The 70,764-nt window shown below is 50.5% G+C and overlaps 1 protein-coding gene across 1 annotated transcript; it reads right to left on the minus strand.

Moving 5' to 3' along the window:
* Positions 1 to 4,671: 4,671 nt before the first annotated feature.
* On the minus strand, positions 4,672 to 6,594 carry SOX14 (SRY-box transcription factor 14). Its single transcript, XM_050978106.1, has 2 exons — positions 6,147 to 6,594; positions 4,672 to 5,993 (listed from the first exon to the last, which is right to left on the minus strand). Exons 1-2 carry the CDS (start codon positions 6,416 to 6,418, stop codon positions 5,696 to 5,698), a joined length of 570 nt encoding a protein of 189 aa, XP_050834063.1. The 5' UTR covers positions 6,419 to 6,594; the 3' UTR covers positions 4,672 to 5,695.
* Positions 6,595 to 70,764: the final 64,170 nt, after the last annotated feature.

Raw genomic sequence — 70,764 nt, forward strand, 5'->3', positions numbered from 1 at the left:
CCGAGCGCGATTTTTGGGGGCTCCCCTCGGGAAGGACAGCTTTTGGGAGGCGGGGGAGCCTCGCGGTTGTGCCCGCAGCTTCCCGGGCGGGAGCGAGGGACCGGCGGGAGCAGCGCGGCGCTGCCTCCCTCCCTCCTTCCTTCCTTTCTTCCCTTCCCCCGGGAGCCGGCCGGGATCGGGGGGTCCCGTGCGGCCGCCCCCCACTCCCGGGGGGCTGCGACCGCGCGGGGAGGGAGGAGAAGGGGGGCTCGGGGTGCGCAAGGCTTGTTTCATTTCAAAGTGGGACCGGGGCCGCTCCAGGACGCGCCGCTCGCAAATATAATCTTCATATTCAGTTCAATGGAGTCTCCTTATAATTTACAGCGGAGAGATAAGGCTGGAGGATGCAATGAAAAAAAAAAAAATCTGAAGTCATCCTCTCCCCCCCTGTACTGCGCTGCACCTTGGGCAGCGGAGCAGAATCCAGAATCTCAACTTCTCCCGACATATGTTTCCAGCAGATAAGTAAACAATCTGGACGTGAAATGAAAATTTTAATTAATGCAGTAATGCTATTACACCTCAAGTGTGCAAATCCCATTGCCTTGCACTGTGACAATGGGTGGGGAGGAGGAAAGAAAGCAGACAGACAACAAACCACAAGCAAATTCTAATCTGGGTTTTGCTTTTCACTCGGCTCCAATTGTTTTCATAGTTTGTTTCCTTTGAATTAATCTCATCCTTATATTTCAATAATTACCAGCTACTCATCTCTTCCCCTCTTTCTCACCCACTCAAAGAGCCGGCTCCGGCTCCCTCGCTCTCCTCTTTTAAATTGTGATCAACCTGGATTTAATTTCGGGGCTTTTAGGCGTACACATGTTGCCTTGTTGCAGCGTGGACCTGCACAGACCCTGCACGTTATTTCTTGCTTAGCTTTCCGAACGAGGAGCGTTCAGGAATAATGAAGTATTTTGCCCTAATAAAAAAGGGAAGGAAAAAAAGAGAAAGGAATAATAATAATAATAAAGGCTGCGTTGTCCCTTTGATGTTGGTATAAAACACCCTGACTGGAATAGAGGCGTGTAAAGGGAAAAAAAGAGAGACGAGGAGGTAAAATTAAGGACCGAAAGAGAAAAAAATAATAATAAAAAGGGTAAATTACAGACACATCAAAAGCCCCGAGGCTTCCTCGCTGCGGAGCGCGGTGCAGCACGGGGAGCTCAGCCCGGCGGCACCGGGCTCCTGCAGCCCCCCGAGGGGACAGGGAGCAGCCGGGGCCGGGCTGTCTCTGCCTCCAAATTCTGCGTTTTAGGCATTTGGGATGATTTTGGGATATGTTTTAGGAGAGGCGCTGAGGACGCTGCGGCCGGGGGACCGTGGTGCGGCGCCTGCCCGCGGGAGCCGCTGCCACCCGCAGCCCCGCCGGGTCCCCGGGCCGGGCCGGCCGGTCGGGACCGCTGCGGGAAGAGGAGGAGGAGGAGGAGGAGAGGAGGAGGACGTGTTTCTGATCACCGCTTACTTTTAAACACTACAATCAAGGAATGTAGCCAGGAGGTCGGGCCTGGAATAAAACCGTAAAATCAGAATTGCAATCTTTTTGATGTTTCAAAGTCTCTTTGAATGCCTTTGATACACTCAATAGCAAATTTACTGGGCTATTATCACTAATAAGCAGAAATAAGTAATATCTCTCAGAGACTTCTATGGGCTTAATGTGTCCTTTAAAATAAAGTTTTTTAACATCACTTAATTCCCCTCCTGTCTTTGTCTCTTCTGCAGCAGAGTTCCCTGGCGATCGCACAGCTACACCTGGGCGCCAGCGAGGGCTCTCCCGGTGTCCTCGGCCTCCCGAGACCTTTTCTCCCCTGATGTTTTGTTTATAGCAAGGCCAGAGTGGATAATTTTCAGTGTCTAGGTGGTCCTGCAGGCAGCGAGGAGAGGAGAGGAGAGGAGAGGAAGATGAAGTAGAGGAGCGGAAGAGAAAGAGATAGAGGAGGAGGAAAGGCAGGTAGAAGGCTCGGAGCGGAGAACTCTAGCGCCGTATCGTATCAGCATCTTCGTCGGAAGGAACCAGATAAAGAGACTAGCGAGGCGTCGGCCTCTTCTCTTCTTCTTCTTCTTCTGGCTCTTCTCTGCGCTTCTTTCTCTTCTCTTTCGTTCTCGGTCTCGTTCTTCTCTCTTCCCCCGCACTCCTTTCTCTCCCTGCTACTCTACTTCCTCCTCTCCTTCTACGCGAAATCCTCGACATCTCCTCTCAGCCGACCTCTAATACTCCGCGCTCCCGCGCCGGCGACTCACGAGTAAGCTCCGAAATCAGCACTCTCGCTCACTCTCCTCTATGCTCCTCTCCCTCAGCTCTCGACTCTCCGATCCCGCCGCTGGCACTCATCCGCTACTCGTCCTCGCCGACACCTTTCTCCCTCTCCGCTCACCTCTGCCTCTCCGCCTTCACGCCTGCTCCGTCGCCGGGAAACCGCCCTCCCCTCCCTGCCCCCCCAGAAACTCACCAGAAAATCCGCCCGCAGACAACCTCCAAGCAAAGCCCCCCCCGCCACGCCACTCCCCCTCGCCCCCCTCCCCCCCCCCCTCCCCCCTCCCTTCCCTCTGGTTTCTGTTGCTGCTGTGCGCTTCCCCCTGTCGCTTTCTTCAGCAAAGGGAGGGTGACTCGGGCCCGAGGCCGCGGTGCTCCGCTCCCCGCCCGGCCCCGTTCGGCTCCGCGCTGCCTGCGCGGGGTTCCGCGGGTGCGGGCGAGGCTCCGCAGCGAAGCCCAGCCCGGGACAGCGCCCGGCCGCGCACCCAAGGCGTGGTGCGCATAACCCCTCGGCCTTTGTTTAATGATTTTATTGAAAGAAGGAGACAGTTGTGGGGAAACAGGTTTGACAAGGAGCTGCATTTCCCCCTCGAGGGAATAGCTTTTTTTCACCTCTCTCTCCTCTCTCTCTCTCTCTCTCTCTCTCTCCCCCTCTTTCTTTCTGTTTTTGGTTTCCCTTTGACATCAAAGTCAGTAATCGGTTCATTGCAGTGTCAAGACCATTATTTAATTTATTTATCTCCACGAGTTAAATAGCTACACACCTGCAACCGGGCGGGAGGGTTGGAGGGATAACACGGCGCAGGGAACGGGAACGAAACACGGCGAGCAGAGGCTGCGGAGGGGCGAGCGGGGTGGGAGGGGGACGGCGAGGCAGCGAGAGGAAAAAAGAGAGTGAGAAGCAGGAAGAGAGGGAGAGTAAAGAGAGAGGGAAATAGGAAAAGAGAGAGAGAGGGATGAAGAGAAAGAGAACGGAAGGAGAGAAGGAGAAAGAATTAATAAATAAAGATAAGAAAAAAAGGTTAAAAGGGAAGCAAGAAGGAAGGAAGGAAAAGGGGGGGAGGAGTGAAAGGGGAAAGAAAGGGGGAAAGAAGAAAGAAGAGAGCGAAAGAAAGAAGGAAAGTAGGAAGGAAAGATCCCCGCCAAAGTTTCCAGCCCCGTCTCTCCGCGCTCCCCACCTCGTCCCGGTGTTTCCCCGAGGCCGCGGCCCCACCGAGCGCGTTCTCCCCCGCAGCCGCCGGAGCGGCCCCGAGGGTGTCCGGGCTCAGGGCGTCCGGGGCATCCCCCAAAGCTCAGCCTCGGTGGGGAGCGGGCACGGCCGCGGGGCCCCCGCCTTGCCCCATGAGCGGCGCGGCCCGGGCGGGCCGGGGCCGGCGCTCCCCCCGCCCGGCGCTGCCTCCGACCATTGTCAGCCTAATGCGGGTGGATGTCGGAGGACACTGAGCTATCGGTGTTATCAGCCGGGCTGACAGCGCCTGTCAGCTGGGGTTACATCAGCGCCCGCCGCCGCCGCGCCGCCCCACGCCGACCGCATCCAGCCCCGCGTGTCCCAGCGGATCGTCCCGCGGCTCCCAGGCCCTCCCCAAGCCAGCTCCTTTAATTGTCCTCATTTGTAAGAGCCGTTTTGTCATGCTAAACAAGGCTGGAGCAGCCATTCTAACCTCTCCTTTCAGCCCTTTTCTCCTCTCCCCTTTTGTTTACCTTCGCCTGATCTCTCATTTATTTATCTATCTATTCTTCCCCCGCTTACCCTCCCATTCAAGCCCCATGTATGTTAATTGTGTTACGCCGTTTAATTCTAACATCGGTCTCCAAAGAGCACTTAATGAGCAAAGCACATCCAAACACGCGGCGCTCCGGCTATTCAGCCCCTCCAGACGGATCCTCTGCCTCTTCCTCCTTCCCCTCGTCTCTGCCCCGCGACTCCCTCCCTCCGCCGAGGGCAGAGCACCCCAAACACCGCTAATTGATCCGCACAAATTCCAAACCACCCCCTTCCAGCTCCGCCAAAGCTCCCCTCCCCGCTCCAAATATTCCCTCGCACCGCTAAAAACTTCAACGCCGCAGAGGACAACTTGGGGAAAGCCAAATTCCCCGACGGGATGGGCCGGGCCGGGCCGGGCCGGGGGGAGCAGCCCCCCTCAGCCCCCCGGCTTCGCTCCGCTTCATCCCGTCTCTCCGCAAGTTTTCTCCGCCCGCAGCCGCGTTTCCCCGACGGGCTCCGAGCGGAGCCCGACCCGGCATGGCACGGCACGGCTCCAGAGCCGCGGGGAGAGCCGGGGGCTGCGGGCGGGGGTCGCTCCCGGCGCGGGGGCAGCGCCCGCGGCCCCCTGTGTGGGACGCGGGGCTGCGTCCCCGCACTCACAGCACGCACTTGCCTCGTTTGATGACAGATTGTCTTTATTCAAAACGTCTTTGTTCAACAAATGAAAAGGTTTAACGAGGTAAAATCCTGCCGGATACATCTTAGTTTCTGTTTCTTCTTGCCCAAGACATTGTGAAAACATATTTAAATTGCCATCGGTTTTTATTCGGTTTTTCGTTATTATTATTAGTAGTAGTATTAATTTTTTTACAATTCTACTGCCTGACTTCATACCTGACGCTCTGTCTAAAGTAAACTTAGATCTAGTCTCACTGGATCACACAAATTTAAGGACTATCTGTTTTAAATTAAGCAAACACTATCATAGGTTTTAAATATAAATGTTTCTCCCCGTCTTTTTTTTTCTTTTTTTTTTCTTTTTTAACTTTGAAGAGCCTTTTTTTTCTGACATGAAAAGCAATTTTACCTAGTAGTACGTGGTGGCAAAATATATATATATTTATATATATATAACACAGCTGATCTCGTTTTTCAATGTGCAAAAGGAAAAACAACGAGAGAAAAAAAAAAAAATCAGAGTAAGACCGGGACTTCCCAAAGTCAAGTCCAAGTGACATGAGACCCTGGAGAACTCATAGACATTAAGAGAATAAATAAAAATCGAAACAGCCTCTCTCTCTCTTTTTTTTTTTTTTTTTTTTGTCTTTTTCTCTTTTCCTCCCCGCTTTGTCCCGAAAGAGCAGTTCAAGGTTCGCTTTTCTTTTCTGTTTTTAAACACATTTACAACTCTTACAAGTGCCGGGCTCCTATCTGCCCCCGCGATTGCAGATCCCCCCCGAGCCTGGGGCCAGCTCTCGTGGCGAGCTTTAGGCGAGAGCATCTCCGAGGCAGCGTCCGCGTCTGTCCCGGCCCGGCGGCGGGCGGCAGAGTCCTGGTTCGGGTGGCCTTTTTTGCTCCTGCAGCTTTTATGTACATGCACACACGGAGGAATCCCAGTTCCAGCTGCCGGCCGGGGTGGGGGGCACACGCACGCACACTCACACGCGCCTGTGGGGGTGCGGGTAGGTGGGTGGGTGTTACATGGCAGTCGCGTGTGCTGAAGAATAGGGGTCTATCCCAGTCTTGGTCATGCCTGGGAATAATATGTAGGCAACTGGAGGTTGCAAACTGGAAGCCGACCAAGCGGTACAGTTACATGGCACGACATAGCCCGGGTTAGTTGGCGAGGGGTGAGTGTGGGTGTGTTGGCTGGGGCAGCTCAAGCTGCCGAACGCCCCGTTCTGGTATCCCAAGGTGGAGGCGTAGGGCAGGGTGCTGGTGGCTAAGGTGTGAGGAACCTCAGTCATCTTCTGAATGGCGCTGGAGCTGAACTGGCTGGGGTCAAGTAAGGAGTAAGGTGCTGAGGTGGGAGGCAGGAAAGCCCTGGCCTTCTCCGGGGAGCTCAGCAGCGAGTCAGTGGCCCCCACGGGAAGCCCGGCGGCCTTTAAGGGATCTGTTTCCCCGAGGTAAGGCAAAGGGAAGACATACCTGTCCTTTTTCAGCAGGTTCTTGGGCTTGCGCCGGGGCCGGTACTTGTAGTCGGGATGCTCCTTCATGTGCTGCGCCCGCAGCCGCTTGGCCTCGTCGATGTACGGGCGCTTCTCCGCCTCGGAGAGCAACTTCCACTCCGCGCCCAGCCGCTTGCTAATCTCCGAGTTGTGCATTTTGGGGTTCTCCTGGGCCATCTTACGCCGTTGGCCGCGGGACCACACCATGAAGGCGTTCATGGGGCGCTTGATGTGGTCGCTGGGCTTGGACATGCTTCGGCCGGGCGGGCGGGCGGGCGGGCGGCTCTGCGGGGCGCGGCGAGGCGGCTGGAGGCGCCGGACGGCGGCGGCAGGACGACGAGGAGGAGGAGGAGGAGGAGGAGGAAGAACGGCGGGAGAAGGCCGGAGGAGCCGGAGGAGCGGCAGGAGCGGGCTCAGCTGATCATCACAGGTCCTCCGCCAAGGCCGTCCCCGGCGGGAGCCGTGCCGGGGCGGGGCGCGGAGCAGCGCGGAGCGGCGCGGAGCGGAGGCCCGCGGGGCCCGGCGGGCACTAGGCGGGCGGGGAGCCGCCGGGCGCAGCACCGGGCCGGCGGTGGGGACGCGGGGCGGTGCGGGGCAGTTCAAAGGCGCGGGGCTGCGGCGGGCAGGCTGACATAGCGGCAGGGCGGTCACAGTGCGGCCGGGCGCCCAATCAGCGCGGAGGGGGCCCGCTTAAAAAGAGAGGGAGAGAGGAAGGGCGAGAGGAAGAGGAGGGGAGGGGACAGAAGAGGGAGGAGGAAGGAAGGAGGGGACAGGAGGAACCCCCACCCCACCCCCACCCCGCCTTCTAACGCGCGGATTAAAAGGAAAGCTTTTGTGAGTTGCTGCGCTAATAGCAGCTGTGGAGGAAGGGGGAAGGAGAAGGGGGTCGTCCCCATCTTCCTCATCCTCCCTCATCCCTGGGGTGCGCGGAGCGGGGCCGGTCCCGGCGCCCTCCAGGCTCCGCCGCCGCCGTCGGGGCTGCTAGCGCTGCGCTCCGCCGTGCGCCCACCGCTGTCCGCTTCCCCCGCTGCCCCCGCCTTCCCCGCGCTCCCGGCCGCTCTCTCGCTTCCCCAGCCCCCGCCTTCCCCGCTCCGCAGCCCCGCTTAACCCCGGGAGCCGGCCCGCGTCCCGGCTTGCTTTGAATAATTGCCTGCCTCCCGCGAAACGCCCGTGGGGAAAATATTTATTAAATGGAAACAATTGTCCCGGTTCCCGGGGGGGACCGCGTTTGTTCCGGGCTTATTGGTTTTTAGCACCTGCTTTGGTTAACAAACCTGCTCCGAAAAAGCCCCCCCGGGCCGCCCCCTGCCCCCGCCCGCCCGCGTCCGACAGCGACCGGGGAGAGAAACGAGATGTCGGGGGGGGCTCCCGGCACGGGCTGGGGGCGCCCGGCCCGGCCCCTCCGGGGTCCCCCCGCTCCTCTCCGCCCGAAACTTCGCCTCCTGCCCGAGGGGAGCCGCCGCCGCGGGCCGCTCCGTGCCGGGCCGCCGCTCCCGGGGGGCTCTCGGCTCCCCCATCCCGTCCAAATAATATTAACAATAATAATAATAGAATAAACCACCTTCGCCCTTATTTCCTCCTTCTTCGCAATAAATGACTTTCGTTTCCCGGCAGAGCCCTGTGCGTGCTGAGCCGGGGAGGAGGAGAAGGAAGATGAGGAGGAAGAAGAAGAAAGGGGCCAAGGATGTGGAGTCTGCTCACCTGGACGGGGCCGGTAGCGCCCCAATCTTTGACTCTGCTACCGCCGGCTCCGTCCCAGAGGCTTTTTTCGTTGCGCCCAGAAATGCGCCGCGAATTTCCCAGCCCGCACCAGGACCCCCTTGCCCAGAGCGGGGGCGGCGGGCGGGACCTCCCCGGGCGGGATCCTCCCGCCACGGCACCGCTTCTTCCTCAGGGAAATTTGTCCCCATCCCAGGGTGGGATTCCCCCGGGCTCCTCCCCACCCCCAGCAGCGCTGATGTTCATATGGGACCCGCAAACAATAAAAGGTGGGTGTAGGGGGCCCCTTCCTGCAGCTGTCCCCACAGGGTCACCTGCGACTTGGCCCCCCGTTCTCGGGGACCTCCGTGCCACGCGTGGTCCCGGTGACACGGCGGGACGGTCGCCACGGGCAGGGGCTGGGGTGCCCGAGCGCTGCTCGCTCCGACAGGCACCCGTGGGCTTGGCCGTGGCCGTGGCCGTGGTAGGGTGACAGGGGTGGAAACTTCTTTTTTACCCCACTTTTTCCGTGGAAACAGAGCTATCGGCATCTGCGGGGGAAGCCGCCTGGAGCCGCTGCCCCGCTCCTCAGCACCGCGTGCTTTCCCCTCCGACGGCAAAAATACAAAACTCCTTTCGCTTTTATTGTTTCTTTTCGAATTCTTCGAAGGATGGGGAGAAATTGTATCACTCGTCATCCCTCGGCAAGATTAAACGAGAGGAGCCGGGCGTCGTTGTCAAAAAATCCGGGTAGCAAATGGTTCGGGAGGGAGCGATGGCTCGCAGGCTCTGCCTGCTCCCGAAAAGTCTTTCCAATCAGTTAATGCTGCTTCGCAATATTAATGATAAAAAATCGGCAGCCCGGCTTTCATTGGCTGCTGCCTCGCCGTGCTGCAGCACACACGCTCCATCAGCTCGGGGCATTTCGGGCTCCGGTTTGTTCATTTACATCCCATAAGTGCCCTCGCTTTAAAAAAAAAAAAAAAAATAGGAAAAGAAAGATTTCCTTCGAGATTCCAACGCTTCCATCCTTAAATACTTAAATGCTTCCATTTCCCCCCACTAAATCCTTTGTCCTGGAAGGGTATCTGTTGCAGTTGTAGAGCCCCTCGGTTGGATTTTATAAACTTTGTACCCTTTTCGGGGTTTGGGTTTTTTTTTTCCTTGGAGAAGGCAGCAATTTGCAGGGCGGCGACTGAAATCCATTTCTCCTCACCAGCTTGTTTAGACACCAAAACTAATGGTGCGATTATTATTCCTGAATGATATCATGGTAATGCAGAGAGATAAGAATGGCCTGATAGGGGAACATTAAAATTATATTCTTGGAGATGGTTCATTTGGAGGAACTTTAAATTAGATGAGATCATGTAGCCCGAGATCCAGTATCAGCATAAATAGAGCTGTATTTCTGCCTTCAGCCTCCTCCTCCTCCTCCTCCTCCTCGCGGGAATCACGGTCGGGTTTGCAACTACCAAAAGTGAGAGGTGAAGAGCACCTAGAATTTGAAAATACCCCCGATCCAAACTTTATTTAGGAAATAATGGATCTTTAAATAACTTTATTATTTTTATGCTTCAGGCGCTGGGAAAGGGAGGGGATTTTTAATTGATTTTTAATTGAAGGAAGCACGTTTTGGAAAGGCTTCCAGGTTTCTGGGGCTTTTCAGAGGCACGGAGGACTCAGGTCCTGCTTGTTGTTCTGTGGGACCTGGTGAGATTCCCACCACCAGGAATGCTTTTTCCAAATACCCAGAATCAGCTCAGTGCACAGAATCCCACCTGGCATTGCCAGGGATGATTTTATTCCTGCTTTTCCCCTCATATCTGGTTATTTTACATGCAAGTGCTCACATACATTTTGTTATGCATGTGCCACATATTAAAAAAGACCCTTTTAATCACATGCCATCAAATAATATTTTCTGGGAGAGATATATGGAAAATACATGCACAGAGCAGCTCATCCGGGCAGCAGCACTGATGTGTTCACAGATACTGTGCAGAACAGACTGGATACTTACAGGTTATTCTTTCTGCATCTTTACAGTGTTTCTTGCTCAATTTCATCCCCCCAACCCTGAAAAAGGCATTTCTTCAACTCCAGCTATGAACAGTTACAGGACGCGGAGAGATTTAATGGAGCAGGTCACTGCCCTGCGCAGCCCTGACAGAAGAGGGGAGCAGTGATGGATGTGGCAGATTGGATCATCCCACGAGCTGCTTGCTCACTCTGGCCAACAAGAGATACTTCCTGGGAAGGCACCACCCTCCTGGGCAATAACTTGCTTCAAAACTAAAGATTCCCCCCGGATTAGGACCCGAGGCAGAAGTTTACAGCCCTTTCCCAACTTTATTTTTATCCTGCACATTTTATCCGTGTGTGATTGCCATCCCACCCCTTCCCTTAGCACAGTGCTCTGTGTGTTTAGTTCATTCCTCACAGGTGATCTGTTCACCGCCCTTTTGCAGTACCATTTAAATTTGTGGCTCGCTGCTAATGAGGAAAGTGATGGATATTTGCAGGGATTTCCCTCCTGGCTCGGGCTCCCTGCAGGTGACAATCCTGAGGTGTGGCAGTCACCCTGGGGAGCCACCAGTGCTGTGACACCTGTGCTCTGTTCCCTCAGTGAGCAGGTCCAGTGCTCTTCACTGGCGTGAAGGTCCTGATCAGTGAGCCAGTGCAATTTTATGACAGAAAAAATATGCCTCAAACTCTACCAGCCTTCGCAGAGCACCAAATTCAGCATGGTTACAGAATTACAGAATCACAGAAGGGTTTGGGCTGGAAGGAACCTTTAAAGGTCATCGACCCCAAGCTCTTTACAATGAGCTGGGACACCTTTCACTACAGCAGGTTGTGCAGAGCCCCATGCAACTTCAATGTTTCCAGGAATGTGGTGTCCACCACCTTTCTGGCAACCTGTGCCAGGGCCTCACCACCACCCTCATTGTGAAAATCTTCTTCCCTCTGTCTCTCTGACACCTCCAGCTCTCTGTGTGTCGCTGTGTGGAAGTGCTGCAGTGAGCAGTGAGAGTGCAGCCAGGCCAGCAGCCTCCTCTGGTGACATTGTGAGGGCACCACGCTGTGGCAGAGAGCACCAAAACTGCCCCCATGGAATCAGGCAGCAGCTTGGACCCCATGGAATCCACAAAGAGTCTCTGGGTGCCATCCTGCTGGGGACTCCTGAGGCAGTGCCACCTCTGTGCCATCTTCCCTCAGCAACTTTAGCAGCTAAACAATGAGTGACTGAAGAGCTGTTCATCCATCCCAGGGTGAGAAATGGGATTGGCATTCTCCTCCCACTGGCATTCCCCTCCCATCCTGCAGAACCCCACGGGTGCATCAGCCCACCTGCCTAGGGAAGGGTCCCTGCAGACCCCCCTGGATTTTGCTTCCCCTGCAGCAGCAGCAGCAGCAGCAGCAGGAGGCAGAGCTGATGATTCTCTGCAGTAAATAAGTGTATTCACTGTGGCCATGGGTGTAAACCTGGGGGCTTGACACGGCATTGACTTCCCAGATATTGTGTGGCCAGGGAGCCTCAGTCATTGTCAGCAGCATGAAGGGAAGGATAAAGGACCTGAGCTCAGGAGTGCAGAGCAGGCTTGTAAGGAGAGGCAGTATCTTTTATTAGACCAACTGATACAGTCAGAAAAAAAAAAACCCAGACAGGTTTTCAGGCACAGGAGCTCTGAAATAGAAGCAACAACTTTCAAGAAAAGTGCCAAGGCTGAACTGTTTATCTCCCACACTTCCCCACCTCTGTTCCTGGAGGGGCTGACGGCTTCATCGCCGAGATCCAGGGGTTCTCCCTGGGCAGGGATGAAGCTGTGGAATGGGATTGCTCCCTGTGGTCCAGCCATCCTCCCTGGGCAGGAGTGGAGCTGTGGAAAGGGATTGCTCCCTGTGGTCCAGCCATCCTCCCTGCCTGGGATGGAGCTCTGCAGTGGGATTGCTCCCTGTGATCCAGCCATCCTCTCTGGGCAGGATGGAGCTCTGCTGTGGGATTCATCACTGTGATCCAGGTGTCCTGCCTGGGCAGGGATGGAGCTCTGGAAAGGGATTCCTCCCTGTGATCCAGGTGTTCTCCCTGGGCTGGGATGGAGCTCTGCAGTGGGATTGCTCCCTGTGATCCAGGTGTCCTCCAGGTGAGGTGATCCAGGTGAGCTCTGGAGCCTCTTTATTCTGGATGGCTGATATGAAAGAAGCCTGTGGAAAGAATGTGCTCAGGCAGACATGACCAACTCCATGTTCTGCAAAAGGAGAATACACCTAAAACATTGAGTTGCTGTGTTTCTAACACAGATAACACAAGCAGTGGAGATCTGGCTACCATGTGAATGTATGGAGGAAAATACTCATTCTAGTGATTTGTGTGCTCTCAACACCAGTTCAAAGGCTCAGGATTCCTGCAAATCTGTGTCTTGTCCCCGAGTAGCACATTTTGTGTTTGGATATCTGAACGAGACCAATGCTGTTTAAAACCAGCCACCACCAATGTCCCTGAGAGTCAAGGTTCCAGAGCCTCAGAACCATCTGTTGCTTTAGTGAAGTGTGGTTAAATTCATGTCCACTCCATTTATTTTGGATCTGTCAGCCTCACACACAAGGTGGAGGAGGATTTTTCTGCCCTGTTTGGTCAGTGTGTCCCCTCTTGGGAACATCTGCCCCCTCAAACGCAGCCAGGCCCTCAGCACAGTCAAGCTTCCCACCTAAATAAACCAAACCATACAAGAGCCAAAAAGTTTCTTCCCTGCTCTTCTCACAGACCCTGATGTGGCAGAAACACAAAGCCTGTGAGAAGGCAGCCCCTGACACCCATCAAAGAGCTGATAAACAGCCAATCTGTCCTACTGGAAAGTCTCCAGACCTCTCCTCACTACTCCCACAACTCACCGTTCTCAGGGTGAAATTCCAGGGGTGGGTTGGGGTATTTTAAGCACTGAAGACCACTTTTTCCCCATAACACATTCCTAGGATAATGGGAATGCTGGGAATTCCCAGGACCACCCATGGCTGCCTGCCATAATCCTGGAGAAGTAATTTGTCACGTGGTCCAAAATTATCTGGAAAATCTCCAGAGCAGCTAGGATTTAAGCATGTTGTTCAGGTCCTGGATTGCTGGAGAAGAACCACAGCTATGAGAGATTCTCCAGCAGGCAGGAGATGCTCCATGGCAGTAAGGGACAACCAGAAGTGACAGATGCTCTTGTGCCTCACGCCTGATTCCCTCTGTGCAGAGCACGTCGAACGTTCCGGTGCTGTTGGCAGAACCAAGCCTGTGTGGCAAGCACAGCTTGGGGTTAAACTGGTGAAACCAGGCCTGAGCAGCCACTCAGTGCTGCTGTTCTCTGAAAACTCAGCTCTGCCACTGACCTCACTGAGTGAGCCAGCTCTGGGAAAAAAAACCACAGGGCACGTATCCACCCAGGCAGGCAGAAAAGGCAGCGGCTTCCATCCAAATGCTGCTTTACAGGAGCCCAGATGCCTCTGAGATGTCTTTTGTTCCTTGCCAGAGGTTTGTGGTGGCATCTTGGAGCAAAGCTCCTGGCTGGCTCATCCCCAGCCTGGGAACTGCCCTCAGAGGCTCAGCAGAACAGCAGCAGGGAAGGTGTCCACACGCTGCACGTAGGCTTTGTGCAGAGCTGCTCTTTGCTCCGAGCTCTCAGCTGGCAGTCAAATGCCCTGGCAGAGATCAGGGTCTGGTGGGGAGGCAGCAGTGGGTGCCCAGCAGGGAGGGGAAGAGCCCCCAGAGCCCTCTGCAGGCCTGCAGGAGCCATTCCTCAGAGAAGCAGCAGGGCTGTGGTCTCCAGCCATGCAAAGGTCCCCAGAACCCTCCTGGGCATGGGAGTGAGCTCCTGCCCAGCAAAACTGGGAAATTAGTCTGGAGAGCCAGGAGAGAGGGAACCTTCACTCCAGACTCCAAAAAATGAGTCCCCCAGAGGGATGGAGGCAGCAAACATTAGGATGAAGTAGTCCCAAGTCCTTCCAGACATTTGGAGATCCCCTTTGGTGGGGTTGCATCTTGGCTGAGATCCACCAGCCCCGCTGCAGGACTGACATGAGGGCTGGGAGCAGAGCTGCCTCAGTTTGGAGCTTCCAAAGGAATTCCTGGTTTGTGCTGGACATGCCCTCTCCTGCCCTCCCCAGCCTGGTCCTGCTCATTCCACCACAGCATCCCTGACTCAGGGCCCTTCTTCCCTGGCAAACAGATCCCTCCCTCCACAGGAAACTTTGGGGGAAGTTTCAGGAACTAACTTTGGGGGATGGAGCAGATTGTATGATCATGGCTTGAGGAAATTATTATATTTTTAATTGAATTTTGTGTGCTATGCACAGATACTACAGTAGTGGGCCCTTTATCAATTGTTAACACGAATACTAATGAATACTAATGCTAATCATTTGTTTCTGGAAACAAATACAAAGATATTTGATGGGAGAGGGGAAAAAAAAAAAAAAACCTCTCTGAATTTTAACACCAAAAATAATGAAATGCATTTCAGGCCGGTGGTGGCAGAAGACAAAACCCCAGAGTTACAATCTGGTGACACTGAACGTGAGATGCTCGCATGAACCACTCCGAAAATGACTCAAGGAACAACTCCAACATCCTTGGCCCAAAACTGCAGCGGAGCCACGTGAAGGTAAAGGCTGCAGGGCACAGCCACGGCTGCTCCTCCGGAGTCCTGCGGGGACCAGGACAGGGACAGGGACGGCTCGGTGCCCACGGAGCGATGCGGCCGCCCCGTTCTTTATCCCCCGCGCTGATTTACAAGGCGCCCATCTCCCTCCAGCAGCTGCTGGTGCTTTACGAGGTTTGCAGATGAAAGCCAACGCAATTTCCACCCACCCACCCCAAACGGGAAGGAGCGCTCTGTAACCCTTTCCTAACCCTGGAGCCAGGGATTCTGCGGGGAGCAATTTAGCCGGCAGGAGATTCCAGGAAGGGCAATTAATGAAAGGCTTGGATGAAGCTTGTCTTGTATCTCGTTCCAAACACGGCCATAGAGGTTTGCACTGGGGCGGGGGAGGCAAACGTTAAAGGCAGGGCCTGCTCTGGAGCACACCCAGTCTGCAGCACCTGCGAATTTCTCCCCCGGGATAAATAACTGAGGTATCTCCGTCACTCGAGGCTGTTCAAATTATTCATAGCAAATAAATTACCAGGTGTATTTAGTCTGTTGTCGTGTCCCCCCCCCCACCCTTTTCCTACCCGCTCATGAATCACTTGGAAATAGATTCTGATTTCTGCAAGTGTGTCTATTAGTCATGATAAGGAGCTGTGGCACAGCTCAGGCAAAGGCAGGTGGCCCATGGCTCATTACTGGCCTTGAGTCTACATCCCAGTGGTGATTCAGCTCCTGCTTCCGAGGCCGACTGCCGTTTTCCCCCCTTCCTTTCAACGAGCGATGGGAGCAAGAGGAAGGACACGGCAGAGATGCTCAGCACAAACCTGCTCAGGCAGGCAGGAATCCCCTGCTTCTCCAGCTAATGGGGCTGCTCCAGCACAGCCCATGACCCCTGTGGGGTTGGTGGTCCTGGCCAATGCCACTCTGACCCAGAGGAGTGTCCGTATCCACCGGGGCACCCCACATCTGTGGCCAACCAGCGCTGCCCGGGCATCCCCGAGACTCGGCATTCCTGCAAGGCGTCCTCCACTGCCGGCCAGAACATTCCTGGGAGGATGCACCAAGAGCGTATCATTCCCTCCCGTGGCAGGGTCAGCCTCGCCCCAGGCTGTGCCCACGGGGAGCAGAGGATTCCCCATCTCCTGTGCTCCAGCCCTTGGCCTCTGGGGCAATTCCCGCCCAGACAGACAGAAATAGGCTGCCCTGGTGCCGTTCCAGCGTTGCGCTGGCTGCGGATGGAGGGAAAACTTGTTACGGCCGGAGTGCGACTGGCAGGGCCAACCTGGGCAGCCCGGAGAGGTGAGGGGATGCAGGTGGGAGGGGAGGAGGAGGAGCTGTGGCCTCCCTTCCTCTGCGGCACGTGGCGCTCCGGTTCCAGGGAAAGGGAGACGTGTCTGATTACCGGGCAAACAATAGTGAGCAGCGCTGTTTAAACACATCCAATTACCGCTGTTATTCAGTGGGCAGAGGCCGACGCGAGAATGCAAACACAGGGAGAGCAGAGAGGTCTCTGCCTGGGAAAGCCGTAGGAGCCTTGTAACTCTCCCGTCTGAAAAGGGATTTAATCAGCAGCTGCTCATTGGCAGGGCGAGGAGGAAGAATGAGCGCTTTGTGCACGGCGCTGACTTTTCCCACTCCCTGGGGCACGCAGATAACTCCCCTGATCACCTCCCTCCCCTGGGAAGCGCTGCTTGATGGCACAGATCGGGCTGCTCCGGCCAGCCAAACACCGCCCGGGGCATCAGCCCGGGAGAAACATCTTCATTTCCCTCTGCTGCTCCGACTCTGCTGCCATCCAGAGGTTTCTGATGACCCGGAGATCCTTCCAGATATCCCACCTGGGGTGCTGGGGATGGAGGACTCTCCACCACCCTACCCAGACCGTGCCATCCTCTCCTCTCCCAGCTGGTGCTGGGGTTAGCCCTGCAGTTTGGCCTCTGTGGCTCCTGCCCAGGAGGAAACATGGAGTTTTTAGACCAAAGAAGTTGCCAGTGGCCAGTTTCACCGGTATCAAGGGAACTTAGCATCAGTCAGCTCGGTGCATCCCTTCCTGCTGCAGTGACACGAGCAGCAGTGAAACGAGTCTCTCACGGCCTCATTCCGCCTCTGTCATCCACTTCTCCAGCCCTGGCGTCCCTAAATGCCAGCGGAGCCCTTTCGGAGAGAGGAGCCCCACCTCAGCCCGAAGGACTCCAGCTGACCCCTCGGCACGGGGAAGGTTCACTGCAGGCGAGCAAACCGGTCCCACGTGCTCCCCAAACGGAAGAATTCCCCCGATTTTATAGGATTAACGCTCTCACCAGAATCACAGGTGATTATTGCTCCCTTCGGTGCTTTCACATGGCTTGGAATAACGCCCCAGGGATCCATAACAATTAACCGGCCTCAGCATCTCACTCTGCCGTCAGTCAGAGACGCAGGAGGAGAGATCCTCCAAAATGAACCGAAAGCAGAGGGAATAAGCAGTTTAGTCCTTTTCTTTGCTGTTATTCCCACGTTAACACCGGAGTTTCCCCCCCGTGGGATGACAACAATTTCTGCTTGAGCAGAAATTCACCGACACGAGGATGGCACTTTCATTTCTGTGCGCAGTGACACGTCCCCAAAACCAACTCCAAAGAGCAGGAGGAGAGCTTCTTCCCCCTTGGGTGGCTTCTTCTGGCTTGGGGAGCGCCCGAGCACGGTTCCCCTCCGGGCTGAAGGTGTGCTGAGTCCCGAGGGAAGGCAGCTGGGCTGTGCCAGGGCTTCTGCTGCTCCCATCGCTGCCCTGACACGTGCGGGGAGCGCGGTGTTTTCTTCCCTTTACGAGAAGGATTCTTTTCCAGTTAATCAGTCCTGGTGGAGCATTTAATCGCTGCCCAAGGACTCTCTCTGAGTCATGCCATGCTTCAGGGGTTACCTGTCAGCTACCTGGGTTACGGGGCTTCGCTCCCGGCCCTCAGCTGGATCTCGGGGCAGAACGGCCCAGGGATAAAGTGGGATGGGAATGCAGCCCCCCCCCCGGCACATCCCCAGGTGAGAGCTGCTCCTGCCCGGCAGCAAAAAGTCTGCAAAAAATGTGATCTGCTCCAGGTGATCTTCCAGCCCAAAACATTCCGTGAATCTATGAAAACGGATTGCAAAAAATCAAATCCCGCCCGTTTCCATTTTTCTGTTGCAGCTGAAAATATTTGTGTTTCCAGTCCTATTCCCTTGGAAGGGTGTTTTATTCTAATACAGGAATTTTTCAAGGATGCAAATGCATTTTCTGTTTCCCTTGCAAACCAGGAATGCTTCTCTGCAGGAAATTTTCCATCTTTTAAAAAATGGCTTTACCAATATTCCACATTTTGAAATCTACAATAAACCACCCCTCAAAAAAAAAAAAAAAAGGAGGAAACAAACAGCTGCAAGCTCAAATTAGGGTGAAATGCAGGAGGATATAGTGGGGATGGCAGAGTTTATCTACTTTAAGGTGCTTTTCTGGGGAAATAAAAGCCCTAAAACACTGGAGCCACACATTTTGGCCTCACAGCTCAAATAAAGGCAGAAGCAATGAGGGCCTGCAGAAGGCCATGTCCAACATGCTGGTGTGACAAGGCAGCAATTTCCCCATCCCAGTGTGGGGCTGGCAGCACAAAGCACCTTTGTGGAACACTCCCACTCCCACGGGTGTCTGGGAAAGGCGTGGGTGGCACAGGCAGGTCCTGGCTGCTCTGAAATAGCTCGGTGCCACTCAGGTGAAAGGAGCAGCTCCAGACTGCTGCAGCAGCCATGGCTGGAGCTGCCAATCCAAACTGCCTGGGACAGGGAAACAGCACAGCAGCTCCTGAGCCTCGAGGGGAGGATCCGTGTCTCAGGCTGTGCTGAGGTGCCAGAAACATTTCAGGATGTGCTGAGAGATGAGCAGAGTTTAAAGGTCTGCAAGGATAAACCTGAGGGATGTGCACAAGGTGGAGACTCAGCTGTGTGAGGGCACAAAGAGAGGGTGCATCCATGTGGGTGCAGATATTAGGGAATCAGAGAGTCACAGAATCCCAGAATGGTGAGGTTGGGAGAGACCTCCAAGATCATCGAGTCCAACCTGTGCCCTAACACCTCAACTGGACTATAGCACCAAGTGCCATGTCCAGGCTTTTTTTAAACCCACCCAGAGATGGTGATTCTGCCACCTCCCTGGGAAGAGCACTCCAGTACCTTATTATTCTTTCAGTGAATTTTTTTTTTCCTGATATCCAACCTATAACTTCCCTGCCGTAGCTGGAGACTGTGCCCTCTGGTTCTGTCAGAGCCCAGTCCCACCTGTCTACAGCCTCCCTTCAGGGAGTTGTAGAGAGTGATAAAGTCACCTCTGAGCCTCCTCTTCTCCAGGCAGTGGAGAATGGAGTCATGGAATGGTTTGGGTAGGAAGAGACCTGAAAGCTCATCTGGTTCTAATCTCATTCCATGGGGCAGGGACACCTTCTGCTAGGCCAGGTTGCTCCAAGCCCTGTCCAAGCTGGCCTTGAACACTTCCAGGGATGGGGCATCCCATCCCCACCTTCACCTCTTGCAGCCCCTAACCCCTAACCCCACAACCTGAGGAGCTGCCCCTCGCCAAGCTCCCGTGCTCCTGTGGGGTGGCAGAGCTGTGCCACACTCTCAGGTGCCACAGGTCTGCCCTGGACCCCTGACACAGCCCCCAAACCCTGCAGCGAGGCCTTTGGAGAGCAGGGAGTGAGTCTGGGAAGCCGCTGTTTCCCTCGGTGGGAGCGGGCAGCTCAGCCTTTGTGACCTCCCTGGTGAGTCCCCAGCGGCAGGAGAGGGGTTGTGATCCCCTTCTCCCTCCTCTTCCTCATGAGCAGGGCTCACCCCGCTCCTGCATGCCAGGAGGGGCTGCAGCGGGCTGGGCTGGGCATCTTTTCTTTGAAGTGGAGCGAAATCCTAAAGCTTTCATTCGGAGAGTGCAAATCACTGCTAAAAGCTTTCCCCTCTCTGACCCCCATCTAGGAAACTCTAATCCAGCCTCACCGGCTTCACCGGTTTCCTTTTGTTTTTCGGTTGTTTCTAGTTTTCTTTCCAGTGTTGACCTTGTGTTCAAGCATTGCTGACTAGAAACAAAACCGCAACCCCCTTCAACCAAGAGGTCCATTATGTATTTAATTTTTTTTTTTTACACTGTTTCCCCCATTTCTGCAGGGTGAACACACTCTCCAAAGCCCCCGGTGCTGGCTGCCTGGTTTGGATTAGCTAAAACAGGGTTTTGCCCAGTATTACTGAGGTGACTTAGGAGCTCGGGATGAGGATGATGATGATGATGATGGTAATCAGGGGGCTCTGCTAAAGAAAGGGGCTGAGTGCATCGCTCCCGCTGCCACACAGCCCTGAACCTATCCAAACCTGGAGCGCACGGAGGGCAGGGCCGTGGGGCCACCACATCCCGTGCGATGGCCACGGGACAGGTCTGTGGCCACCAGGACCAGCGACAGCTTTCCACAGTGACCATGGCAGCGACAGAGGAGGGGAGCATAGCCGGCAGAGAACTACACATTTTCCTCTGCCTCGCCAGCAAACCCAGGAATTCCTGAGTTTTCCACGACTGCCGGGCTTTCCTCCAGGGCGGGTGGAGCTGCCAAACCGCGGCTTTCCCGGCGCTAATCTGGGGAGCCGGGCGATTAGCGCGGAGCTGCCCCGGGGAGCGCAGGACGCATCGCTGCACTCGCCGCTCCTGCCTCCCCTCGGCCCCGCCGAGCTAAGCGCGTTATCTGTGCAGGCCTGCTCGGGAGCCCTTGGAGACGGAGCTGGAGCTCCATCCGGCATCTCCAGCCCGAAGCAGGGCTGGGGAAACGCAGCCGGGAGAGCGGGGGTTCAGCACCAGCCGCTGCTCTCACCATGTGAGGAGTTTTCTCACCTGAGTTTCCTCGTCTGAGTTTCCTCACCTGAGTTTTCCCAGGAGCAAGAGCCAGGCTGGGACCCCTCTCAACCCCATCTGATGGCAATATTGCCTGTTTGTGTCTGCAGGGTGATAAACCTCCATAAATCGGCCTGAATTTAAGGCAAAATGAGATTCCAATTGCCTTCCTGCACCCTCCCCACTCACCCAAGAGACCCAAACTTAAACCTGCTGGTGCAGACCCCACAAACTCCTGTTGGGTGCCTACAACCAAAAGACAGACTCAGGTTGTGCATTAAAGCTACACTGGGAGGATTTTGCACGTGCTGTGATGCCTCTGGTGTCCTCTCCGAGGGTCTCCTGCTTTGGAGTGTTCTCAGAGCTGCTCCTTCCCTGCTCCTCTTGCTCAAGTCCCAGGCACTGCTGGCCCTGAGCCTCCTCCTCCACTCCAGGCACAGGGAGGTGACCCTTCTGCTGTTCCTTACTCTGAGCCTTGCCTTTGGATCTGATGTCAAGGTGGCTACTGGGATTAGCTACTGGGATTAGCTGTCTCCTCCTGCTCTGTTTTGTCCTCCTGTCCAAGCCTCTAGATTTCTTCTCCTTCCCTGTGTCCTCCTTCCAAAAGGACAGCAGTTCCCAAATTTGCTGCTCCCAAATTTGCTGCTCCCAAATTTGCTGTTCCCAAAACCTTTCACCCAGCTGGAGGCCTGACTCACAGCTGCTCCTCCTAGCCCCTCTACAAGGCAGCTTGCCCTGTGACAGCAGCACACGTGGGTGAGTCCAAGGCAGCACAAACTGGGACCTCCTGTGGCTTCCTGAGATGCTGGCAGGGGCACTGCTGTCCCCAGAGAAGAGGACAAAGCACTGCTCCTCTTCCCCAGTGATGTTGTCCCTCCCATGGGGAGTGTCCTTGGCAGGCAGCAGGCAGGACCTTGCCCTGTGTTCTGAGTCAGCCCTCCCAGAGCTGGCCTGCACAAAGTAGGGCTTCCCTCACGTTCAAATCAATCTCAGCCCGTGTCTTGAGTCCTCTCCTTGCTGATTTCCAGCTGGGTGACATGGCTGATCTCCTGCTGCACTTGGCTGTTTTCCTTGTCCTTTCCAGAGACCCTTTAATACTTTGGATTGTTCATGTTCTATTTTATCTTCTTATTTGTTTTCCTCTAATGCCAACCTTCTTTCATCTGCCTAAGACTTTCTCCCCTCTCCCTGCTTTCCCTGACCAACTCTCCCTTTAGCTTCTTATTTTTACCTCTAAGTATCCTTTTGCTGATTTGGTGCTGGACCAAATCACTGCAGGGCTTCCTGCCTGTCTGAAGGGCTGCACCCAGTGTGAGCCTGGATGGCTCTGCCCCACATCCACTTTCCCTGGGGGCATCGCTCCCCTCCCTGGGGAGCTGCTCCCCCACCCTGGGAGCATCTGGGAACATCAGTCCCACTCTGGGATCATCACTCAGCAACCGGGGAGCATCACTCCCTCCCCGGGAGCATGACTCCCATTCCATGCAGCATCACTTCCACCCCGGAAAAGTCACTCCACTCCTCAGGGTGCATCACACCCTTCCCTGGGTCACGTCACTCCCTTCCTTGGAGTGCATCCCTCCCACACTGAGAGCATCACTCCCTTCCCTGGGGAGCTTCACTTCCATCCTTGGAGCATCACTCCCATCCCGGGGGGCATTACTCACCCGCCGAGGTCCATCCCCGTGTCCATCGGCCCCTGCCAGTGTCCCTCGCCCCCTGCCCGTGTCCATGCCCCCTGCCCGTGTCCATCGCCCCCTCCCCCGTGTCCATCGCTCCCTGCCCCGTGTCCCTCCCTCCCCCCCGGGGTCCCCGGCTCCCCCCAGCCCGCCGCACCGCTGGCTGTGCCCAGGAGAGGGCGCTCTCGGCGCAGCCCAAGGCCTCCTTATTGCTGTTATCCTCAGCGATTTCACTGCTTTAACTTTTTCTATTTTTTGCTGCTTAGGCTCCCATTTGCTCCTCCCCCCGTGGACGACTGGACGACCATCCCAGCCCTTTTTTTTTTTTTTTTTTTTTTTTTTTTTTTTTTTTTTTGGTTTTTTATTGGGGTTTTTTTTTTGGCTAAATAGTTTCTTTTTCTAATTTCTCCTTAAGTCTCACCGTGTCAAACTCTTTTTCTCTAGGTCCCTGCAGAAGCCTTAATCCCACCACCAAAGCTCCAGGTGGTCTCCTGGGTCAGAAGGCTGGGAGGGCTGGCAGGATGCTGTCCCTTGTCCCAGCTCTCCACTCCTTGCAGTGCAGTGTGCTGGAGTCCCAGGGACAGTCCCACCCAGAAGGACCTTCCTGCTTGCTCTGGTTTTCCCAGAAAACACCCAGATCCAGCAGCAGAAAGGTGTTGGGGGGTCCCTGTTACCTCCCTAGCCTCTTTCCCCCTTCCTGCCTCCCTCCCAAAGCAGGCAGGAGCTCAGCTCCTACCCTCAACACACACCTGCTATTAAAAAAACTATTTTCCCAGGAGAAGCTCTGCCACAAATTCCCACTGCACACATCCACAGGCGGCCAAAGGCCCTCCCTGTCCATTGAGGCATTGCTTCTCCTGCTGCTGGGGGAACGGGAGCAGGCCTGGAATGCAGCTGCAGAGTAAAACACTGCAAGGAGCCTAAAAATAGCTCCGTGCGTCTGATCTGCGTCAGCTGAGCTGAATTTTCAAGTGCAGTTGTGCTCCGGGAAGAGACACCCCTGGCTGCTTGTTTGTTTATCCCTGCCTTCGGATGCTTCCTGCTCCTGATCCCTCTGCAATTCCCGCCCCTCGGCCAGGGGGGATGGCAGCTTCCCTGCTTGGCACACTCCCTGGGGAGGTGGGAGCTGCTCCTGCTTTCCTCAGACATTCTGTTCCTTTGGTAAACTTTGCTTTGCTGAGATATTTTTTTAAGCCTTCTATTGTATTTTTCCATCTTTTTCTTTAATGAAGGGATCCCCTTGGAAACCTCTGCAGCATGTGATGCACAACATCTCATGGACCAAAAGCACTGTTTTAGAGGTATTTTTTCATTAAGGCTTCTCAGAGGAGTTTAAGGTCGGTGAAGCAAGGCTGGGAGGTGGAAGACGAGCTTGCCATTAGCTACAAATGACCCTCTTTTGACCTCCTTCACTCTTAATTGTGCTGCTGGTCACTCAGATCCCTACAAACTCTGCTGGGATCGAGGGCATGTTTATGTCTAAACCAGGCTGAAAGCAGCATGAGGTTTCCCAAACTGCCCAAATCTGAGGTTTCCCAAACTGCCTGAATCTGAGGTTTCCCAAACTGCCCGAATCTGAGGTTTCCCAAACTGCCCAAATCTGAGGTTTCCCAAACTGCCCAAATCTGAGGTTTCCCAAACTGCCCAAGTCACCACTGACTTCCGTAACTGCCAAGAGGTGCCACTTATTCCTTCCAGAAACCCTGAGTATCCCTGAACACTTGCCCCAGTAGGCTCTGAGTCCTCTCCCCCTGGTCAGCACCGTGGGGTTTTGGGATGTCTCCCGTTCCAAGGGGAATCAGGTATTGCTCATACCCCCTCTTTTGTCATTGGAAAATATTGTTGTTGGAATACAGAGCACGAGACCAGAGTTTTTAAGGGCTCTTGTGACGTTTTTCAGGTGGCTCCTGTCCTTGGCCCTTCCCAGGCTGAGGGCTGAGCTCTCAGTGGCCTTCAGCTCCAGGCTGCTCTGGGCTGGCATTTCCAGGTGTGACAGGAGCTCCTCCTCCCCCATCCCCTGGCGTTGTCCCCGCTGGGATCCCCAGGGACTGTTCCCGGGACAAACTCTCCAGGCTCTGCTGCAGTTGGAACACCCAGGAGCCTCCAGCTGCCGCTCCCCTATCCCTGGTAGGCCCTGGATCTTCCATGCAAGGCAAATCCATTGCTCGTGGTCTTATCTAGAAAGAGCCAAGCGCGGCCCCTCTGCGAGAGCATCTCTGGGATTTCTGCCAGTTCCTGCCTCTCTTGCCCCTGGTGCCAAACCCACGGCTGCTCCTGTCACCAGGGGCACTTGGGAATGGCTGGGGGAACTTTCCACATCCCTCCTGCTCCCTCCCATCCACAGCCCCGTGGTGCTGGGAAGGGGAGGAGAGGCCCTCGTGTGTCCACACGCAGCCCCCGTTCTGCCTGCAGGATTGAGGGCAGGAAGCCAAAATCAAATCTTCCCTTTTTTTTTTTTTTTTTTTTTCTTTTTTTCCCCCTCCTTTTTCTTTTTTTTTCCCTTTTTTCCCAGAGTGTATCACTGGCTATTGTCCTTATCAAACAAAGCCCTTTCATCAGAGGTTCTTTAACACACTTTATTTCTCTTTTATTTTGCTTTGAAATAAGCCGGGCAACAATTAATTTCAGAGAGAGAGAGAGAGAAAGAGAATTCAACAAGGATCTATTACTACTCTCCGCTTCTATTGCTGTAATGAAAATCTATTTCCTTTCCCTTTTGTGTCCCATATAATTTAATGCCCATTTTATTAATGGTCTGAAATAATTACGGAACCTTTTGTGATTCTCAAGTATGTTTCATTTAATTGTGCAATAAACGCCTAATCTCTTCCTCCATCTGAAGCTATTATGGCATTAAAATTAACAATTATGCAGCAATGCGCCCGGGTCCATAGAAATCACTCCAGATAACTAGACATATATAAATCATTCATGAGAACAATTTCTGAAAAGAGACGAAGGGAGAGAAGAAAAAAAAAATGTGTTGAGAATGACATTGGGAAGCCAAGGGCCTGGTCTCTAAGAAGATAGCAACACCTTAAAATTTTTTTTTCTTCTCTTTTTCCCCCCCTTTTTTTGTTATTATTATTTTACTAATTGTGTTCAGTGGCACAGCTACCCCCCTCCATTAGCCTGACAGATATTTTCAGAATTAATTAACTGTTAGCTCAGAGGATAAATTGTTCATTATCAATTTTTTTCCCCCTTCCTTCTTTCTTTCTTTCTCTTTATAGTTTTTTTTTTTTTTTCCCTCCTTTTTTCCCCTTCTCTTTCAGGCCAGCAATTACACTCTCCGCCTTTCACTGGCAGGTCCTGTTCTGTAGGAGGTAATCCAAATGGGGAAAGTGCTTTTTCTTTCAACCCTATTCACGGGTGCTCTTCTCCCTTTTGTGGGATTTAATAACCACGGCTGATAGGCGCGCCGTGGACAGAGAGGTTAAGTTTGTTGTCTCAGCACTTTGTCGGCAGAGGATGGCTCCAGCATCCCGCCGCCTCCCCAGCCCTCCCATCCCCTCCACGCCGCTCTTTAATTGGCGCTCCTTTAATTGGCCCTGGAACCCTGCTCTGCACGGGGCCTCGACTTGTGGGCAGTGAGCTCTGGGGTGGCTCCAGCCAGGAGAGTGTGGGGACAGAGCCCTGGGGTGTCCACCTCGAGCAGAGAATCATTGGGTGGTTAAGGCTGTGTCACAGCACATGGTACAGTGGAGGTGGCCACCATGCACAGAGTATCACCACACCCTTGCAGAAGGCTTCAACCCTCACAGAGTAACGCCAAAACACTTTAGAATACTTCCAGCATATGCACTCCTTGTTCTTTAGCCCAGCCTTTTATCCCCTCCTGTTGCTGCACTGCACCTGTGTGCCCTCTGCTCCCTTTGGTGGTTGGTCAGTGCCCCTGGGCACTCCATGGCTCGTTGCTGTCAGTGCTGCTCACCTGCTGCTCACAGCTGTAGCCCATTGAGGCTCAGTCCCACCCCAATCACCACAAACTCTGTGCCTACAAAGTTGGAAAACCCCTCCAAGATCATTGAGTCTGACTGTTCTCCCAACGCTGCCAAAGCCACTGCTAACCCATGTCCCCAAGTGCCACAACCTTTTAAATCCCTCTAGAATCACATGCCTTTAAATCTCTCCAGGGACATGATTCCACCACTGCCCTGGGCAGCCTGCTCCAATCCCTGACCACTCTTCCAGTGACAAAGTTTTCCCTAATATCCAATCTAAATTGCCTCTGGTGCAAGTGGAGCCTGCATCCTCTTGTCCTATCAACAGCATCTCCAGGTCACAGTATGGGACAAGAGGACAGCAGCCCACTCCTGGCTGCTGGCTGCCATCCCCTACAGGCTGCAGGTCCCTGTCACCATTTCTCAAATCCTTGTCACAGCAGTGCTAATATCAGCTGCTGATATTGTCACATCCTTCATCAGTCCTACCTGAACTGGGACATCCAGGTGGTCATTCCTGCCCTGCTGATGGAGCCATCATATCTGCCTTTCTATGGAGCAGAGGGGAGAAAATTGTGCCTTCAATATTTGGGTTGGTAGAAGATTCACTTTGGAATGTGCATTATTGGAAGAGAAGAAGAGATGTTGAGTCAGCCCTCCTGATCCATCCCTGGAAATGTTCCAGGCCAGGCTGGATGGGGCATGGAGCAACCTGGTCTATGGAAAGCTGTCCCTGCCCATGGCAGAGGGTGGAATGAGATGAGCTTCAAGGTCTCTCCCATCCCAAACCATTTTCTCTGTGTTGACCCAGGAAAGCAGCAGCCTTCATCCCTCCTGCTGGCATCCTCTCCCAGGTCTGACAAGCCCTGTGTTGATCATCCTTCATATTTAAAAGGTTTTTTGTACCATCTTTGTTCATCTTCCCCCATATCCTGAACTAAACTTCCTCCTGAGAGGCAACTCCAATCTCTGCTCTCTGTGACTGGCAACAGGAGGACTCCAAGGAATAGTTGGAGCTATGTCAGGGGGGTTTAGGTTGGATATCCTCAGGGAAAGGTTCTTCTCCCAGAGGGTGCTGGGCACTGCCCAGGCTCCCCAGGGAATGGACACAGCCCCAAGGCTGCCAGACCTCCAGGAGAATTTGGACAAAGCTCTCAGGAATGCACAGGGTGGGATTGTTGGGGTGTCTGTGCAGGGCCAGGTTAGACTCTGATCCTTGTGCATTTCTTCCAACTACATCCATTTCATTTTGTCTCCCAATGCATTGTCTGTTGTGGAAATACAACCACTGGAGTGTTGGAAATGCTGCCCTGTGCCTCAGGGAACACGGATGAAGAACACAACTTCAGAATGGCACATCCATGGTTAAAGCTCACAGCCAGGTACAGGTTTGACCAACGACTTCAATTAATCACTTTGAATAATGGCAGCACATTAGCAATGAGAGAGACCACTGAGAGGAAAATCTATAATCAGTGGGATCAGGAGGGAAACAGACTCTATCAAGCACTACAATGAGCACGGTTCAAAAGATGATTCGTAAAATTAAAAACCCAAATTCACCCAGTGACCTGCCTTCTTTCAGGCCAAAGGAGGGAGTCACGCTTCATTTTTGATATCTTTTCTATCTAAAGGATCGTTTTTCTGATCAGGTCAAAAAGCCCAACCCTACTGGCAGATGATGACTGGGACTTCTCCAGGGCAGCACTGGGAATTTAGAAATGTTTAGAAAGAATCTTTGGCTCTGTAATGAATAGAGGTGGAGGGGAAAACCCTTTTGTACCACAAAATTGATCAATGGAGTCTCCAAAATCAGCCATTCCCTCCTTGGTCCATTTCTGGGTGAGCATGGCAGGGTCCACCCCTGTTGTACCACCATCCCAGCAGGTCACAGGTTTTGGAATGGACTCTCTCCATTTCTTGGCTCTCACTGAAGGTTCCTCTTAAGCTCTGGCATCCTCAGGGTCACAAATTCCCAGGTCAGTGGCACCTCGAAGTTGACACCAGCAGCTGCCCCACAAAACACCTTCATGGACCCCTCAGTGATGGCCACTGCTCCCACAAGGGATCCTTGTGGATGTGGAAGGAGCTGCTGGGAGGGGTTGTCTCCAGGGGGGTGCTTCCAGCTCTCTGAGCAGCACCACAGGAGCAGCCTGCAGTGGATCCCATTGCTGTTGGGCTCGGTGGTCTCTGGGCATTCCTTCCAGCTCAGGGCATTCCGTGGCTCTCCTGCAGCGCTGGCCACGGGCTGGAGGGCTGCAGTGCCAGGATTTGGGAAGTGCCACAGGCACAGCTGGCAAAGACTGAGTGCCAGGGCAGTATCCCAGCTCACACCTTTTCCTCCTGCCTTGGCATCAGGTGTGTTCATGTAAGTGCAGGAGAGAGAGAGAGATTAAAATGTGTCCTTTCAATAAAGACGTTATTTCCACCTCATTTAGATTTTCCTGTTCTTAATGTACTTCATCGTTCCAGCTCATTTTATCCAAGTGTTTTAAAAAGCTCTCCTCTCCTATTTCTCCCTGGTGAGGATGATTAAGATAGAACAGGAATAATCTGCATGTTTCCAAACTTTGCTGCCTGTCTGGAATTAAATCACAGCTGCAATGAGGAGAGGGAAGAGAGGAGTGGGGAGCTGAGTGCTCAGAGCCAGGAAAGAACAAAAAAATCATGGGTGTGAATGCCACAGGCAACAATTTCAGTGCACAGCCCACACTTGGCCTTCAGGAGGTGACCACAGTCCAAACTACCTGGGAGGCAGCTGGCAGTCTGTGCTGTGCCCTCACCTGTAAGGCTGTTTATTCCCTGGAAATGCTGTTGATGGCACAGCAATCAAGTCCCTGTCCACGCTGGAAATAGCAGTGAACAGCAAAACACAGTCCTGCGACAGAAACAGGATTCCTTGTCAACCCTCTCACTGCCTTCAGGAAAACCCCTCCACATTTTCACTCCATGGAGTGTTTTATCCAACATTAGGACAGTGCTGAGGGGATGGAGCAGGAGGAGCCATATCACAGGTGGAGGGGACCCACTTCTCCTGCTGGATCACACAGACATGGTGTGATTCACACCTGAGGTGGAAGAGAGGACCACCCAGGCCCCAGGCTCTGCCAGCTCTGAGGATGGTGCCCAAGAAGCTCAGAAATGGAGAATGGAGCCTCCCACTGCCATTGGATGGCAGCTCCCAGCTGGGATTTGGGACACACTGAGGAACAGCTGTTTAGCTTAGACCCAGCTGCCTCCAGCACTCCATCCCCCAGTTTTGAACAGACTCCATGAAGCACTGTAGCATGGGGGTCACCAGCAGAGCTCCTGGCTAGGTCCTGAAATCCCCTTGGCTTTCCACAGACCATTTTTACCCGAAAATCCAAAGCTGCAGGAAATGCAATTTCTTGCTTGGCTTAAACAATAAGAAGCTGTGGCTGGTCGATTTCTGGAAGGGTCCAAGGCCAGGCTGGACAGGACTTGTAGCAACCTGGTCTAGTGGGAGGTGTCCCTGCCCATGGTAAGGAAGAGATGGGCTTTAAGGTGCCTTCCAACCCAAACCATTCCATGATTCTGTTCCATGATTCTAACTCTGCTGGAACTGGGAAGCTGCAAGCTGCAGTATCACAGTGCATTGGTGGTGCTCAATGCTGTGATGGTTAAAACCATCCAATTTTCCAATTTTTGGACAGTTCATCCTCCTCAGGTAGAGGCAAAAGATGCCCCCTGTTCCTCAGCACCCCCTGTGCTGTCTGCAGCCAGTCAGAGCCTTGCCTTAGCAAAGCCCATTTCATTTAATGGCTGTTTTCATATCACTGCCTGGTATTTATTTACTTCCCAGAGCCTGCTGGAGGTCGTAATGAAAAACGACCCAACCTCAGCACAGAGACTGCCCCATACTTAGGACGATTAAGATAAAGTCCCACATAAGTGGCCCTAATAAAAGGAATTTATCACGAGACATGGAGAGGAAGGTATCTTTATTCACGAGGTGAATAGCACTAAGGGTTGTCAGTGCAGATTCTCACTTCAGGAAATTATCATTCATTCTCCAAATTACTGACTGCACAAAAATTACTAAATGGTGCGTTATCACTGCCTCTCAGCACGAGGATGTCTTTGTTGTACGCTTGATTACAAATGGCTCGCCCCGTGATTATCGTCAATAAATCACAGGTAAGCAGAGCACATGCCATGGGGAGGCTTGGCTGAGAGGCTCCTGGAGCTGCCGTGAAAGGAGAGACAAAAGCCCCCCTCGGGTGAGGAGCCCTGGTCCTTGGGGCTGGCAATAACTCACTGCTCGTGTTGTTTATGCACAAGGACAGCCGTGGCCTCGCGTGGTCACGGCGACAATTCTGAAACATGGAAAATGCATTTCCTTACCTCTCCATAAATCCATGCAAGGCAGAGATAGATACCTGACTGTCTCTTTTTTTTTTGTTTGTTTGTTTTGTTTTTGTTTTTTTGGGGTTTTTTTTGTTTTTTTCCCGACCTGCATCCTGCCAAGAGCATCGGAGAGGCAGCAGGTACCAAATGGCAGCCCAGGGTAATGAATGAGGAGAAGATAAGTGATACTTCTGCAGCTCTGCAGCAACTTTGCTAAACGTGGTGCCCCAATTACTCAAAGATATTTGACTAGCCAGGACATTTTCGGGGGTCAAACCCACCTGTGAGGAGCCTTTGGGCTCCTCCTCCTCCCCAGACCATTCAGGGATTCTTTCTGGATACAGGACATGTCTGTTGACTTTTTCTGAAGACAGTCTGAGGTTTTTTGTAGTGGAAACATATCCCTGTATCCACAGGGCCATCAGTAACAGAAGGAAGAATGGAACCCTACAAGACGGAAGGATTTGGTCTGCATTGTGCTATCCCAGTATGCTTTAAGGGAGCTACAAGGAAGCATCACAACTCGGATAGAAGATCTGTTTATTTTCCTCCTGTTGAGACCACAGAAGGATCTTAGTCAGCTTAGTGATATCCTGCAAAGAGCAGCTTGCATTTTTTCCAGAAGAAAATCATGCAGATAATAGTGAGATCTTTCCATGCATCTTGAAATAAATTTGGACAGTGGATGTAACTTATTTTCCCTTGTAGCACAGGATGGCCTTTATAATTGGGCTCATTGGTCCTGCTCTAGTGCAAACCCCTGTATTGTTACCTGTAAGTGAAGAACACCCTGAACTCCTCGGTGGTTAGGGACAAAATCCTTAGCTCACCTCCCGTGTCAGGAGAGATTCTTGAACTTGAATTCAACCACAGAACTCAAAGCTGACCTATATCAAAGCTCATCCTTGCTCCACACTTGACGCTCTTCTCTACAGAGGTGCCTCCTACAGCTCTTGTGAGGGGAAACATCCACAAAGGTGGACAGAAGCTTTCCCAGGAAGGCAGTGCCAGAGCAGGAAGGACTGTATGAGGAGCCAGGGCAATCCTGAAACAACTGGTAGTTTATTGCGCATCTGGTTTTGGAGGCAGGTGCTCATTCTGCTGGAGTGTTTGTTGTCCAATTAAACAATCTCAGTTTCAACTACAAAACCTCTGAATTCCCCAGCAGAACGCTCCCTTTTTTCCCCTCATCTGGGCAGTAAGAAAAGCAGGGGGTGTTTGCAAAGCCTCTCACAGAGCTCAGGCTTGGGTGCGGTGACACGTGGGCAGAGATTTAGATCCCTATCAGGGCTTGTGGCTCCAGCGATTACACTGCATTAAGGCTCTGGCAGTGTTGACAAACACTGCTCCAATTAGGAATTAGCTTGGCATGGCATCTGATAGTCCTGCTCACTGCTGACCTTCTAAATGGACAGCCCTGCCCTCCCCCTCTCTCCCTCAGCAGCAGGCAGGAGACAAACCCTGAGAGCTCTTTCCACCATCCCTTCACCTCCTTTTTTCCTCTTAATTCATGCATTTCCATCGACAACCCAATATTAATGGTGGTTATTGTGCTCCAAAAATTCCTCCCTTCCACATCCAGTCCAGCAGCACCTGATGTCACAGGTGATGATCCAGCTGTGCGTGTTTTCTTTCAGTATTCACAGAATCCCGGAAATCTGGGGGTTGGAAGGGACTTTAAAGACCATCTCACTGTGACCCCTCCACCATGGGCAGGGACATCTCCCACTAGAGCAGGTTGGAATCTTGTTCATCAAACAGCAAAGAAAGTGTCTTTATTTTTGGAAGTCAGTGTCCATCTAAAGCTCCAGACTTCCAAGACATTCCAAACCCATCTCGGGCAACACAGAATATTAATACAAAAACACACAGGTGTGATCAGGACAGCTGGAACAAGGGAGCAGGAAGTGTCATATCCAAACCTCCCAAGGGGACATGAGAAGGTGAGACCCACCCACAGTCATGGCAGATTTGGGTCAGAGAAGGGGGACAGGTGGAGGCTTCTTCAAGGCATTCTGGAGCTGGAGTGAGGGACCCCAACCAGAGGAGAACATACATTATTAATTGTACAATGGATTTACTGTGGATAGAAGTAGATATTTAAAAGGAACAGAAATGCAGACAGGACAGAAGCTGGGCAGGCTCACAGCGAGGCCATTTGGGGACTCTTAAGGTGGTTTGTGCAGAAATAGATGGGGCACCTTCTCAGGTGTGGAGCAGTCTGGAGAGCTGGAATGCCTGTTGTGGGTGAATCTGAGCACGGAGGAATTACAGGACAGGGACTGTCTTCTGCTCTGCTTTTGGCCAGGAGTGGTGCAAAAGGTCCCCCCATGCAGGATCTCACCCCTGCCCTCGGCCGTGTAACACAGACCAGGGTGCTGGGATCTGCTCTTCCCTTCCTTGGTGCTCCAGACAAATCGATCAGAGCTGCCATCCAAGTGATCCCAGATCACACACAGCTTCCAGGCATCCCTGCACTGACATGGGACTCCCACCAAGCATTCCGAATAAACCTCCAGTATTTAATTTTGTCTGTTTTTCAAGATCCTTGTCTGCCATGACTGTCTGACTTCAGCCTCCTCTCGCAATGTGCACAGCTCATCCGCATGAAATCACAAGGAAAAGGCAACCAGGAATTATGCAAAGATTTATCCAGTCCCGATCATGCCACACAGGGATTCATCCAAGTGACATAGATACCAAATTTAGGCAGATGAATTCTGTTTCCAGGCCAGTTTTCCTGACCAATACCACGGGAGAAGCTTTTGCTATTAGAGAAACCGTCATCTTAAATTATTCCCAGAAATGGTAGCAACAGCAGTATCCCAGAGTGCCCAGGGCACTCCCAGCTCCCACAGACAGACACAGGACCACCCATCAGAGCCTTTCCAAGTCCTCTTTTGGAGAAAGAGATGCCAGGGACAAAACACCTGCTGTGCCTCGACGTGAGACGAGCGAGTTGTGCCTGCACGAGGCACTCCCAGCTTTGGTGGCCAAGCTGGTTTTGGTTGGTTTGGAGTCCAGCCTTGCTCCATGCCAGTGTTGTACCAGTGAGTTCCTGCCCCAACACCCCTGACTGGCAACCACAGGGATGCCAAGGGATGACAGCCACAAACCAGGCATTCCATGTGCACCTCCCTCCCTCCTCAGCAGAGCAGGAGGGGTTGGTGCTCATTCCTTGCTCCAGCTCACGTGTTTCCATTAGAGTGGGGAGGGCTGGGGGGGCTGTTGTGGTTCCCTTCTCTGCAGCACTGGAAATTGATAAGGTTCATATGCATACAAAAGGCTGAATGGAGAGGCAGGAGGGTGAGCGGGGTCGTACACCCAGATGGATTTTTTAATTCCGGGGGAAAATAACACCACGCTCTCAAGTGATAACTGAGCCTTTCTTCCCAACTCGGACCAAAATATGATTTTTCATCTGCGCATTGGAGGAGAGGAAAATTATACAGAATTTCATTCTGCAGAATAATAAAGCTTCATGCTGAATAAAGCTCCCATAAGCCAGTGTAATTACTGAAGGGCAGGAAATACACTTTCAGTTTATATCTAATCACAATGCCATATTGTGTGCTGTGAAAAGGACTTCTGGAGGCCGGAGTGTTGCTGGAATGTGAGCAGACCCTGAAGACTTTCTTCTTGGCAGGACTTTTTCAGCTGGGGAAAAAAAAAAAAGAAGATGAGTGGCTGGAGTCACTGAAGAGGACACAAAAACACTGCTTGAGAAGGATTCTCAAGGCCTTTTTTGGGAGATTCAGACTCAACCCTGGCAGCTCTTTGACCTCAGTTTGGCATTTGGATGATGTGGCCCAGCAGGGCCAAAGGAGCACTTGGGTGGTTTGGGGTTGGATGCTGCTCCCTTCTGATGGATCACAGACCATGAGCCATGGTTTGTCCATACAAATAACACCATTAGGATAACAGAAAATGTGGGACCACTGGGATTTCTTCCATCCTCTTTTACCCTCACGATGGATCACAGGCACAAAATGCTCTGTGTAGACCACCAGAAGCTACAACACCCTCAAACTGGTCAAGGTTGGGACAGTGCTGCTCAGAACATTTGAGAAACTGGTTAGAACCAGGAACTGGTGGAAGCAGACTGGGAAATGAGGTTTGGGACAGGCTTGGGAGATACCAGGAGGTTTGTGTTCATTGAGGGGAAAAGCAAAGAAAAGGGCAGAAAGGGGGAAGATTTCTTTGTGAAGTGAGAAAGAGTTTTTTGTGCAGAGGGTGACAAAACCCCCTTAGCACAGCTTGAAACATTGCTCCTGTGTGAGCAAATAGAGAGCATAAACCTGCTCCCAACGTGTGTTTTATTCCAAGGCCTTTAGACTAAATCCCCCATGGCACCTCATGGGAGGCAGCTGCAGAGGGTGTGAACTTCCATGGCATGGCAGGTCCCCAAAGACTGGGACACCTACCTGGGCTGGGGGGAAGGTGACAACCCATGGCAGGGATGTGAAAAAAAAAATCATCCACACTCCCTCAACCTCAATATTTTCTGCAATAGTTCAACCAAGAGCTGACAAGATCCTCTTTGTTTCCCTACCCATCCTTCCCTGTGGATAGGACAACCTTTTCCACGCAGGGAACTCCCTGGGTGAAATCTTTCCTGTTCACTGGTCTGAACTGGGAATGCTTCACCTGAAGGATGTGAGACTCCTGCTTTTCCACAGTGCAGCTCCCTGCTGGCTGGTAGCCATTCTCTGGTTAACTAATACACTCACATCTCTCTGCTCCTCTCTCGTTTCCAACTGATGAGCTCCCAGTTTAGAGCAGAATTTCTTGTTAATCCCCAAGTGCATGACCTTGCATTTAGTAGTCTTAAATTTCATCCCATTTCCTTTACTCTCGTCTCCAAGATTATGCAGTTCTCCATGTATGGTATTGTGATCCTCCTTTACTTTGCTGACGGCTCCTAAATTTATGAGGACTAGAAAATTGACAGGAAACTTAAGGCCAGGCCTGGCTGCCAGTTCACCTTGGGTGGGAAGGGCGGGTGGGGGTGAAATCCTGCAGCTACAGGGGGTGGCAATGGGTTCAGGGAACAGCAAGGAAAGCAGGAAGCAGCTGCCTGGCCCTGCAGTCATGCACTTCATACAAAACCCACCAGCATAGGATATGTCAGACAGGGAAAGAGCTTCTCTGAGCAGTTTGTTTTGTTTTCTCTCCCGTGGGGATCCTGGGTGATCCAACACCAATGTCCTGGTGACATGAGGAGGAGCTGGGATGGGAGGCTGGCAGAGTGCTGGGATGGCTGGGCAGCATCTGAGAGAGGCAGATGGAATGGGAGAAGCCTGCAGTGATTTCCCACCCGTGGTTTTCCATAGTGCAGTGGAATAACCCCCTGCCAAAGTGCTGGATCCTCTGCTTGGGAGGAGACTGTGCTGCCTTGACTGCTACAGCTGCACCAAGTTCCCAACGCCAGGGTCCCTCATCTGCTAAAAGGATGGTTTGGTATTTAATGCACTGCTTTACAAATCCACCCAAAATGTTCTGCATGCCCTCACTCACATCTAAAGTTAAAAGACAGGAGTCAGGGCTAAAATCCAGGAAGGTGCTGGAGATGCTGGTAGGACCCCAGCTGTCTCTACCCCAGCTCCCTCCTGCCTGCCAGCTTAAAGCTGGACTTTGTACCCTTCCCTGTGCTCCCTGGCAGGAGAGGTGCACCACCACCTCTTCTGTTTCACACCCACATTTCTGGACAAATGAGAACTCTGTGGGACACTTCTCTCCAAACTCCTTGGCAACAGGAGACCTTCTGGCCCAGGTGTCACTATAGGGCACAGAATAACACAATGCAGACACGCTGCTCTTTCAAGGTAAAAAGAGAATTTTTTAATTTCCGACTCCAACATTTATAGATTTCCAAAAGTGGCAGGGCATTGGAGGGTGACAGTGCCACCTCTCCAATGACGCTGGACAAACCAACAGTCCATCAAATTTCTCCTCCTCCATAAAAGAATGCAAAATAAAAAGTGATTTACATAAAAGGGTGTGAAAAAGTTTGTTACAAGAATGTAAACAGCAGAAGGCTTAGAAAATATTCAAAAATCAGGGACTCCTGCAGCTGCACCCTCTCAGAGACCCCATTTGCCTCTGGAAAATCCCCTGTCTGTGCAGGGTTAGCTTCTAACCTCTCTCCATTTCAGCCAGCAGTGCAACTGGTTTGCACTAAGCATCCAGCCGAGGGGATTCAGCCCTCCCAATCAGCACAACTAAAGCATGAAATGAGGACACAGCCCGGGAGCCTGAGCAGGGGGGACTGTGTTGCCTCTCCCTCATCACTGAAAAAAAAAAAAAATTAAAAAAAAATAAAAAAAGCAGGGAAGAAAGCAGAGCCTTTGCATTATTCTGTGCTCCGTCCGGAGCGCAAATGCTCTATTTTTACACACCTTCCCATCTCCCCTGAGCCCCGGCCCCTCCTCCTCCTCCCGTGCAGGCAAAGTTCTTGAATCAGCAGATTCTGAGCTTGGGAGCGGTAAAGAGCTATTGAGGGACGGACTCTGATAGCATTACAACCATCCATGGAGCCATTTTCTGTGGCGAATCGCTGAGTTCTACCTGGTTATCTCCTGCCTTGCACATCACTTCCGAATGACATGCTCTCAGTCTGGGCAAAAAATGAGAGGTTTTTTTTTTAAGAGCTGGGATTTCAATAATATGTGACGAAAGGATGAGATTACTTTCTGAGGTGGGAGAAGGCGAGAGAGGGGGAGAGAGGGAGAAGAGATGAAGAGCAAGTTCTTGGTCCTTGATGGAGTTTCACAGCTAGGCTACTCTCTTGGTGGTACAGACAGCCCTGGTGCTCTTCTTTGGATGGTTTCTTACCCTTTTTCCAGGTGAGGGGGCTGGGAGAAGCCCAGGTGTCCAAGAGGTCAAGAGGTGTTCGTGCACTGCATTAATGAAGAGATTGTCTGGCTGCAAAGGGCACTGGAAGCAGAAGCTGCACTAGAGAGTGGCTGAGCAGCAGCTGTAATTTCAAAGACAGGTTTCAACCTGAAGAAGTCACAACACACCCAAGTGGTTTGATTTCCAAGTGCCCAAATTAGCCAAAAGCCAGTTGGAAGTGGAGGTGGGCGGTGTGAACGCGCTCTCAGACGGAGGGGTGGAGGTGTGGGCTGTGTGTGCCGGTGGTGGAGCAGCAAGGAGACACTTTCCTGGTGTCAGATCCTCCCCTGTTCAGCAGAGTGGGACTCATTCCACAGAGATAATCCTTTTCCTGCCTTCAGATAATTTCTGTGCCTATGTTCTCCAGCCTGGGTTCTTATCTGCTTCCCTTCCCATCGTTGCTGGGTGCATCACCGTCTTTATCTTTCCAGCACCCCTCCAAGGCAGGCAGTGCTCTCATCCCCCAGGTTCCAGGGAGAAGCTGGGAGGGATGAAATGGGCAAGCTGCAGGGATTCACTGTGGTCACACACAACCTGTACATTAAAACTGACCCCAAGGCACAGGCTTATGTCTCAAACCTTTGTTTCAACAGTCAGGTGGGGGAGGAAAACAAACTCCAACTCTATAAAAAAGGCTGAAGGCAAGTTGTGGAGGTTTATCACATCTCCAGATGCTCTTCTGCTCCCTGGGGAAGTCAATTCACACCACATAAAACCTGTGGCAGTGTGGAGGAGCTGAAGGCAAGACCAGAAATGCATCTGCAGGTGTAGGTGCATTCACTGGAGCTGTTGTTCAGCACTTGGGTAGGATCTACGGTCTTCCACAGGGACTGCTTATCTGTGGGGCACATTTGGGAGGGAGATGCAAATTTCTGCCCAGCATAGATTGTCAAAGGTCACTTCCCTGCCTCGGGGTTCTGGTGACCAAGGCCAAGCCTTCGTGGTGATGTCCACAGGCAGAAGGTGAGGAGGTCACCAGGGCTGCAGGAACAGCTTTGTGCAGTTGTGGCAAGTACCAACACCAGCACTAACCAGCTTCCAGTGCACGAGTAAAGCCCAACACATCTCTCATTTCACTGTCTGAGTAGAAAAACACAAGGCTGTGATCCATGTCTCCAGGGGAAAACTGCAGAGTCTCAGCCTTGCCATGGTGCTGCTCACCTGGACGTGCTTTTTGCTCTCCTCTTGCTTTTCCAGCCACAGTGGGCAGGGAGAGCAAAGGGTGCAGGGAACTGTTCCCTGTGAATGCTCCCTGTCCCTGATGGGATCACCCGCTGTCACTGCCAGCCGCAGGTTGTCTGTGTCAAGGAACAATCTGACAAAGTGCACCGGGTGAAATTTTGCTGGCTTCTGTCTTTAGATAAGGGCGCTATCACTGACTCAACATATTTTATGTATAACACACCCGATGCAAAAAGCATTCAAGCATCATGCTTGTTTAAATGTATTTGATGGTATCTGGAAAAACCAGTTAACACTTCCAGGCTGGCTGCGGGGTGCTCTGTGCAGGGAATCGCTCCAGGAAATGCCATGGAGCCTTGTCCCCGTGCTCAGAGCTGCCTGTGGCAGGGCCACAGGGCAGGAGGAGGACAGGCTGCCCCAAATTTGGTCCTGGTGGAGGAGCTCAGCTCCTCTCAGGAGGAGCAAGGTGGAGAGCCCATCTGCAAAAATTCCTTCCAGCTCTGAGTGGTGAGAGCAAAAACACCCAGCCACAAAGACAGCCACCTCCAGATTTATCCCAAAGTCTTCCCAGAGCCTGTTGCCACCGTGTCTGGTGTTGTCCCCAGACTTGTTTTCACCATCACACCCTTCTGCTTTCCATGGAGAATAACCCTGAGCAGGGCATTTCCATGTTGTGTGGGGACCTTGCCTGTGTTTGACCTCATTTCCCCCTACCTGGCCAGAAAGGGATGGTTCAGATGAACCTTTTCTAGTTAAATGCCATCACTTTTTCAGAGGGTTTTGTTGATTTGGGGTTTTATTTTTTGGGCCAGATTTTTCAAGAACACATGAGAAGAAGATGGAGGCAGATCACTCCCGTGGATTTCTCTCTATTTACAGGATAGTTCTTTATCTTGGATTTATGATCCTTGATCCAAGCTCTGGTGCCAGCTCTAAGCAAGCAGACACTTGTGGTGTGTAAAGAAAAGAGAACACACCTTTGCCTCTGAACTGCAGAGACTTTCTGGGTTAAGGTGGTCACATCTGTTGGGGAGAAGAGAGGAATTAAGACAAATTTCTCTGTTATTTCTCATCAGTCCCATCTCTGCTCATCAAACAGATGAGGTGGAGCTGGCAGGGAAAAACAGGGGATTTTGTTGCTGCTTCCTGAGGTTCACAGTCTGGTATTAATTACAAGGCTGGGCAATGACTAAATCAGTTTGGTGGTCATTTCCTTGGATGGACATTGGCATTTCCCAGTGATAAGGGAAAATCTGTGAAAACATGATTTCTGCTCCTTTTGAAGAGGCAAAATCCCAATAACAGAAAACCTATTACTTCTTCATCTGCTTATTTCTGAGGTCCAGCTAAATCTGCTGGAATATTTAGGAATTCCTCTGTCCTAGGAATCTGGGCTACATGGAGGGACAGGTTCATGGGTATAAAGATGCACAGCTGCAGCACAGGTTCAGCTCCACGCCTTTGTACAAGGGAAGAAGCAGTGAAAAATTTCCCCCTTTCCCACTCTTGTCTCTGGAATCCTTTGGGAAGCAGAACTCGCTGGGGTTCAAGGATCCCTGGTGCCAATGTCACCACTAAGCAAGTCCATCTCTTTTCCCCTGGTCAGTGATGGAGAGAAACAAATTCCTGACCTTTCCCAGAGGATTTCACTGGGAGAAGATGATTCCTCAATTTTGTGTGGCTGTAAAGGGGACCAAGAAGCTCCAAGCCAGGAAAGCTCCCATCTCCCACCCATGGAGAAATCCTGCTGTTCCTCCTCTAGGCTGCTGCTAAGTGTGCTGGGAACTGAAGCAAAGCACTTTGCATATCCTGGCCCCCTGTTTTTTCCATCAGCAAAATGAGACTTCCAATTTGGGGTAAAAAAAAAAAAAAAAAAAAAAACAAACCACCAACTCACTTTATAAAAAGCTGCCTACAAAAAAAAAATCCCAATTATTTTTCTAAATTAGGGATTAAAAAATGAATTATTATTCCCTGTAGGTACCAAGAGGCAGCACTTTTCTGGCATTCAGGATTTGGGAGGAAAATTCTAATTATGCCATATTTTTGGGTTGGGGTTTTTTTTTTTTTTTTTGCTGTTTAGAAGTGGTGCTTTCCTCCAGCTCCTTGGTTGGGGTGCTGGAAGAGGAGGAAGAGGAGGAGGAGAGGAAGAGTGAGCGTGTGCAGGGTGGCTGGGGCTGGTGCTGAAGGATCCTTTTGTGAAGATCAGCAGTTCCTGGCGCTTTTATCCCAGCCAAAGATTACATTTAACTCCCAGGGGTCTTTGCTTCCTCAGATCCTTTTCAGACTGAGTCACTGTAGCACTGCAGATAGTTTTGGGTGTCCTTTCATTTCTTCTATTTTTTTTTTTTGACAGTATTAAATACATACCCCAGTGAGCCATAAATCAGTGGTTTATCAGAGAATAAATCATATCTGTAATAAGGGACCACTTCTTTTTAATTGGACAGTGCATTAAATGAAACAGATATACTTCCTCAAAGAATGCAGAAATGTGTCAGCCAGCCTTCTTTAATGAATTTTAATTTTAAACCACCTTTTCTTTGAGAGAAAAGCTATTTCTTCCCAACCCCCTCCCCCCTTCTCTCCAGTAAAATTATATTCTAACTGGAGGATTTGCTGAGTTTTATGGGTTATTGTACTCACACCACTTTATCTTTCATTCCTGTGGGATTGTAGGAGCCTTTCCTGCAGGTTCATGTTGGTTTATGTGGAGAGGGATGCTGCAGCAAATGGATATTTGTTTGTGTGGGAGGTATCCATGTGTTTGCTGGGGGATGACTGGTTGGTTCTGGTTTTATTGGTGAGAGCATTGCCAGGAAAGAAAGAGCATCTTCTACACCCTCCTGAATCCTGGGGAAAGCTCAGCACTGGCTTAAATAATTCCAATAATGAGCAGTGACCACAAGGAGGGAATTCCTTGGGGAAAGGACAAGGACCCATTTGATTTTGGAAGCAATTATGGACCACGGGTCAGGAAGGGAAGCAATGTCACGTGTGCAAGGATCAGAGGCACAGCACAAATGTCCCAGCTCTGTAAAACAGAGATCAGCACCCCTCCTATGAGGAAAGGCTGGGAGCTGGGATTGTTCAGTCTGGAGAGGAGAAGCTCCAGGGTGACCTGATTGTGGTTCCCAGTGACTGAAGGAAGCCTGCAGGAAAAGATGGAGAGGGACTTTGGAGGGACTTTGTTTCCAAACCTTTGGAGTGACAGCACGAGGAGAATGGCTCTTAGATGAAGGAAGGTGGATTTAGATGGGATATTGGGAAGAAATTTAAAAAAAAACCAAAACCATGACAACAAACCCAAACAAAAACCAGGCAAAACAAACCAACCAAGCAAAAACCCAACCCACCCCCAAAAAATCTCATCAAGTTTTTCAGTAATCAACCTTCCCACTCAAAAATGGCCCCAAGGTCCACCCCAGGAGCCCACCCCATCCTTCCCATGGCAAAGGCCATGCAGGAGCCAGCCCAACCAGCTGCCTGGCACCTCCCCTCTCTCCCAGAAATCCCATTTTGTGAGGACAGCCAAAATGTCCAGGTCTGTTTGCTGCAGGGTAATGGGGATTCCCTTCTGGTCCTTTTGGCTGCCCACCCTCAGCCCCAGCAGGCTCACAGCTCAGCCCAGCCCTGCTGCTCCTCCCTCTCCTCTGCAATCATTTCCTTCTCAACATGCTGGTAGAAAAATCTTTATGAATTTGAATCTCCTCTTATTATTTCCAACCCTCTGCTTATATTTCCTCCCCACACCTGGGGGTGATTGCCCCTCCCTGAGTGCCCAGCTGGGTCACAGTCAGTAATAGCTGGTTATTAGCTCTGGGCAGAGCCTGCGCTTCCAGCCAGCCATGGGAAGATATGACAGGCAGGAATAGAACATTTCCCCCAACTTCTTATCCTTGGTGGCTTTGGAGTAGGTATCATTTTCTTTTTTGTTTTGCTGGTTGAATTTCTAAGAAACCAAAGTTTTCAAAGCCACTGAAAACTCTTTATCCTTGTCATCTTAATTCATGTTTTCTCTGGTATGACTGTTCCTTGGTGCTATCATTTGTCTTGGAATGCTTGAAAACCAGGGCTCTGTCTTTCTCTCATTTGTTTTCTATTAAATTCTGGAGCAGCTGAGTGAAGGCACCTCAGCTGTGTGCATTTCTCACACCAGTTATTCACTGTTCAGCAATTTAAAAACTGAGATGACACTGCATGGTCATCATCACATGTGGTGCATTAAGCCTTGGAGCTTATATAGGATTTAATGAATGTTTTTTTCTGTAGAATGAGATTGAGAAACCTAGAAGGCTGATTTTTTTTTTTTTAAAAACGGAATTCCAAAATTTAAAATTAAAAAAAATTTAGAAATTAAAATTAAGAAATTAAAATTAAGAAATTAAAATTAAGAAATTAAAATTAAAAAATTAAAATTAAAAATTAAATTAAAAATTAAAATTAAAAATTAAAATAAAAATTAAAATTAAAAATAAAATAAAATAAAATTAAAAATTAGAATTAAAAATTCAAATTAAAAAAATTAAAAATTCAAATTAAAAAATTAAAATTAAAAAATTAAAATTTTTTAAAAATCCACAATAAAGGTGTTTAGGGAAATGCTTTGTTTAAGTGCCTAGTTAACCACGTTGGTCAGCTGAAATTGAGATTTGCAATGCATTTTCTCCAAGGGAGACTCTTCCATCACCCCACATGGTTACAGACACTGTGTGTTGTGACTCCTGAGTGTTGACACCCTCTTGCTTCCCCCAAAATGGGCCTCTGAACCAAGCTGGGAAGAAGGAGAAGACTCCCCACGGCTGAGATTTGTGTGGCATCCCAGGCAGAGAGAAGCAGAGCTCAAAACCTGATTGCTGCCCCTGCCTGGGTCACCGTGCCAGGCTGAGCTGGGATTTGGGGTGTGAGCTGAGCCCTGCCTGCCCAGCAGGATCCTGCCCAGTCTGGGAGCTGCCTTCCCAGTCTGACACGGGCAGGGCAGGGCCAGGGGCACAGGGAAGGAGCGCTGTGCCATCTAGTGAGTGCTGCTGCCAGATAAAGCAGCTGTTCCCTGCTCAGCTGGAGGCACCACGGCCAGCTCGAGGGGCTCTAACCAGGCTCCCTCCAGTGGGTAAAGGACTTCTCGGGGCTCAGAGCACCCCAGCCAGGCAGCAAGGCGGGTTTAAACCCCGAGGTTTGGCTCAGGAGGAGCTGGGCAAGGCTGGTGTCAGAAGAGGCTTTGCTCCCCCACCCTCAGCAAGCAGCTGGGTGCTGCAGCAACAGAGAAATCAAAGCAAAGGGAAAAAAAAAAAAAGCAGAATGTTTGGTTTCTTCTGTCTCTGTCACAGAAGGATCCACCAGGAGTTTCCCTCTCCTGCAGCTCATGCTCAGCCTTGTCCTGATCTAACCCCAGCATCATCACCAGGCCCTACAGGGAATGTTCCCATGGGAGCAACACCCTGGGGAGCTGGGATCAGCTGGGTCCTGGGGCTCTGGGTGCACCAAGCCCCTCCAGGATGGTGAGCCTGCCCTTGTGTGGGTGCAGAGAGGGGTGGGAGGGCACCCCAAAGCCCCTGGGGCTGGTTTTGGGGGTCAGCACCGGGAGGGCGACCACCTCCAGTGCCAGGGGGGGAGGGAAAGCTGGGAGGTGGGAGCCCACCCTGGCACGTGGCCAGGAATGGCCTTCTGGTGTGATGTGCTCTTGGATTTTATTTAAATCAGTGAGACGAGAGGACAGTTCAGAGCACTGGATTAATTCCACTTTCTCCCTCTCGCTCTCTCTTTTTTTATTAGGAAAATAAAAGAGACTTTGAAATATTAAGAGAGAGTGGGATTAGAGCCCTCTCCTGCTACCCCAGTCTTTCCTCCCCTATTAATTTCCACTTGATTAGAATTCTTTTTGAAGTATTTAAATATGGACAATAGGAAAAAGGGAGGGTGAAGTTATTGAATATCAGTTAAACTGTATTAATATAAGCTCAGTTCCAGCTTTTATATAGATACTTCATATATATGTATAGTTTCCACTAGGAATAAAGTAGATCTATCCCTCCTCCCCTACCTAAAGTAATTATGATTTAAAAAAAAACTATAATGAAACTCTTAAACTTTAATAGCCCATTTATAAATCCCCAGCTTAAAATTTAAACGCTTTAAAAAAAGTTTTAGAACTGTAGAAATTTGCTTTCCCCCCCTCTTTTTTTTTTTTTTCCTCTCTCTTTTTTTACATGAGAGACACTTTTATACCATAAAACTTTTGAAGCCTCACGGCCATTCTCAAGCAGCCGGCCCTGCCTTTGGTGGGAATTGGGGTGCTGAGGGCTGAGAAAGGAGGATGGAGGGGGTTTGGTGCTCAAAGGGGCTGCTCCACACTGTGCCAACGTGGGAAGCCCAGCAGGGGCTGGAGAACAGCTGGGAAAGCACTCCCATCCATGATGGCCAGCACCCAAACTCTTCTCCAGGATCCTGGTGTGATCCAGCAGCACTGAGCTTGCCTTTCCTAGTGCAGGGGAAATCCAGGAGTGCTGGTGGATGTGGAGGGGTCCCTGGGACAGCTGGGGCTGGGGGTCCATGTCATGGCCATCCTGCACCTCCTGGCTCATCACCTGCCAAGCCAAGCTGCACTTGGGGGGTTCTGTTTAGAAATCAGTACTTTTATAAAGCAGAGTTCCATATCTCCATCCAGGCTCATAAATCCTCCCAGCTAACCTGAGAACTGCAGCTTGATTTGCAAACCATGGCTTTACTCATCAGATTTAACTCCCTGACTGGCTTCTGAAACAGTCGATTGGCTTAGAAGTCAGGCAACAGATTTACAAATCCTAAAACAGATTCACACATCCTAAAACAGATTCACAAGTCATGCCAGTAAGATCTAAGGGGGAAAAAAAGAAAAGAAAAAAAAAGGAAAAAAGGTGTTTGTTTAGAGATCTTTTCTTTGCAAGGGGCTGATTTACAGCCCTGGACACTGCAGCCCTGTTGCTGCAAAGATCCAGCTCTTCCTTTGGGATTCAAACCTGATATCTCTGTGATTGTTGGTTTTTCTCCTAGTTCTGACTGAGCCTGACCTCGAGCTGTAGGATGCAACAGGGGTGGCAGGATCAGCAACCCCTAAGCCCAAGAGAATATGGGATCAGGGAACTGCAGAATGGTTTGGGGTAGGAGGGACCTTAAAGCCCATCCAGTGCCACCCCTGCCATGGGCAGGGACACCTTCCACTATCCCAGGGTGCTCCAAGCCCTGTCCAACCTGGCCTTGGACACTTCCAGGGATCCAGGGGCAGCCACAGCTGCTCTGGGCACCTGTGCCAGGGCCTCAGCATCCTCACAGGGAAGGATTCCTTACCAGTATCCCACTCTAGATCTACACTAGTTCATCTTAAAGCCATTCCCCCTGGTCCTGTTACTCCAGACCCTGGTCCCAAGTCCCTCTCCATCTCTCCTGGAGCCTTTTTGGGCACTGGAAGGGGCTCTGAGGTCTCCCTGGAGCCTTTTCCTCTCCAGGTGAACACCCCCCATCCTCTGGACTCTCTCCAGCAGCTCCATGTCCTTGTGCTGTTGGACCCCAGGGCTGGGGCAGCTCTGCAGGTGGGGTCTCACCTGAGCAGGGCAGAGGGGCACAATCCCAATCCCTTTCCTGCTGCCCATCCTGGGATCAGTTCAGGGCAGGGTTGGGGCATGGCCAGCCCCACCCACCACCCCAGGAGGAGGGACAGGATTAATGTGACCACAGAGGAGATGTTTTTAAACTTGAGGTGTTTTAACAGGAGGCAGGTGGTGACCTGAGGAGGGAATGCTTGTGTTCCCAAGGTGATGCTGGTGGAGCATCCCCAGAAGGGCTGTGAATCACATCCTTCCTCTCCATGCCGCAGTGCTCCTCTATCCCATCTCCTGGGACAGGCTTAGCACCAAAATAATCACAGCTCGTGGCCTTGTGCTCTTGGAAATGCATTGGAAACCATCCAGCTGACAGATTTGAGTCGTGCCTCCATTGTGGCTTGGAGGGGGAAGAAAAGGAATTTCCTATCTGCCCGTGGATGATTTGTTAGACAGCACTTTCAAAGCTCCGTGGGGTTCCTCTGAGGTGCTGGACCTCTGCACCCCATCCAACAAATCAACTCTCTGTCATTTAGGAGTACCTCTTGCAAATTGTTGTTAATGGTGTAAACTTCCATCTTTCTCAATGTTCTGGAGAGACTAAGCAAAAAAATAACTTGTCCACAACTTTCGATGTTAAAATGTGCAAAAACACCTCTAGAATTCAACTATTTCCCCTTCCCCCCCCCCCCCGAGGTTTTCCAGATATACATCATAAAGCAACAACTGGCACTAATTCATTTTCCCCTTTGCAATCACCTTTAAAGGGAAAAGCAGCAAAGATTTCCTACCAGGTGTAAACACAAGGAATAAAAGGCCAGATAACAATGAAGATTTCATGGAAACTCACAGATACGAGCACCCAAGTGTAAGGCCTGCAATTAAATGTTGGCCAGCAATTTCCAGCTGACATTTTGTAAACAGGGAGCTGAGAAAGGCAGCGGGAGAGTCAATTTTGGGGCAGGAACATGAGAATCTAGAGGTCAGTGGAGGAGGCACACATCACCAGGAAGAGGGGTCTTGTTTATTAGAAGGAAACAATCAGTCCAGGTGATAACAGGCCACCCCCAGCCTCCCATCTCCTGAGGCAGGTCCCCACTTAAGAGAGATTTTCATGTATTTTCCCATTTTTTGGTGCTGTCTCTATGAGCTGGGGTTATCTAGAAATGCTGGTGAGTCTTAGGCTGCAAAGCAGTGCCAGGATCCTCCTCACCCGCTTTCTGAACTGGGCTTTGCATCTTTTCCTTCCCTTCCCAGGATAAAATTAAGAGTGACTTCTTTCCTAATTAAACCCAGCTTGGACTCATGGTTCCCCGGCCTAAACCTAGCCTAGATGTGAGGAGAAAGGGTCATCCCTTAAAGCCTGGCTCTTCCTCACACAGAGATGCCCAAGAAATGCCATTTCCATTTCATTTTTCTCCCTCCAGAGACAACTCCTGCCTGATGTTATTCTACTTTCCCCACCCACCTCTTCCCCCACGTGCCCCCGGGAGCCGCTAATAATAATATTGCAAACCCCGTAATAAATGCTGTGATCGCAGCCTAAAAAGGCTGGGGATAAATAAATAATAATAATAATAAAAAAAAAATTCCCATTTATCTGCGAGCTCGGGAGAGGCAGAGAGAAAAGAGTTCCCTATTAAAGATCCCGCATAGCCACAGGCAAATTCGAGCATCATCTCCTTGCAGAGCCCGGGTTTTTTTAAGGCAGAGATTACTCTGGCGGTTCAAGGTGCTATCGAGCTCGCACCAGGGACAATTACAAGGCTCCAGTTGGAGCGTCTGAGACGATGCTGACGTCTGATAAGGTTGAAGGGGAATAATGGAAGGAGGGAAGTGATAATGGACTGCTGAATGGGTGGGTTGAGGTATCATTGCCGGAGAGCCTGGAGACAGAAGCTGCTGCTGGTGCAGGGGATGCATTTTTTCCCTTTCTCTCCCCCCGCCCCATTTTGTTTCTATTTTCCCTTCATAAGAAGAAAATATCTCCGAACATGCACTTCAGAAGGATTTTTCCCCTCCTAGCTCCAAGCAACACTGGTGACACCATTCTCCAACTCTCCCCATGCCATGAGAGCCATCAGAGCCCGCGTGTCCTGCCTCCCTCAGCACTTGCTCCCAACTGCTCACAAACCTTTTTTAATGTTTCCTGCCCATCACCGAGGGCCAGGCTGGGCGCTGGGGGTGCTCTCAATGCCCAGCTCAACACCCCACAGCTCAGAGGGGCAGTTCAGCCAGGGCAGAATGAGGGAGAGGAGCCATCCCTGCTTCCCAGTCCAGTGCTCCTCCAAGGATTTCTAAGGGCTGGGATCCCACCCTTCCCTGGTGGCCTGGGGGCAGGTGAGGGAATCTGGCTTGCTCTTCTCCATCAGTGAGGGATGAATCCCCACACTGGGTGGCCTCACATCCCAAAGGATGGACTCAGCCCTTCCTGAACCCTCCATTCCATTTTCTTCCTGCCCTGTTCTCACCAGCCTGTGGCCCATGATTTGGTCTCCATAAAACTGGAACTGCTGGTGAGCACAGAGAGCATTGATGAATCTTTGATTATATCTTTCTTTGCTGAGATTTCTTCTCCTGGGCCAGATTCCAGCTGATAATGAATTTGATATTTTTAAATATCCAACAAACAAATAAAGTCTATTGTTTTTCCCCTTTGGTTATGAGACTCTTCTCTTTGGCAGATCCTTTTATGTCTGTCTTTCCCTTTTGGAAGTATAAAGTTAGATCAGGATTTCACTTTTCTTCTTTTATCAAGGCAAGACAGAGTTGCCTCTATGTTTTCCTATACTATTGAAGGCCAGGATGTACCATGAAAATCCCTCTTTGGGAAAGAGGGGGTCTGGATAAGAAATCATATTAAATATTTCCTACATTGGAGATCAAAACACCCTCCTGATGGCCACAAATATGGAAGTGCTTGTATAAAGACCAAGCAGAAAATGATGCATTTTTGCTTGGCCCAGGAAAAGATGCTGGCAGCTTCCTGGGAATCGGGCAAATCCTGGCCAGTGGGGTGGAAGATCTCCAGACAGCATCTGAGGGAGGCTTTGGGGGAGTGACTCACAAAACCAGATCCATTTGGAGATGCATCTTGACCAAAACTTGCAGAGAGGTGGTGCCAGACAAGTGTCAATCCCCCAGACTGAGTCCTTTGCTTCAAAGCAACCCCAGCAGCACTTTTGGGTGGGATTTCTCTCCTCTGCCTTTGGACAGTGACAATGTCAACAGCTGAGCTGGGGGGTCCAAACTCATGCTCCAGCCTAGGGAGGTGAATGTTCCTTCAGGGAGTTCAGTTCAGCCATCCATCTTGGGATGGGATGGAAAGTGGTCCAGACACGTCCTGTTCTCCCTGCAGGCTCCAGAATGAGCCTTAGCAAGGAGTTCTGGTGCAGACAAGGGAAACCTGTTCACCTGGGAAGGCAGTGAGGGTTAGGTGGGATATTGGGAAAGAATTCCTGGCTGTGAGGGAGGTGAGACCCTGGCACAGCTGCCCAGAGAAGCCCCTGGATCCCTGGCAGGGCCCAAGGCCAGGTTGGATGGGGTGTGGAGCAACCTGGGATGGTGGAAGGTGTCCCTGCCCATTGCAGGGATGGGAGGAAACAAACTTCAAGATTCCTTCCGACTCCAAGCATGATTCCATGACTGTGGGCTTCCCAATGGGATGGTTATCAGGGCTGAAGGATCAGGGATACCTGTGCCATCAAAGCTCTCACCAGGGTGTGTCCAGTTCTGGCCCCTCAATTTGGGAAGGACGTTGGGACACTCAAAAGCATCCAGAGGAGGCAACGAGGCTGGAGAGGGGCTGGGAACACAAACCCTGAGAGCAACCACTGAGGGAGCTGGGGGTGCTCAGCCTGGAGAAGAGGAGGCTCAGGGGTGACCTTCTTGCTCTCTACAGCTACCTGGAAGGTGGCTGTGCTCAGCTGGGGCTGGGCTCTTTTCCTAAGCAGCAGCTGACAGAACCAGAGCACACAGCCTCCAGCTGCACCAAGGGAAATACAGGTTGGATAATAGGAAAGAGTTTTTTACAGAAAGAGTGATAAAGTTCTGGCATGGCTGCCCAGGGAGGTGTGGAGTCCCCATCCCTGGGTGTGTTTAACAAAGCCTGGATGTGGCACTGGGGGCCAGGGTTGAGTTGAGGTGCTGGGGCTGGGTTGGACTCCATGTTCTTTAAGGTCTCTTCCAACCTGGTCATTCTGTGAATTCTGTGAATTGCAGAGCAGGAGATGCCAGGGACATCTCAAACCAAGAGGGACAGTGCAGTCCCTGCATGCAGAGCCACCATCCCCCCACTCCTGCTTGGCTCCCTTTCCCATGTTCCAGTGGAATATGGAGCACACCAGGAGCTGTGCCTTGGAGGTGGGTTTGGAAGCAGTGATGGGAGGGGGCATGGGAAGGAGACAGGGAATGCACACAGGGAAGACCAGGCCCTCCTGGAATGTCTTTCCAGAGGCCACAGTGGTATGTACAATTCCAATTCTAAAATCAAAAAGAAGGGAAAGCAGGAAGAATGGGTGCCATGGTAGAGGATATTTGGTGCTTCCTTCATTGCTGTTTCAATTTACTCTTCCTCCACCCCACCTTGAGCCTCTGTGGGAGCTGAGGGCACAGAACTCGAGGACTGAGAGAATCCTCCTGGCCTTCTCCAGCTTCACACACCCCCCTGCTCTTCTCCAGCATGTGGCTTTCCAGGGATATGGCAGGAGAAAGGAACAGGCAATACCTGGGGAATGCCTTTCTGCTCCCTGCCATTGGAATGAGCTAAAATAAAGGGACTGCTGTGTGATGCCAGGAGAAAGGAGATGATATCTGCCCAGGTTATACCCTGGATACTAAATCCAAATGCATTTCAACTAAGATCAGTTCCTTTAAAAAAAAAAAAAAAAAAAAAAGAGAGAGGGGAAAAAAGTTGATTTTCTTTGCAGCTCTTGGAAGTGAATCTATTTGGTGTCAGGCTGAAAGAAGACAGCGTGTAAGTAACTGAGAAAGTGTTTACTCAGTGAATTAGTTCAGCTTTCATTGTGCACAGAGGATTATGGCCTCAGCAGTGGATGAGCTCCATTTCAGGCTGGAGTAGCTCACTTAGCTACCTCCAGGGCAGGACTAATTATCATAGGACTTAGGCCATTAAAGGGCTTTAACTACCAGTGCTCTCTCCCAGGTCTGGATTAACTCTTTGCCTGGAGCAAAGCGCCCTGATAACCATTCAGCCTAATGGTCTGCTTTGATTCCTCTGCCCCCTCTGCCCACCCCTTTCGCCTTTAAACTTTATATTATTGTCAGATCTGGAACAATAATTGGGAATATTAAAACCGTTGCTGCAAAATGGCAAAGGGGGCCTTGTGGCAGATTTTTTTCCCCCCCCTCTCTTGCCAAGGCAATTTTAGGAAATACAGTCTTGCAGAGAGCCCTCACCTGACTCAGGTGGATTAAGAGGGGCTGCTCAAAAGGCAGGACCCCCAAGGGAAAACCCTGAAATGCCCACAGAGCCCAGCTCTGTCTTACCCTGTTGTCTCCATGCCAATAATTGTGGTGGAAGGCACTCTGCATGGAAATAGCAAAAGACTATTGTTCCCCCAGGCATGAAATAGCCACGATGAGAGCAGAGCTATTACCCTGCTTCACAGAAGAAGAGCTGGGGTGCAGGAGGTTTAAATGTTTTGCCCAAGGTAACAGATGGAGAATGTGGCAGCGACTGCTCCTTATCATTAAAAAAATATTTGAAGAATTATCTCGTGCTGCCTCTTTAACATCAGCATTCCCAGCTCTTCTGGCAGAGTAGCAGCACATCTGGGTTGTACCCTGGCTGGAAGGTGTGGCTGAAGGAGGTTCAGCTCAAGACTAAAAAATCAGGTGCACCTCTTCCAGGAAAAAACCCTCAGGAGGGCATCAAAGGAATTGAAAGGAAACCAAAATAGATGGTTCTTCACCAAAAAAAAAAAAAAAAAAAAAAAAAAAAAAAAAAAAAAAGTGCTTCTTCCCACCACAGAGCTGGGCAGGACCCCGGTTGTGCTGAAGGTTTGGGGAAGAAAAATCGCTTTTTAAAGCTTGTACAGAAGTGCAGAGTGGGTGGAACTCTGGTCTGCTGCCCAGTCACACCCACAGCCATGAGGAGGCAGGTGTCCTTCTCCTCCGTGTCCCCTGGCACCACCCTTGGGCCATGGGAGATGGGAACTCTTGGCACCATTTGCTGGTGGAAATGCTGGCAGCTGAAACACCTCTTCAGCTGAAGAGGCAGTTGAAATGTTGAAATACCTCTTCATCCCAAGAGGAGCATCCTTAAGAGAGTTCTTCCTCTCCACCTTCCAGTTTTTTTATTCCATGAAATACCATTTAGTGCCAACCACTAAGATGAGCATGGCCAACACAACAACCATTTACAGACTCTGGTGGTCTCATGTGAATAACTCAGGTGCTCTGGAAAGACCTTTTGTCCAGTCAAAACCCATAAAATCCATGAAAGCACAGATTAAAAGCCAAAACATAAATTGGTGCTCCTCCATGTTCTTCTGTCCTTCACAAGCACATAAATAAAAGAGATACTTGAGCAAAACAACACATCAGAATCTGATTTTTGTGGCAATTCCCTTCCTGTTGTTACCAAATTATCAGCTCAGAAACATAAAATCATGAAACGGTTTGGGTTGGAAAAGACCTTAAAGATCACCCAGTTGCAACTCCCCTGCCATGGCAGGGACACCTTCCAGTATCCCAGGTTGCTCCAAGCCCCATCCAGCCTGGGGATCACATGCCCTGGTCCCACCAGAGAATGGTCTTAGATGGGTGGCAGATGCTCAGTTTCACATGTTCACAACTTTCTGCATCCCGTGGATCTCCTGTGAGTGTAGGGATGGACACAGGCTCGAAAAAGCCAGGATAGATGGGAAGCAAAGCCCAAGCCAGGATGGCTGGGTCAGGGTCAGGGAGCTCAGCATAGTTTAAGGCAGCTCAGATTATCTGAACAAAGCCAGGAACCTGCAGCCAGGTCTTCCTGAAGGCCTTGAACCCCATGAGAGCCCAGGGACCACCACATGGAGCCTGGCCCTTCCACAGGGCTCCCAAATACCTTCTCCCTGCTGGAATTCTGGGAGCACACAGCGTTTGAAAGCAGTGCCTGTCCAGCAAGGGGTGTTTCCTCCTCCTTGGATGCTGCTCCCCATGGCTTTGTTCACACCTTTTCTTGGCTGACTCAGTTCTGCATTCAACTGCCCAGCTGACAGCTTTCACAGCGCTCCTCAGAGCTCTGAAGCATCTTGCAGATGGTCAAAGCACGCCAAAATTGTGTTCTGCTGCTTCGTCTATATGGAAATTGTCTCATTTCTGCCTCCCTCTGATCTCTTACTCTGAGGATAATGGGGTTTAGTACTTTCCCTTCTTGCCCCTGCTGCAGGTGTGAACTGGAATAGAAGACAAACTGCTTACTGGAGTGCAGGTTATTTGTTGTTTGCAGATGAACAGAGCTGCCTTTCATTTCCTGTGATTCCGAGTATTAAATTCCTTCTCCTCGTCATTTACCCATTGCTTGACATCTTCTGCTTTCAACTCATTCATTCCCCATCACATCTGTGAGCCTGCACAGTGAGGCCCATCAAGAAAAACACAACTGAGGCCACTCACTAAGGAAGAAGAGAGGCAGGTAATTGTGGAACAGCAAGCAGAGACCTTTGAAGAAGAGGCAATTCCTCAGAGGAAAATTAGACCAGCTGAGTATTTCCTCTCTCATTACCAAGGGTGCTTCAAGCCTGGCTGAAACATCTGCTTGTGGAATCTACCAAGAAAGACACCCCCCCCAAAAAAAAAATAAATAAAAAACTACAACTGGAATCATGCAGGAGCAAGCAAATCTGCTGGAGAGAGCTGAGCACTGTTCACTTGCTGCTGAGGCAGCAGCTCCTCTTGCTCTGTGTTCACTCAGCACCACGGGACCCTGACCTGCTGTGTAGCAGACAGGGATAACAGCAGTGAGACAAGAACCCCAGAGCTGGGGCCAGGCAATGAAAGCACCTTCTGGTGCCTCCTCCTCACATTTATCAAATGCAGGTTTCCCACCTTCCAGTGAAACTGCAATTAACTTGTAAATGTATGCTACACAATTAATTTCCCGCCAGCTGCTGCTCTGCAGCTGAGAGGAAATCAGTCAGGCAGGCACCCACAGGAACTCTGGTGTGGCCCTTGCCACAAGTTCTGCCCCAACACAAAAAAAAAAAACCCTATAAACAATAAGGCCACCCCACCTTACACAGAGAGAGCCCAAGGACTGGAGGGATTGCAGTCCCACTTGGAGCTGCTCCATCTAAAACAGAGGAACAGGAATTGAGCTCTACAGCCAGGTCAGCCCTTGTGCAGCTCTGGGTTGGAACTGAAACTGTGGGTGTGAAAATCCAGATGTGTGTCTGTACTGGGAGGAGGTGCTCCTCATTTTGGAGAGAGAACCAGACTCCCATAGCCAGGTGCACTTGGCTCCCAGCCCAAGATGAGTCCAGGTCTCTTGTCCCATTTGGAGAGCAGACACACAGGGATGAGGGTCCCACTCACCCTAAAGACACAGGTAAGTTGTCTAGAACACAGCAAAAAAAGGTCCACGAGACAGTCTGAGCCTCATTCCACACAGGCTGTGGATTGGGGCAGATTTATCATTCCTCTCCTGTGGTATTTGTCCCCTTCCAGCAGGATGCCCATCCTTTTGTGTCCTGCCATGTGAGCTGGGATGGGGCTGCAGCTGCAGCCAGCACCTGCCTGCAGTGCCCTGCCCTGAAACACCACATCTCATGTCAGACCCTCCTGCTTGCCAGATTTTACTCCCCTGGTGTCTTCCCCTCCTGCTAACCACCAGGACATGAGTTGTTCCCATCTCTCCAGCAGGACTTTTATTTTACATTCAAAAATTATGCTAATTTAAGAGTTCTTGCATGGCCACTCTGGGATCTGCTGCAGTGGCATCCATTAAATCCCTGACACATCCCAGGGCTGCACTCAAAAGCCTGTGTGCGGTGGATGACAGCTCTGAGTGAGTGGGACCACAAGGTTTTTGGGAGTTTCTATATTCTTTTCTGTGGTAGGAGATAACAAGTTTGCCACCACAAAACTGTGAGCAGGCACAGCTCTTGACGGCGAGGGAGAGGAGTTCAGGCTGCAGATGCAGAAGGCTTTAGTCATGGTGGAAAGGAGCTGAATACATCAGCTCAGGGATGGGCTTCTCTGAAGGCTCCACAGGAGACACAGAAAATTCACTTGAAATGGAGCAACACCATTTGGGGATGGAAAAAGCTGCTCTGGAAAAAGGAAATCACCCATTCCCCACAGGCACAATGGCACATTGGGGGAGAGCAGCTAATCTTGGAGCAGAGCACAGAACTTGGGTGCTGGAGGGAGATAACAAAGACCAGGGGCTCTTGTGTTCTGGGTCAGCTGCTGGGCCCAGCTTTGCATCTTCTCAGCAGACACAACGAGCCCTGCCACACAGTGTCACTGTGCCTGCCAGAGATAAGCAGCAGCATGAAAAGCAGCTGGCTGAAGCTCAAGCCAGGCAAGATGGAAGTGATGCTTCTAGGGGAAAAAAAAATAAAAAAAAAAAAGGAGTGAATCAGGCATTTCCTAAGAAATGCTGAAGCTCTTGTCCCCCTTTGCACAGGGAGGACACCACTGGACTGAGACTGCACTTGCTCTTTAAGGCTCAGCCTGTGGTAGTCACAAGCATCATCTGGGCACCTGGACTCTCTCCTGCTTTTCTCTTTCTTTCTGTGAACCCTGGCAAGGCACAGGACTTCTACAGAGCAGGTCTGAATGCCTCTGCTCCAAGATGTGGCTGGCACCACCTGATGGAGGTGAGTTACAAAAAGCAGAGGATGCCCACGAGTTGGAGCAGATTGTCTCTCCTTACCCAGCCAGGAACTGGGTTTGGGACACAGAATTCTCTCCACATCTGGAAGGGCCAAGGAGACTGAGTGTGATGAGTGGAATAGCAGGAATATTAGGAATTCAGTGAAGGACATGCTCCCTTTGTTTAGATCCAAAAGCTGTTAAGCTCTCATGAGCATTATCAACAGGGAAAGATGTTATATCCTCAAGTTAAAGGATTAATGAATTGTGTTTTCCTCTGGGTTTAAACTCTTCCACCCCTTCCACAATGATCACAAGTCCCAAAATAACTTCACACTCTACTCCCCAGTTTTCTTCTCCCTGCTTTACAAGCTCCCTTTGGAAGCCAAGTAAAAGCAGAGAGGCACAGGCTGATTATCAAATAATATGCTTGCCATGGTGAGAGACAGCTGGATAAATAGTGGAGAAATCACCTCTTAACTTTAAATACAAGTGTTAATTCAGTTGACCTGCCCCCACTGATTAAAGCAGTTTCCAGAGAGTAAAAGGCAAGAAGATGCCCAATCCCTGGAAGTGTCCATGGCCAGGTTGAGATGAGGTTTGGAGCAACCTGGGATAGTGGAAGGTGTCCCTGTCCATGGCAGAGGAGGGAACTGGGTGAGGTTTAAAGGTTCTTCCCACACAAGCTATCCTGGGATTCCATGATTCTGTGACAGGAAGTCTCCTTGGAAGCTGCAAAAAACCCAAAAGCCCCCAAGGGCACTTTTCCTCCTAATGCCCAGTGACAGGAAGATTTCCATGCCCTGGAGCAGGAAGGTTTCTGTCTCTTCCACCGTGCTGCCTGTTTTGTTTAACATTCAGAGCATTGAAACTTCAAAAATAGCATCTGCATTCCCTTCCTGTGGATGCCTCAGCAGCTGGGATCTGCTGACTCGGGAGCTTTGGCAGCTGCACTTGACACAGGAATTACACCAGGGTGGAAGAGCTCGTGGAGAGGCAGCTGAGGGCTTGTGCCTCCCTCCAACGGGAGCAGGGAGGGGAAGAACATGGAGTGACCAGGCTGTCCCTCCCCTGGGACACACCATGATCCCACATGGACCTTGGTGTCCTCATAGGGTCCTCAACACCAGGCCAGGCTGTTGAGGAGCTGCTCCTGTGCCCCCTCACCCTGCCCACTGAATAGGCTTTGATTTGGTGCCTGCTCTTCTGAGATGTGTTGGGCTCTTTGATGGTTGGACATGCTGACCTTGGAGGTCTCTTCCTACCCGAATGATTCCAGGGTTCCATAATTCCATGTGGAGGCATCTGGCAGGTTTAGAGGTTGTCACAGCCAGTTGTGGTGGCACCAGAGGAAAGCAGTTTCAGCTCCTGCTCCAAGGCAAGACGGGCAGTTGGATGTCCCTCCCTCCCTGGCTGGATGTGTGCCATGCTGGAAGAAGTGCTTGTTGGGGGGAAACCTGTGTCCTAGAGGGGCAATTTCTGCTCTGTGACTTCATCCAGACCCATGGAAAGTCCTCCCAGTCCTTGGGAATTCCTACATATTTCTTTCCAAGCCCTGCAGAGCTGCCGCAGCCCTGGGGCCCAGCACAGGAAGGACCTGGAGCTGCTGGAGAGAGTCCAGAGGGATGGAACTCCAGGATGAGCAGAGGGATGGAACAGCTCTGCTGGGAGGAAAGGCTGGCACAGCTGGGATTGTTCAGCCTGGAGAAGAGAAGGCTTCTGACTGATCTAATTGTGGCCTTCCAGTATCTGAAGGAGCCAACACAAAAGATGGAGAGAGAATATTTCCAAGGGCCTGGAGTGCCAGGCCAAGGGGGAATGGCTTCCCACGGCCAGGGGGCAGGGTTAGATGGGAGATTGGGAAGAAATTCTTCCCTGTGAGGGTGGTGAGATCCTGGCACAGAGAAGCTGTGGCTGCCCCTGGATCCCTGGAAGTGTCCAAGGCCAGGTTGGACAGGGCTTGGAGCCACCTGGGACAGTGGAAGGAGTCCCTGCCCATGGCAGGGGTGGGACTGGAGGATCTTTAATGTCCCTTCCAACCCAAACCATTCCATGAGTCCATGATTCTGCTGACCAGAAACATTCCCAGAGCCTTCTCCTGCCTGTGCTCTGTTGCTGCTGCTGGCTGTGTCCCTTCACAGGGTCAGTGGCTGGTGAATCTGGGACACATTTCCAAAAGTTGGGCTGCCAAGGGCTCTGCCTCTAACTCACAGGAACCTCTCTCTCCTTTCCTGCTGCATACACTCCACTCCTTGGAAGGGCACAAAGAAAATTCAAGAGTTTTACAGAAAAATAAATGTGTCTCATGGATATGTATAAAATTGGCCAAGTCTTTGCAGGGAAACTGTGTGTTTCCCCCTCTTTGGACTTGCTCCTTCCTCCTCCTAACACGTGGAACAAATGTCTCCTTTGGAGCGTGATGGGGTAACTTGGAGAGGTCGGCAGAATTGCTACACATGGACCCTGGGCTGGTTTTATTTTTCTATTGAACCTTGATGGAAACGCATGCACAGCAAGTCAGGGCCTGTCCCTTTTCCTTTCTCCTTTCTCTCCCTCTCTCTCTCTCTTTTTTTTTTTTTTTTTTTTTTTTTTTTTATTTCTTCCAGGAGTGCTGATGATAAGAAAAGCAATGTCTAAATCTTCTTAATGGTGTTTATGCAAGCAGTTTTGCTTAGCTGCAGTCCCTGCCACCCCCTCCCCCGTCCACCCTCCCCTCCCATCTCCCTGCTAATATCGCTGCTTCATTCCTTTCCCTGTTGGCTATTACTATGGACTACAGCGAATCTAAAACTAAATAATCCCCTTAGTGTCAAGTTTTCTGGGCTGAGCAAATAAATCTAACCAAATGCATTATCTAGGTAGAGGAGGCTGTTGTAAGGGGGAAAAAAGATAAAGGCTATTTTACTTTAAGGCAAAGAGTAAAACCATCATTTTTCATTCACATTGTACTTTTAAAGTTGGGTTTTTTTTAATTTTATTTTAACTTTCCTGTTCAATCCTTTTATTTTTCCATTGTAATTAAAAAAAAAAAATAAAGAAATGTGGCAAAGCCTCTGATTTCAAGCATTAAATAGAGGGAGAAAGACCTCAGATAAGGTGCCATTCAAATCCCCCTCTCAGACGGGTAATTCTGATCAGGCAGTAAAGTGGTCTAAATAAATAAACCCTTCCCCACTTCTCCTTCCCTGGGGAGGGGAGATGAGGGTATTAGGAAACTCATTTGCAGGAGGAAGAGCACATGGAAATCTGCATGTCCCAGGATGAGGTGCAGAGGTCTGGATTCAGCCCAGGACAGGACTGGAGGTGTCTCTGTGTGGTGGCTCAGAAGCCCAATTTTGGGGATGCTTCAGCCTGTGTTTGCAAGTAGGGCTAACCCAAACCTGGGGAAAAAATGCCTCATACCTGGAGAATCGTGCACTTTAACTCCCATTTTCATCTGACAGGTCTTTGAAAGCACAAGCAAAGCCATCCAGCTCCTCTCTTGTACAAACCCAGGCCAATGGAGCTCTGCTGGACTTGTGGCAGCCAAAATCTGGCTGGCATTGTCCCCACCTGCCTTGGGCCTGGTTTGGGCAGCTCTGCCTTGCTCACCAGCCTTCCCTCTTTCCTGATCCTACACCCCATGGGCTCTGGGGAAACCATGGACCCAAAAATCCCACTGGAGCATCCTCAGGAGTTGTGCACATGCATAAACACCACGAATGACCCAACACCAGCATCATTTACCTGAATTCACCCTCTTCCTACCGGTTTTCTTCAAACACAGACCACATTAAGAAGATGCCTGGTGTGGCTCTTGGAAAAGCAGAACCTGACTCACAGGTTTCTTTAAAAAAAGCTATTTTGGCCAACATTAACCCCTGACAAACACATCACTCCCAATGCCCTCCCTTCCTGCTTTTGCCCCCAGCTTTCCACGCTGAGCATGACAAACACAGCCCCATCCCTGCTGCTCTGAAGGAAATTAGCTCTACCCCAGCCCAAACCAGCACAACAAAGTAAAACCCCAGTGGGTTGTTGGGTTTGGACCCACGGGATCAGGGAAGATCAGAAAGATCTCTGACTCTGGAGCTGGGTGGACAAACAGTGTGAGGTGCTGCTCCCTTCACACACCTCACCCAGACAAATTCTGCTCTTGCCCCAGTTCAAAGGGGTTTTTTTCCACTTGAACATCAGATTGAGAATAATTAAGTCAACGGCATTTTCTCTGCATTTGCTTTAATCCCTTTGTATATGTTTTGGGTTCCCCATCTCTGCAGCCAGCCTGCCAGGGAGATCTGCTCCTAAGATCCATCAATCTTTAAATTTCTTCTGTTCTAGACAGGCAGATATTCCTGTTTGAAACTGATTCATTGCTTCTTTCTTGTTCCTTTTTATTTTTATCAAGCAATTCTTATCATTTTTAGACCCCCCCCCCATGTTAGAGGTAAAACCCCAGGAAGAAGAAGAACAGATTTGTTCTAGCAGTTGTTTTTATAAATTTTCTCAAATCTCAGGCGCTGCTCACATTGAAAAAAAAAAAAGGCAAAGACTACTCCATTGTGTTTTGGGATCAGGATCTGCAATAGACGTCACCAGTAATGATGGGCCAGCTCTTGACCTGCTCCTGGGCTGCACAGCAAGGACACCAGATGAGGACCAGGCTCAGCCAATTTCCAGCACAATAGCACAAGCATGCTGCTCATTTTAATCTAATATTCTTTGAAACATCTGCACAAAAATACCTGCCCGGCTGAGGATGAGCTCCAAAAGCCGAGGGAAAACTGCAGTCTTTGATAAACAGGCTGAAGGAAATTATGTGAGAAGGTCACACTGGATTGGTGAAGAGCAGCCCCGTGAGAAGGACTTGGGGCTGCAGGTGGTGAGGGCTGGCCATGCCCCAACCCTGCCCTGGGCTGATCCCAGGGTGGGCAGCAGGAAAGGGATTGGGATTGTGCCCCTCTGCCCTGCTCAGGTGAGACCCCACGTGCAGAGCTGCCCCAGCCCTGGGGCCCAGCACAGGAAGGACCTGGAGCTGCTGGAGAGAGTCCAGAGGAGGCACCAGGGTGAGCAGAGGGATGGAGCAGCTCTGCTGGGAGGAAAGGCTGGCACAGCTGGGAGTGTTCAGCCTGGAACAGAGAAGGCTTCTGACTGATCTAACTGTGGCCTGAAGGAGTCAGCAGGAAACATGGAGAGAGAGGGGCTGGAGTGCCAGGCCAAGTGGGAATGGCTTCCCACTGCCAGAGGGCAGGGTTGGATGGGAGATTGGGAAGGAATTCTTCTCTGTGAGGGAGGTGAGGCCCTGGCACAGGGTGCCCAGAGAAGCTGTGGCTGCCCCTGGATCCCTGGGAGTGTCCAAGGCCAGGCTGGACAGGGCTTGGAGCCACCTGGGATAGTGGAAGTTATCCCTGCCCATGGCAGGGATGGGACTGGAGGATTTTAATGTACCTTTTGATCCAGACCATTCCATGATTCCCTGATTTCCCGTGTGCCTTAAGATATTCTGCAACTCCTTCCATGCTCTTAAGGTACCACCCAGCCCTTCTGTTTCCTGCAAAAACACCACATGCAGTTCAAGTCACAACCCTGATGTTCCTTAGGACCCCCATCTGGGACTTGGAGTCAATCCTGATGCTTCCCTGTGTTTCCTGTTGCTCTGCCACTCCTACCTTTGCCTTTTTCTGGTTTATTTAAGGCTGAGTCACCGTTGTCTACCAGGATTCTCTGCCAGATGACTGAGCCTGGGATGGGGCCAGGGGCGCGCAGCCAGGATGCATTGAGCCTGTCATAGGATGGATGGGATTTCTGGGCTCAAGCCTGGAGGGTTTGGGAGGAAGAGTAGGACCAGGAGCCAAGCAGAGACAAGACAGCTCTTGGGACACGAGGCAGCAGGAGGAGGAAGGAGAATGTGCTGAGGTTATTTCTGAACAGTGGGTTTGGTTGAACCAGACCTGGCTGCCTTCCAGCATGGCCTCTTCACCAAACAAAGCCTCGAGGCTCCCACTGGAAAAAAGATCTGCCCTTCTTCAGGTGAACACCCAGCTGTGATTTCATTTTTGCTCAGTAACCTGTGGCTGGATCTGAAACTACTTTGGAAGTGCCGCCATCAGTCTGTGCTATTTGTTCTTATATCTGGGGGGTTGGTCCCACACAAGGAGCAAAAGGGATTTGTCCAGATCTCTCTGGTTATGAGTACCAGGAATCCCTCTTCTCCTGGAGATCAGACGTGCACATTATGAGACAAATACAGGAGCACACAGATGGAGCATCACAGGAGCACAGAATATCCCAGCTGGAAGGGACCCACAAGGATCATTGAGTCCAATCCCTGGCCCTGCACAGACACCCCAACAATCCAACCCTGTGCATCCCTGAGAGCGTTGTCCAAATTCTCCTGGAGCTCTGGCAGCCCTGGGGCTGTGCCCATTCCCTGGGCAGCCTGGGCAGTGCCCCAGCTCCCTCTGGGGATAAAACCTTTCCCTGATCTCCAACCTGCACCCCCTGACACAGCTCCAGCTGTTCCCTGGGCTCCTGTCCCTGGTCACAGAGAGAAGAGGTCACCAGGATGCTGGGATGTTCCTGACAGTCACTGGATCACGTGTCTAAGCACAGGGTCAGCCAGTGACCCTCAGACCAAACATTTGTGGGCTGTTAATGACACTGTCAATAAACTGCAGCTTCACTGCTGCTGTCAGGTTTGCACTGTGACTTATTAGCTCTTGGTGACTTGAGGGTCAAGGAGGTGAAGCAGCTTGCCCTCTTCTTCATCAAGTGAATATTCCCCTGCTTCCAAGCCTTTGCCACAGTGCCCTCACTCTTTTAGGAGCCTGGTGAATTTATTCTCTCTGTGTCTGACCCTTTGCTTGATGCCATGTATAGGCAGTTGCCATCCTCTGTTATTTTCCTTGCTATCCCCCAGTTTATCTTTTGACATCAATTTATGTGCCAGTGTCCCAAACAACTTCACCTCTTTGGGTGTGTTGTGGTGCTCTTCTGCTGGGCATAGAGAGCTGCCTGCAAAACTGTGTTGCTTTTAGGCAAATCTTTTCCCTGGTACCTGCCACTCCTGGCATCCAGCCTTGCCCATCACTCCACAGGATGGGAATGCTGAGACATGGCTCTGGGATTCTCTCTTTGGCAGCAGCAAGGAGAGTTTACAGACTGCTCAGCCCACGGAGGAGAGCAGGCAAACTGCTCCCAGCCTTTCCTTGCAGTCCCATGGCTTTTGAGAGCAAGCTGTGACTGGAAAATATTCCCATCGCTGCACCAGATCCCTGGCTCTGCCAAAACCAGCTGTATCTGCACCCATAATCACTCCCAACCACACCATTTACCCACAGCTCTGTTGTTGTCTATTGCCATGGGTTCCCAGCAGGTTTTGAACTGGTGACAGATGACAAATGTGAGAAAAGTCTGCTAAAAAAAAAAAAATGGGACCATCTTCAACCTCGCTGCCAGCTTTCTGTCACTGTAGCATTCCAGGGCTGGGAGTGTGTGATGGCTTCCACCTTGATTATATTGATGATAATCCAACTGCAAAAACACTCTAAGTGTACATAATATAAATATAAATGCAAATGTAAATGTAAATGTAAATGTAAATATGAATGTAAATATAAATATAAATATAAATATAATTATAAATATAATTATAATTATAAATGTGTATTGTATGTACACACATCTATACTATGTATATATTATATGTATATAATATGCATATATATGTATACACACATATGTATACATATAACATATTATATATGCATAAATAAATAAATAAATAAATAAATAAATAATGTACATATGCAAAAAAAAAAAGAGCCTTGTTTTATTTTACCTGGCCTTTGTGACACAGGAATATGGGGTTGAAAGGGAACATTTTCACCCACTAAGCTGGCATCTCTTCATTATATCCCTTTTATAATCTCTACTTCCATCACTTTTTTCCCTTCCATAAGTTTCCAGACTTTTTGGGAGGCTTTTCCAGAGTGGGGATCTTCTCATGGTCACTGATTTCCTGCCTTGATTTTCTCATGGCTGTTTTATCTCACTTGCTTGGTTGCCAACACTGCCCTTTGCTGGGAGGAATCCCTTCCTCGCCCCAATATATTTCCTGAATATTTCCTCACTTTCCCTCTCCTGGGAGAACCAAGCCAAGATCTTTCTGCCCCATGTGTGGGTCATCTTTCCCTTAGCCAGCCATGGCTCCTCAGGAGCCCATCTTTCCCTAACAAGGGGTGACTGGGAGAGCTGGGAGTTTCCCCAGTTCTGGAATCAGCAGTGCAGAGCACAGACATATCAACACTTCCCTCTCTCCCCTGGAAATATCTTTCCTTGACATCCCACCATCCCACCATCCTTGGCTTTCCTCCTTCCCTGGCCACAGGCCAGGAGAACACCTTGAGCCCCAGGCCTGAGTGTCCTGCATTTCTTGTGTCCTTGGACATCTTCCATCTTCTTCCCTCAGGTCTGGAGCAGCACATCCTGACTCTGGCCCTTGCTCAGCTGCAATCCTGGCTCTCAGAGCTCCATCCTCTTGATTGATCCTGCATCCTAGAAGTTCCCTGTGCCACCCACACTATTTCCTGCCTGTCCCAAGACAGGCTGTCACAAGGTTGTCCTGACTCAGCTGTGTTGGAACTTCTCTTGGTTCATGTGAATCTTAGAGAGGTTTTCCCCACCTCACTACAGCTGGGTGAAGAAATGAATGATTACAGGTTCCAGCATTCCTCAGACAGCCTCTGGCAAATCTCCTGGGGCTCCTGGGTGACACCCACAGGGACTGCACAGCTGTCTTTTGTCCCCAGATAAAGCTGTTGTGGTTTTTGTCCTCCTCGTTTCCTCATTTCACAATTTCTCAGCACAGATGCTCTGGGTTGCTGAGTGCTGCAGGAGAGCTCCAGGAGATAACATCTGCAGAGATAGGAATCACTAAATGACTTGGTCACAGCTCTGGGATTTCCAGGTCCTCCTCTAAATGGAAAACCCTTAATAACATGTCTCTCCTCTTCCATGCTGTGTGCAGGAGATGTCAATGCCCAGCTTATTTGGCATCCCTGGGTAGGCAAGGACTGTACACCCAGCAGTGCCCCTTCCACAATAATTCAGCTGGTTGGGATGAGCCACTGTCACATCAAGACATGTGGGCCTTTTGTTGGAGGGACCTGAGAAGGTCTCGGGACATCCTGCAAAGGAAAGGGATGTACTCCCATCAGGACTGGTGATGCTTCTCCATGCTGAGCCAGGGAACTGCCCACCAGCCTCTGGGAAGCCTTTATTCAGGAACTGCATCTGTCTGACATGGATGGTTTGGGTCCTAATCTATCTGAGGGATCTGCTTTTGGGGACATGGTGGTTTCACAGCCTCACCTTTCTCACAAAACATTTCCTCAGTGGTCACAGGCTCTGGGTGCTCCAGGCACAGGACCAAGCAATGGCTCCCAGCAGGTTTCCACTGGCTGGAAAGGCAGTGCTTCCCAGAGGGACACACACAGATGCACTTCTAGGGAGAGAAAGTCTCCAAGTTATTTTTGTAAACACATTGAAACACTTTAAAAATAAAATTATAGCTGTAAAAAACACAGATTCCACAGAACTCATTCCTCCTACTTTAAACTGATATCCCGGGGCAGCCCAGAAGCTTTGGAAAAGGCACAGAGCACATCTTCATTAAGATAAAGCTGCCACGAGGCCAAGGGGGAATAGCCAGAATTACAATTCACTCCAAATACCCCGTGCTGCACAGGGAGGAGTTTTGGCCAGAGATGCTGAAAGACGTGAGCGATGGAGGACACTCTGGATTCACTCCAGCATCCAGAACTCCTCCTCCACAGCCACAAACAAAAGCAAAGTTTTGAAGTCAATCACTGAAGGATTCAGACTCATCTGAGACAGATCAAAGCTTTTCATTTCCACTGTGACATCACTCAGGGGTGTTATCTACACGGGAATTCTTAAAACACTGAAAAAAGGGGGTTAGGGAACATAGAGTGGAAGGGTTTCCTTCTTCAAGTGAACAAGCAGGACCTTATGGGATTGTCATAACTTCATTTCTCTTCTGTGTTTTTATCCCCCCCCTTTAATTTTTGATAAAATGAGTGTGACTTTCAAAGCCTGTGAGTGTTGGAGTCAACAGGATTGTCGGTTTAAAAATTCCATGTAAGTAAATTGATACTAGAGTTATTATATATATGGCATATTGATTTATGTTTATTAGATAAATAATAATAATAATTATTATTTATCTAATAAACATAAATATATAATAACTCTAATAATAGTTTATATTATTATTAGAGTTATTATATATATGGCATATTAATTTATGTAGTAAATAGACTGTATATATTTGGTGTGGAACATACATCAAATACATTCCATCCCATAGCAAATAGACAACAGAGAAATTTGATTTGACATTTCTGAACTTTTTTCAGAATATATAGGGGATAAAAATGCACAAAAAAATTTAAAAAGCACTTGCACACAGGATTCTTTTTTTTTTCCCAAGGAATTCATTGCTTTTAGACACAACTTAGGCCAAGGTTTTACTGGAATTCAAACAAAAAGTAGCCTTTGCCACGGGGAAAAACTATTGCAATAGTGATTTAAGGAAAATGATGGGATTGTAGAATATCCCGAGCTGGAAGGGACACACAAGAATCAAACTCCCACTCCTGGCCCTGCACAGAAACCCCAACAATCCTGCCCTGTGACTGGGAACATTATCCAAACTCTCCTGGAGCTCTGGCAGACTTGGGGCAGTGTCCATTCCCTGGGGAGCCTGGGCAGTGCCCCAGCACCCTCTGGGGGAAGAGCCTTTCCCTGATTTCCTACCTAACTCCCTCCCAGCACAGCTCAATAGCCCAGATGCTGCTCATTCCCTGCCCAGAACAACTCAGCTGTGGGATCTGAGGGCTCTGCCCCACAGCACTGCACAGCCCTCACTCATCCCAGCAGCCACAGATGCTTCCTAATCAAATTCCTGCATGTCACATCAATGGAGGGAATGTTGGCAGTCAAGTCTGCACTTTGAGGCGCTCACTTCCAGCCAGGCATCCAGGAAGGACCCTTCCCAAAGACTGTGCAAGATCTCAGGTGGAGTTCCCAACGAATGAGTGGGAAAAAGTGGGGAACAGGGTGCTGGAAAAAAAGCAGAGGTATTTTTAAGACGCTGATTTAGAGTGCTGTTAAAAATGCTGCCCACATAGCCTTTTAACCCTCCAAGATATCAGATAAGTTTCTTTTTCCTGCGGGGAGATGAAGTGGCTGTCATTATCTGGAAGGGCTGTATCATATCGGAATCTGCCGGCGCAGGTCAGCGAGTCCGGGCTGTTCCGGGCCCGGCTCCGGCGCTGAATTACATTTCCTGGGCACAAAGGCTGCAGAATGGGTGGGTGCTTTGTCATTTAAACTGCATAAAGAGGCAGAAATTGATTTTTATTGTGGATCTTCATATCTAATAAAGCTCTGAGGGGCTCTTTTCTTCTCCGATTGAATGGCCATTGAATGCTTTCAATCTAGTTCTGTGTTTCATGCCTAAACTGAATAGTGGCAGGAGGAAAATAGATGGGGGGAAGAGAGGCCAAGTCACTTTCCAGATTGAAAAGGATACAGAAGGGAAATAAATAAAAAAATAAAATAAAATAAAGTAAAAATGAATCAGAGGGGAAAAAAAGCCATTTAAGTGGAAAGGGGAACATTCCTGGCGCCGAGGAAAAATTGCTTTGTGCGACGGGCGTACGCGGGAGCGTCTGCGGGCACAGGGACAGTGTGGGATGACGTGGGACTCCATGGAATGCTGCTGAGGGACCCTGATCTTACCTGCACCTCTGCTCAGAGCTTTGGGACTGGAAATTTCCATCTCCCTGGCCAAAACATGTCAACGGTGCCCTGCGTGTGTTACCCGCGGTAACTGAAAGGCTTCCTCTGCTGTAAAACGGGAATGACTCAGTTTATGTTGACATTAATTAGAGGAGAGATTGGTTTAGAATGCAGTGTTTTTTAATGTAATTAGCACCTAGTTCATCACATCCTCCTCAAATCAACAAAGAGACAATAATACATAATGGCTTTTCAGTTCCTCTTTGATATGTGTTGCTCATTTAGTCCTGGTCCCCTTGGGGAGCTCCATCACAATTAACAAGGCCAGTACTGCTAGCATTAATTGGTAGTGCTGATGGTCTGATCTAAGGTCCTAAGGACTCCTATAGCATTGCAGACTGGTCAGACACTCCTGGGAGCTCTGCCTAATTGAATGTGGAGTCTCTTGATCGTTAGACCCAGGAGACAAAGTCATTGCCTGTTCAGAGGCTCAGCCTTTGAAGCAGCAGGACTTGGGATGAACGAAACGCTCCCCAACAGCCTGGGCAGGACCTGGAAGGAGACAGCCAATTCCACTGGGGTGCCCTCCTGCCCATGTCACCAAACCAGGTCTGCTCTGCACACCAGCACCTTTGAGTTCTTCAACTTGTCAGCTCAGAGATGTTGAGATCCCAGGAGTGCGTTTCTTCCATGGGAATTCTAATGTTTTCAGTGTTCATGTGAGATTTGGCTCATGTCCCTGAACTTCCACAGCCAGCACTGGGAATCCCCTCCCATGGAGGCTGGAGCAGGAGATCTGATCAGCTCCCCACCACAAACCACAAGGCATCTTTCATGCTGAAGATATTTGGATTTGGTTTTCTTGCAGCTACCCAAAGCCCTGCTGTAGGTGTCTGTCTTCTGAACTGCAACAAAATTAAGGTCATAAGAACTCCAAACTGTTTATGAATCCTGGACCTGAGCAAACAAAAACTCTCACATGTGCCTGAAAAGCTGGACCTTGAGTTTGAGCCACAAAGGCTTTGAATATCTTTCATCAGGAGAAGAGGAGACGGCCTCAAGCTGCGCCAGGGGAGGTTCAGATTGGGCAGCAGGAAGAAATTCTTCATGGAAAGGGTGGTCAGGCAACTGAAACAGGCCCAGGGAGGTGGTGGAGTCCCCATCCCCAGAAGTGTTCAAGAAACAATTGGACATGGCACTCCATGCTCTGGTCTGGGTGACGAGATGGGGATCAGGCAAGGGTTGGATTCCGTGATCTGGGAGGTCTTTTCCAATCACCTTAGTGATTCAGTGGTTCCATGATCCCTGTCTTTTCTTGCATTTAAGGGCATTGAAACCTCACTGAGAGCCTCTTGAAATGTCCAGTGCCTCCTCAGAGCCACTGGTTGTATGGCTGGGAGGGCAGAGGGCTTCTTGGAGTTCTTGGAAGCTCAGATTTTCTTTTCCCTGAGCTCCCTCTCACGCCCACCCCCAGATGTTTTATTCTAAGCACATAATAGGGAAGAGAAACTGAAGATGCCAGCTGAATTTTTCCTCTCCTATCCTGGAGAAGAAGAGAAGACAGCCTCAGAGGTTAAACAAAGCAAACCTCCCACTGGATACATGACTCCTTCCCTGCACCCTTCCTTCAGGAAAGAATTTTTCCTCAGGCTGCTAGAAAATGGGAATGACTCAGTTCATGTTGACAATAATTACAGGAGAGAATTTCGGGTTTGGAATAGTGATTTTTAATGTCATTTGGCTTCTCACCTGCCTGTGTCATCACCCATAGAAACCTCCTCCAAATTGCTTTGCCCCAGGCGTTCAAAGGAATGCCAAAAAGTAGGGTGGCTCCAAACTTAGATTCCCTTGGAAAATCTCAAAGCAGGCCAAGCCTTTCAGAGTGAGAGAAGGAACTTTGCAAAGTGTCTGAACTTCTCCCATCCCATAGCAGAGACCTCAACAAGAACCATTGGGAAGGGACCCACCCATTTTAGTACTGAGAATTCATTTTTTGGAAATCGGGCCCCAAGTAGAGAATCTTCATGAAAAAATACATAAAATAAACCCCAAAACTACAAAAATTGCACATCGTTTTGACAAATCCTGGTTGCCTTTGCCAAGAGCTCAGTGCAATCTCGAAATGTGTCGGTGATCCAGAAAACCAAGGAAAAAATGCCAGGCTGTAATCAGAAAGAGGGAATGATACTGAAAACTCTGTAATGGAATAATGGAATTACAGAAATGTGTGATACACATTCACTCAGAATAATGTTCCCCGTTCCGACCTCCCTGCCTCGGAATGCAGACACGGGAAAGGTCTAGGGGAGGACAAAGGAAATGATTAAGGGCACGGAAAGACGCCCATGCAAAGAGAGATTAGAAAGATCATGGCCACATAATTTAGAGCCGACATGAATAAGAGAAGCCATGATAGAGATATAGAAAATAATTTGCCTTTTTTTCTGGTTTGCAGAGCTTTTGTGAACTCAGCCTGCACTGGTTTTCCTTCAGATCCACGCGGGAATCAGATGGGCTTGGCAAACAGGAAAACAAGCAACATCAGGCTGGAGAGCACGTTCCAAGAGCCTGGAGTGGGGAATATTATCTGAGATTCCAAGGGAGTCTCTTGAAGAAATGTTGCCCTTCTGGTACTGGATGGAGTGACCTTTGGAAAAAGGAGGAATGTCTCAGGAACAGGATCACAGAATCCTTAAGGTGGGAAAAAAACTACAGGATCATCAAGCCTCGACTGAATCCCACCATTAAACCCCATCATGAAGTGCCACATCTCCTCATTTCATAAACAGTTCCAGGGATGGTGACTCCACCATTTCCCAGTTCTATCAAGGTGAGGGTCGGGCTCTGCTGTCAGGGAACAAGGGACAGGACAAGGGAAAACAGCCTCCAGCTGTGCCAGGGGAGGTTCATGTTGGATATCAGGGAAAATTTCTTCCCCAAAAGCGCTCTCCAGCCCTGGCACAGCTGCCCAGGGCAGAAATGGAATCCCCATCCCTGGAGGGATTCAAAAGCCATGTGGATGTGGCACTTGGGGGCAAGGGTTAGTCCTGGGCTTGGCACTGCTGTGAGAATGGTTTGACTCATTGATCTTTGAGAGCTCCTCCAAACTAAATAACTCTGTGATTTTATGA

This window comes from Serinus canaria, chromosome 9 (assembly GCF_022539315.1).
Source record: "Serinus canaria isolate serCan28SL12 chromosome 9, serCan2020, whole genome shotgun sequence".
Lineage (NCBI taxonomy): Eukaryota > Metazoa > Chordata > Aves > Passeriformes > Fringillidae > Serinus > Serinus canaria.

Excerpts from the sequence above, each read along its gene's own strand:
- SOX14 (XM_050978106.1), bottom strand. The coding sequence starts at position 6,418 with ATGTCCAAGCCCAGCGACCACATCAAGCGCCCCATGAACGCCTTCATG. Across the intron at positions 5,994-6,146 it reads AACCTGCTGAAAAAGGACAG|CCAGTTCAGCTCCAGCGCCA; the intron begins GTATGTCTTCCC and ends ACTTGACCCCAG.